General features: G+C 34.8%; 2 protein-coding genes, 1 long non-coding RNA gene and 1 pseudogene across 11 annotated transcripts; 3 read left to right on the forward strand and 1 right to left on the reverse strand.

Annotated features, from left to right (window-relative positions):
• Positions 1-9,117: 9,117 nt before the first annotated feature.
• On the reverse strand, positions 9,118-9,788 carry LOC147556639 (gamma-glutamylcyclotransferase 2-3 pseudogene; annotated as a pseudogene).
• Positions 9,789-13,412: 3,624 nt separating this feature from the next.
• On the forward strand, positions 13,413-17,841 carry LOC147556640 (uncharacterized). The gene is made up of 3 exons (XR_015235126.1): positions 13,413-14,223; positions 17,107-17,238; positions 17,431-17,841. It is a non-coding gene; the product is annotated as an uncharacterized LOC147556640 (long non-coding RNA).
• Positions 17,842-19,422: 1,581 nt separating this feature from the next.
• LOC147556641 (uncharacterized) lies at positions 19,423-26,937 on the forward strand. 9 transcript variants are annotated; one of them, XM_086657566.1, is made up of 12 exons: positions 19,423-19,949; positions 20,061-20,092; positions 20,980-21,041; positions 21,170-21,241; positions 21,627-21,759; positions 21,890-22,142; positions 22,745-22,849; positions 22,960-23,088; positions 25,203-25,252; positions 25,350-25,447; positions 25,542-25,826; positions 26,121-26,937. In XM_086657566.1, exons 3-12 carry the CDS (start codon positions 20,994-20,996, stop codon positions 26,625-26,627), a joined length of 1,680 nt encoding a protein of 559 aa, XP_086513692.1. In that variant the 5' UTR covers positions 19,423-19,949; positions 20,061-20,092; positions 20,980-20,993; the 3' UTR covers positions 26,628-26,937. The 9 variants fall into 9 exon arrangements, with proteins under 9 accessions (XP_086513692.1, XP_086513699.1, XP_086513696.1 ...); XM_086657573.1 differs by having other exon boundaries at positions 19,454-19,949; positions 21,122-21,241; positions 21,743-21,759; XM_086657570.1 differs by having other exon boundaries at positions 19,454-19,949; positions 21,145-21,241; positions 21,743-21,759; positions 25,347-25,447.
• A 21,730-nt stretch (positions 26,938-48,667) lies between these two features.
• Positions 48,668-50,046, forward strand: LOC147556642 (dehydration-responsive element-binding protein 3-like). The gene has a single exon (XM_086657575.1). The coding sequence runs from the start codon at positions 49,039-49,041 to the stop codon at positions 49,840-49,842; it is 804 nt and encodes a 267-aa protein (XP_086513701.1). The 5' UTR covers positions 48,668-49,038; the 3' UTR covers positions 49,843-50,046.
• The last annotated feature ends 22,043 nt before the right edge of the window (positions 50,047-72,089 follow it).

Below are 72,089 nucleotides of genomic sequence, written 5' to 3' on the forward strand. Positions count from 1 at the left end.
AGTTTCATCTTTAAATCAATCAGACGGAATCTCATGAGCAAATATCATATCATACTAAAGAAGAGTTGCCAGCTTAGCAAGCTACAGAATGAAGACTGTTCGACAAATCGAAGATATTTTGTACACTTCTTTAATTATGTTATTTTGTTTTACTACTTTATGTACTGTAATTTTAATTTTCTTCGTAGTTTGTTGTAATACTGTCTTTATATTAATTTATTACCTTTCAACAAAAAAAAAAAAGTTGAGTCGTCTATAGTAAGTCGTCTATGGGAGCACAGTAACTAGAAAGTTCGTTGGAGCGTATAAAATTTAAGTGTTTCTTTCTACACAACGTGATCGTTGTATCTTAAGAGACAAGTGTCCGTGGAACCGTTAGCACCATTGGGGGGACATAATTGTCTTAAGGAAATAGTGACCACTAGCGTCGATCAAATAAGAAAAGTTTTTATTTTCACGTATATATATATATATATATATATATATATTTTAAAAATGTAAGATGAATTTACTGTCAAGAATCGAATCCGTAAACCCCGAAACAAACAATCTTAAGACAATTATTTTATCGGTTTAGGTTTCTTGAAATTTTAAATGCTTATTTGGAAAAAGATGGTAGCAATACTGATTTCAATGTCTCCGGAGTAGCCTGATTTTGGAGTTATTTGATCCAAGTAACTGTCAGACAAAGAATCCGTAAACCCCGAAACAAACAATCTTAAGACAATTATTTCACACTGGTTTTGGAGTTATTTAGAAAAAGAATTTCCACTTTCAGCGTAACTGTTAGACACAAATGTAATTGATCCAAGTAGCCGCTTTAATTTTTCCCTTAGGACAAAACTTGTCACAGAGATTCGCGTGGAGGTCAAACACCAACAAGAAAGGAAGTTTTAGTTTCATTCCACGGGAACTATCACATTGACAATTCCTGTTAATGCGTGTAGTTTACCTTAAAGGAGCATCTTTTAGGAACCAAGGTGAAATCCTCCAAACAAAAGCTTGGGACGACAATGAGAAAGTTTGGGTGATCAACATTTGTTCAACAATTAATAAATTATAAATTCGTCCCTTATTGGTATTGGTTTCCAGGGTGTCTATACACTCATAGACATATTCAAGTAATGCATGTTAATTTAAAGGTCTTAACCATGTGAAATAATGAAACTGTTATCTCTGCTCTTGTTGGAAGGGGTACTTGTACCGTTGCTCTAACCCCTCATCCCCAAGGCCAATAAGTGTTTTAAGTATTGACTTGTACCTTTATAAAAAAAAATGTGGTTGTTACACACAAATGCAATGTACCCATTCGTAAACTTCTTGTAAAGATTCACAGTAAACATCATAATTCGATCAGGAAAATAAAAGGAACTACAAATATCAGCCATATAAGGCTTTCCTTTTTTACTTATTTATCCTAATATACATTTGATTTGTTTTATTCTGATGGGATTTATCTCTTTTAATCAAGAACATAAATCAATCTTTGTGTGGAAAAGTGGAAGCCCTCCTTGGCTGGTTAATTTTCAGATACCACAATGACCTTAACTATCACTACAACGTATAAATCGGAAAAATGAAATGAAGAATATTGAAATCATCAGGAAGAGGAGAAGAGAAGTGGACTTGAAAAAAATATAAGTAAGCAAACCAGAAACACCAAGAAGGTTCGATGTGTTGTTTCGAAAATTATCAGGAGATGTCGCAGAAATCGTCTTCAGAAAGTAATGACCGTTGAGTAAGATAACTAACTACCTTAACAAGAAGGTTATGGAGGACCATTTGATTGCAACTCAAATTTCTCTCTACTCTCGTAGTAGTGATGACCACTTCAAAGTTAATTTAAAAGTATATGTAACTTTTTTATTATATGTACGATATTTTACTACGTTTTATGGATTAATCACAGTTTAGGTTCATCCAGTTATATCTTGGATTCTCTCATCGTATATGTTGGTTCTCTAAGCATGACTTGTGAGTTCGACTGACATAGATCACGCTCTCAAGTTTTAGTTATCAGCCAGTGCATACTTTACGATTTGGCTTGCAAGTAATGTGGCTATGGCTTGTGTGATTCAAGTATGTTGACCCTTAAGGAGTTAGCCATAATTGGTCGGTGTGAATGTAAAACTACAACAAATTGAGTAAAATTGAATTCTTATTTCTGTATATTGTGATTCAACCTATACATCTCTTTATATAGTCTAGATACAAATCAGAGAATGGAAATATAAATCAAATAATATATTATCCCAATCTAACAATAGAAAGCAAATATTAAAGGATAAGCATCATATATTTTCTAATTCCAACACTCCCCCTTAAGCTGAGGCGAAGATGTTGACGAGCTTGACAAGATATGACTGCAGTAGTGACGGACCAACAGGCTTGGTGAACATATCTGCAGTTTGATTAGCCGATGTCACAAAATTTGGTTTGATAACACCTGAGCGCACTTTTTCCCGAATGAAGTGGATATCCACTTCTATGTGTTTTGTTCTTTCATTAAGGACTGAGTGAGCTGATAGCATTATGGCAGACTTGTTATCACAAAATAATGTAGATGACATCGTCTCAAGAAAGCCTAATTCAGTTAGAAGGGAACGAAGGCAAATAATCTCACATGTGCCTTGGGCCACGGCACGATACTCAGATTCTGCAGAAGATCGTGAGACAACTGGTTGCTTCTTACTTTTCCAAGCTATAAGATGATCACCGTGAAATACACATATACCAGAAGTGGATCTCCTATCATCTTTTGATCCTGCATAATCAGCATTAGTAAAGCAAGAGAGACTTGATTGTGGACCTGTGACATAAAAGAGACCAAGGACGGGGCATGTCTTTAGATACCGAAGAATGTGGTAAACGATATCTATATGCTCAGTACGTGGTGAGTGCATGAACTGACTTACAACACTCACTGCATATGTGAGATCTGGTCTTGTGTTTGTCAAATAAATGAGGCGACCCACAAGTCGTTGATATTATGATGGATATGGTAATAACTCTCTAGACTTTGTTGTCAGTTTAAGATTTGGGTCCATAGGAGTAGAGGCGGGCCTGGATCCGAGCATATCTGTATCATTAAGGAGATCAAGAGCATATCTGCGTTGAGATATAGATATTCCACGTGAGGATCGAGCAACCTCAATGCCAAGAAAGTATCGAAGAAGACCCAAATCCTTAATCTCGAAAAATTTCCCAAGAGCCTCTTTAACTTGAACAATACCAGACGAGTCGTCTCCACTAATTATGATATCATCGACATAAACTGAAAGGATAATATATTTCCCTGGTGATGGCGACGAATGAAATATGTATGATCAGAGTGACAACGCACAAATCCTAGAGTTTGAACAACATCACTGAAGCGATTAAACCATGCTCTAGAAGATTGCTTAAGATCGTAAAGGGATTTTCGAAGGCGACATACTATCCCTGAATACTCCCCCTGAGTCTGAAATCCTAGTGGAGGATCCATGTATATAGTTTCTGATAAGTCGCCATTCAGAAATGCATTTTTAACATCAAGTTGATACAAAGGCCACCAATAAGACGTTGCAAGAGTTATTAATAAACGAACTGTGGTTAGTTTAGTAACGGGAGCAAAGGTAGCTCCAAAGTCCTTTCCAGGTACTTGAGTAAATCCTTTTGCAATAAGGCAAGCTTTGTATTTTTCAATGGTACCATCAGTCATGTACTTCACACTAAAAACCCACTTACACCCTACTGTGCGTTCACCAAGAGGTAAATAAACAAGTTCCTACGTCTCATTATGTTGAAGGGCATCCATTTCGACTTGCATAGCAGCCACCCAATTAGGATTCTGAAGAGCTTCTTGGATAGAGCGCGGAATAGAAATTGAGTCAACCTGAGTAAGAAAAGATTGGTATTGACTAGAAACACCCTGATAAGAAAGATACTCAGAAGTCGGATGATTAGTGCTACATGTAAGAAGGTATCAAGAAGGCATGCGCCGCTCCCCAGTAGATATCTAGGAGAGACAATATTAGAAACTAAGGGAGGTGAAGGATTACCTGATTCCGGAGAAGAGACTGGCAATGGATTCTGATAGCGTGATTGGCGAGAGTGCCCGTAAAGGAGCAACACCTTCGACATTTGGAGGCAAAGTTTGGTTAGAAGAAGCAGAGGACAGTAGAGCAGACTCAAGGATAGGAAATGGTCGTGGAAGAGAAGAATTGTCCCTCTTTAGAAGACTCCCTAGCAGTACTTAAGAAAAATGGAACTTTTTCTAGAAAAGTTACATCCATGGAATGATAGAAACGATATGTGATGGGATCATAACACCTATATCCTTTAGACATTGAAGAATATCCTAGGAATACACACCTTATAGCCTTATCATCAAGTTTGGTACGCGTAGGACTACGGTTTTGGACGAAACAGGCACATCCAAACACACAAGGTAAGATGGGAAACAAGGTGTGATCTGGTTGAAGGATATGGAAAGGAGTTTTTCCTTTCAACACCCGACTAGGAGTTCTGTTGACATAATGTGACGGTTTTTTCGTTCTGCCACACCATTCTGCTCTGGTTTGTATGGACATGTAAGTTGTTGAAGAATACCCTTTTTGTTAAGTTCAGAAGGAATTCATTAGTTACGTACTCTCCACCATTATCAGATCTAATGTTACAGACTGTAGTGTTGAACTGGGTTTTGATCATTTGGAGAAAGTTGGTAAAATGAGTGTAAACTTCAGATTTTGTTTTCATTAGATTAACCCATGTGCAACGAGTGTAGTCGTCAATGAAAGTGACATAATAACGACGTTTGGACAAGGCTGACACTGGAGAAGGTCCCCGAACATCCGAATGAATGAGATAAAAAGCACTAGGTGCACGATGCATACGAGGAATATAAGACGTACGAGTATGTTTTGATAATTCAAACCACACAATTAAACTTAAAATTTGAGCAACTCTTTCTTAAAGAGGGAAATAACCAGCATAGATATTGAAAGTTTGCATGTCGTAGGCGTGCATGCCATAAGTCTAAATTTCTTAAGGAACAAACAGACGAATTCAAAGAAGGTAAGACAGAAGCTTGCAAACTAGATGAAGATATCTGAGAAGGAAGTGGATCGCCGAAGTAGTAGAGTCCATCGCGCTCATATCCCTTGCCAATAATCTTCTTCGAAATCAAGTCATGTAAAACACAAGAGTCAGGTAAGAAAATGACGGCGTAATTTAGTATTTTTGCAAGGCGACTCACTGATAAGAGATTATAAGCGAACTTAGGAACATAATACACTGAATGGAGAGTTATATCAGAGAATAAACGAGCATTTCCTTGACTGCAAATGGGCATAGATGTCCCATCAGCAATACTCAATGTCTGATCAACGAGAGTAACATTGGAGGTAAAAGTAGATTCCTCACCAGTCATACGATTATTGGCTCCCGAATCCAAAATCCAAGTAGGCTGATCTGACTTACCATGAAGAGCAACAGAAGTACTAGCAACAATAGGTTCAGAAGAACGTGTTAAGCCCAAGTGTAATTGCAACTCAGCAATCTGGGACTGCAGTTGAATGTAATCTTGTTAAATAACACGGTGAGTTGGTGTTGGATGGGAGAGAGATAAATCTGTACGAGAAATTAAAGCCATTGTTGTCCTATAACCAGCTCTATGAAAAATCACAGATTTAAACAAAACAATACAACACACTAATATAATAAATGTACCAGATTTCTCAAGACTGATTATAATAAAATCAAATGAAGAGAATGATGAATATACAGAAAGATTAAGAATCTGAATTCGAACCTAAGGTTTTAACTTGAGAAGTTTAAATGAAGAAATCAGAACAAGAGATTCAAACCAGGATAAATTGATTTTGGTTTATTCTAGTCTGGATCGATCTTCACGAAGGAGATGAAGACTTCTCGTAGATAATAACAATCACCCTAGCTTTGATACCAAATTGAATTCTTATTTATGTATATTGTGATTCAACCTATACATCTCTTTATATAGTCTAGATACAAATCAGAGAATAGAAACATAAATCAAATAATATATTATCCTAGTCTAACAATAAAAAGCAAATATTAAAGGATAAGCATCATATATTTTCTAATTCTAACAAGTAACATATAACTATTATATAAGAAAATGTATATAATTTTTTTATGAATCATTTGCTTCAAGTTTGAGTTACCTCATGTAATCTTAAATCTAGTTTCGTGACATTTCTAAGTGTAATCAAGAAATGTGGGGGTTTATAACAAAATTGTGATATGTAACCTAGTATTCTGCATCTATAGCCGGCATATTTTGGTTTCATAATTAAAGCATTGTCACGCTCCTCATTTTTCCCTCAACAAAATCAAGTAATTGAATTTGGTTTATCTGTGAAACTACTTTAACGTGCAAGTTATCTAAATTAACTAATAATTTGGTTTTGTGGTTCAATCTATTTGATTCTGGGCTTCGAGAAAATCTGTCATGGGAAGGAAGAGACGACATATATTTTAACAACTAGTGGCAGATGGAGATTTTCTCTAGGGCCTGGATTCTATAGCTTGCATAAATAGATCACTAGAGAGTTGATTCATTTTGCAAGGACTTTGTGCATACTATGAGAATCGTTTGTAGTAAAAGTAATACAGTTACCATATAATTATATATGAACTTTATTCTAAGATATTATGTGATGAAAGTATTATCCTGAGACATGGAAGAATACTTAGATAAGAAAGTTGGGTATTTATTTCATCACTAACCTTAGAAAACTACGAATTTTTTATTTATTATTTAACTCATGGGACGGGTTCAATATTCTTCACGGAGTTTTGGTTTCATGACTTAGTGAGAGTCACGAAATGTGAGGGAAGTGTGGAGCCGACCTATGATATGTCATAGTGTTTTCTCATGAATATTGAATTCGAGCCGATATTAATTAATTAGAATATGGTATATTAGATATACACATGTTATTTAGTTGCAGACTGCAAACAATAAATATACCAATGTATTAGAATTAATAAAACTAGATTAATGTCTAAATGTATAGCTAATCGTTATGATGTCAATTAACATTGATAACATAAGAAATGAATTTCTTTGAGGATATTCAAAAAAGAAGAATATGGTTTGTCGTCATACATGCCTCAACACAATATTACCATAAAACAAATTGCTCTATCAGTTTGGTAATGTGAATCAGTTATGCATGCATACAAAATTGAATGACAACCTAATGTGATCCAACTAGTAAAGGTGTGTCAATAACGAACAATCGTTATCAAAAGGAATGTGACTATGGCCTAAAGTAAATGAGTTAAGTCATAACGGAAACCCAACCTAGTTGACTGTAGATGTCAAGATCTAGGTTCAATGCGAAACTGAAGTTATATACTTACTCGCTTGTAACACTGAAAGACAATATTCTCTACCCATTCCTAAGATGAATCACTGTTGCCTCTAATGAGTGAGGATGAATCACCGACAATTAGATCATTACATGACAGAAATATCTAGGGGCAGAAATAAGAATCGAACTCATACACATCTAGTCTAAATTGCTATATTGTGTACTTACGACATATATGTGTTCGCAAAACTATAAATTAAACGCAACCTTTTAGTGAATATTGTATGTTTTGTATTATTATCGTCACATATATCATAATAATCTAAATCAAAGTTTCGTGAGTGATCCCAAAAAGTAAAAAAGATAAGAGCGTACGACGCAAGAATGCGGAAGTTATGAGTAATGATCGGATGTGTTCAAATTGAGATTTTACAAGTTCATAGTCTTGGATCTTCAATTCGTACGTTCTATCTCTTTGAAAATTATGCAGATTTTACAAAGGATTTGAGTTTGTGCCACCCTTTTGTTAAAGCTAAATAGACAAACAAAACTATGAAAAACTTCTTGTCGCTATCATAGTTTTAGTATTCATAGGAAAGAACACAACACAAAAATTTACATCTAGGGTTACCTTAACTAGGTAACTTAAACAGAAAAGATACTAAAAAGAAAAGACAATGTATGGAGTTTGAAGAGTTAGTTAATCACAAAATCTTACAAGTAGGATTTTTTTGTTGAAATACAAGTTGGAATGTTAATTAAAGACAAGTTATATTTAATCAAAAGCAAAATTAGTCATAAAAACAACAAAACAAAAATCCAAACAAACTATTAAAGAAGATAAAGCAAAAATGATAGGGGAACCGACATTTCCAGCAGACCCTGGGCAGACGGCCGACGTGGCGAAGCCACGTCGGCCGTCTTGCCGCGCTGGCGCACTCATTTGAACATATTACGTCTTTCTTACAGTTCAGTCCCAGTTTTTTTGTTCCTCACGTTTTGCCCCTTCCTGATGTGAAGGAAACAAAAAAAACCTAAATTTCTTTCACAAGTCGATTTTAAGAGAGAGAGTGGGGGAGAGGGGGAGGGAGAGAGGTGACAGAAGGTTTCTTCACATCTCACTAACCCAAATCGAGCCATCTTGATAGGTAATGTTTCTTCACATCTCATTAACCCAAATCGTTTTGCCCCTTTCCTGTATTCATGCTTCAAACTCTGAAACTTTTTCATTATTCTAGGGTTTCTGTTTAATCCTTATTTAGATTTGTTATAGACTTATGTGTGGGTGGAATTTTTCTTCTTGTTTACCATTAAGGAACTCAATATTGTTTTTCTTCTTTACTGAAATTTTATTTCTTGGGTAAAAGTTGTTTTGTATACTCTTTTGAAAGTTTATATTCATTTCTAAAAATTCTTTCTTCTATAGGTATACTGGTTTGTATTCATCTCTGACTTGTTATTTATTTTATTTTAGATAAGCCGTCGTCGATACATTCGAATAAATGAATGCTTTTAGATAGCTTCGATCTCTTGACATCTAATTTACATCGGTATAATTCGAGTAGATAATTGTACGAGAAAGATATCAAACTATGAAGATTGGGAAAACATGAAAGTAGGCAACTAATGTTAGTCGATGCTAAAAACCTTGTATTTCTTGTTTTCATTTGTGTGGAGCTTAAATATATTGACCATCTACTTCATCTTGGTTAAATATATCATATAACCGATATCTTGTCTAGTGAATCTTATTGGAAAAATTCAAGCAATTAAAGAATCATAAAGTTGTAGGCTCTTTCTCTGAAATAATTTGCCGAACTGCATTTACGAGGTCTACAACATGCTTGTCTTCACAACCCATTTGAAGAAGAGTTGCATTTGGTTGGCCATCTCTTCAAGTGATGCAGGACCCAAATAGTTCACATTCACCTTCTAATTAGGAGATGTTATATAACATTACTCCATTCATGGTTGGAGTTGTAGATGTTGGTTCAGTAAAGAAGTTGACGTAAGTCTTCACGTCATATTGCTTCTCTCTCTCACTTCTAAATGCAATAGTGCTTTCTTTTTATCCTCCTCTCCTGAAACTTTATAAGCAACTCCCCGACAGACTTGTCCTTTATGAGGTTCTAGTGAGTAGTGTCACAGTTCTTCCTGGTACTACCTTGGTAGAAGACACGACGATAATCTTTAATGAAACCAACGAGACGATCATCGTGTTGAAAACCAGCTTTCCAGATTAAAGACCCATATCCAAAAATATCACTGAATTGTTATTATTCTATACTATTTTGTATTTATCTCTTATTTTGATTTTTTTTAAAGAAACATGTTTATCTCATATATTTCTTCTTCACTTGTTTTGTATTCTGTCTCTAAGAAGGTCAATTCAGAACATATAGTGGAGATGGTGGGCATGGAGGTAACAAACATGAAAGTATCGAACATGGAGGTATCAGATATTGAGGTGGCAGAGAAAGAGATGATGAACATGAAGATAGTGGAGAAGGAGATGATGGACCTGAAGATAATTCCATGAAAACAACAAAACTTAGTTTGATATTTTTGTACATCTAGAAATTCTATTTGTTAATATTCCAAAAATAAAGAAACAAAATTTAGTTTTGTATTTAACTTACTCACATTTGAATGCTCAATAAAATCTTGTTATTCTCTCAATGGTGTTTGTCAAAACTTATGTGCCATGAGATGATATAAAAGTGATGGAAATTGCAGGTAAATTGGCGCGCCCAAGTGCTTGGTGTTTTACACAACCTACAGTCTTAAACAAAACTAAGGGAAATGATAGAGTGACTTAGAAATTGGTACTTAGAGGGTGACATATTTCCTCATTTAGAAATAAAAGCGGTCCCCACCGTAGTCAAACTTTGAAAAAACCTTGTCTTTTAGTGATTCCACATCAGCTGGGCACTAACATGCCCAAAAAATTTGGGCTCTCTAGCATCTCCCCAAAACTAATTATAGAAGCTAGAATTTGTTTTCTTTGACGAACAAATCCAACCCAACTGCTTGGATCTGAATAATTTTCACACTTCTCATTCCAGAATGGAGTATACTTTTCAGCACCTAATAGTCCTTGTTCAGAAATGGTTGTCGAGTTCTCAATCCTCCCAGAGAATCCTTGAACAACAGCAACCAAGCCTTCCAAAGCAAGAACATGCATCGATGATAGGGGGTGTTAACAGAAAATGCACTCCTCGACAACATTTTACAAATATCTTCGAACACGTTACTGCTAGATAACTTTCAGCACTTCCAATACACCATTAAAATGATAACTTCCTGCACTTCCAATAACCATCAAAATGATAACTTCCCGCACTTCCAATACACCATGTCACAAATTTCGTGTCCACCCGCTGCTACAACTTGTTGTCTATAACTTCGACTCGTTCTAGTTCCTGCCATGTCACAAATTTCTAGTTGTCTAGCCAGATGCGGATCGATTTTCCTATTACATTTACAATGACGGACTTTACCAGGACTAAGGATGTGATTATGCTCGAGAGACACAATAGTAGTCTCCCATTTTCCGTTACTGTGTAACTTAGCGACAACTCTGGCTTTGCATGCATTCATACCACTAGGTCGGGGACCAACTAGATTGGTTCCTGTTGGTTTAAATTTTCCATGCTTACCACATGCTATCGTAACATACCGAAGGATTCCATGAACACTTTTCATCGATGTCTTTTTCACTGGATGTCCTGTCTGTTTGGCATAACGAAGACAATAATCGTACAAGCCTTCAACAGTATCGAATTCCATCCCAACCCTAGGTACTTCGACTTCCGTTGATTCCTTCGCTGCATTTTCTTCTTCCGAACTCATCTCAAACACCGATGATGATTACAACTTCAAAACAACAAAAAGATCCGTAACAAACAAGTAAAGAAAAAATATTTCAGAGATGAACATGTTTCTTAGAAAAAAAAATCTTCAAAATAAAAGAGATAAATACAAACCAGTATACCTAGCGAAGAAAAAATTCAGATGAAATACAAACCAATATACAATAAATTTCAGAGCTTAAATGCAAACTAATATACAATGCTTAAATTTCAGAGATGAAATACATAGATTCAAGAGATGAATTACATAGATTCCAAAGATGAATTACATAAATTTCAGAGATATAATACCTTTAAAGAAGAATAAAAATCAAATCAAACAATATATATATATATATATATATAACAAGCATTTTGGGAAATACTTAGATTTCAGATATGCATTACCCAAAATTTATCTTTCATAAGTTACCAATCAAGATGACTTGACGATTTGGTTAGTGAGATGAACTGTTAACCTTCTGCTAGATGTTGATTTCTCGATTTTAAACCTTCTTTCACCTCTCTACCTCCCTCTAGATGTCAATTTGTAAAAGAGATTCAAAAACCTAGATTGTAATGGTGAGATTGGGAGAAATTCTTCTGTCGATAAAAGAGGAAGAAGAGAAACGTGGATTTCCACTGCCTAAAATTTTTAGGTTTTCTGTTTCTTCAAATCTAGACCGTTAATAAACTCAGCAGTCCAAATTAAGTCGAAAGGAAGGGGCAAAACGTGAGGAACCAAAAAATTGGGACTGAACTATAAGAAAGACGTAATATGTACAAATGAGTGCGCCAGCGCGGCAAGACGGCCGACATGGCTTCGGCAAGACGACCGTCTGCCCAGGGTCTGTTGGAAATGTCGGTTCCCCTTTCATTTTTGTTTCATTAACAAGTCAAAATTGTCTCCTTCTCTTGTTTTGAAAAAACCATAATTAATAAGGTCGCTAATTTAAAAAAAAAATAGTACTTTTGAAAGCTTAAGATTGCTCAGCTTTATTCATCCCGTTTGTGAGACAGAGAGATGATCAAAATGTAGGTGGTAACGATATTGTCCGCGCTTCATACACATGCTTAAGCCCAACCAGTAAAGGACATTTCTCGAAGAAGGTTGGCGAGGGAGAAACCCCGACAATTACTAAGAATGCACACATATAGTTCTGGGCGTTTTCCCAAATGATGCAAAACTATAGCAGAGAGAGAGACTTAGCTCTGGGTGTTCTCCCTAATGATGCAAGATTGTAGGAGAGACAGATATTCGACTTAGCTTTGGACGCTCTCCCAAGTGATGCAGTATTATAACAGAGGGAAAAAGGACTTTACGACGATCATCATAAGCAAGAAAGAAGAAAATAGTTACAGATATATTGTTTATGTTTACATAGCCGATCTATGAAAAAGTGAGCAATCCCCTAAACCCAAGCAAGAAAACAAACAAAATAACTACAGTAATTTCGACTTCATCAACTACCCGAGAATGTGTATGGCTAAGGTATATTATCAGTCATATTAGAATTTCATGCAATCTTTCAGGAATTACGACGTCAACTCCCATTATTTATGAAAACAACACGGCTTGCATTTCTCAAATTAAGGAAGGATACATTAAAGGTGATAGAAGAAAATGCATCTCACCTAATTTGTTTTATATCATCTACAAAAAGAAGGTGAAATTGATATCTAAAAGATATAGTCTTGTGAAAATTATGCCGATTTATTCACCAAATTTTTACTTAAAACGACTTTCAGAACTTCAGTCCATGGCATTGGACTACAACGCATCGGTAATCAACTATTACAGTAAGAAGTTCTGATCTTCGATAATCTACAAAATAAGCTATTAATCAACGAAGCATATGATTACATGTGTATGACCATCAATATCGTCATTCCTACATGTTGTACTCTTTTTTTCTTCGTCCTGGTGGTTGTTCCTCTTGATTTTCCTAGCAAGGTTTTAATGAGACAACTGATGCATATCCAGTAAGACTTTCAGATTTTGAAAGTTGTATCAAAATTCGAAACTGTCATCCAAGGGGGAGTTTTATATAAGAGAAAATGACTATTTAGGTAGTAAAAGATTTCATATTAGCTGGAAAGCCTACACCTTTTACTATTAACTAAGAGTTGTCAAAATATTATTGGTAAAGATGCATAGAGTCAAAATAATATGGATAATTACTAATCAGGTCATTTGGTATTTGATGTTTTCCAAAATTATCCCTTCATTAAATATTTATTCTTTTCACTCTCTAAAATCAAATATTCTTTCACAGTCTCTCTCTCTCAACTCAATCGGTTATCTTTTCACCTCCTTCTTCTTCTTCAGTAAGCGATCTTTCTCTCATCTTCATCTTTCTCTAAACTCAACCGATCTATCATCACCTTATCATCAGTGATTCATCGTCTTTGATCACCATCATCACCAACCGATTTGGAATTCGTCTTACCTTCTAAACGAATCAGTAGTATTTGTTCGTTTAATAGTTTCGATCTTCTTCTGTTTATACATATTTTAATTTCATTTTAGTGATTTGTTTTAATTTTGAAGGTATTATATATTGATTTAATCATTCTCTGCAAATTTTGTTGTCTGATATTGATCCATTCAGAGTAGCTTGGATCTGGTTTATGAATCCCTTCATCTATCTTTTGATTTTTTTTTTTGTTACATTTTGTTTTAATTATAACGCTTTTTGTGGTGATCATTTTGTGTTTTCTTTCAACTTTAGATCTGTTAGGAAAATAATATATCTGATCAAATTCTAGTTTGGTTGATCTCTTTTGACTGAGTTCGGATCCTTTTGAAATTTAGTTTGTATTGTTTTAGGACTATTAGGAGAATAATCTTGTGATCTTGTTAGAATTATATTTGGTTTTTTAGAGTTTTTCTTAATGGTATTGGGTTTCGCTGGTTCAATTCACCGTCTAAATCTCATCAACCATTTGAGTCAGTTATTGGTCGAAATCGAGCTCCATCCTCAGCCAATTTCTTCATCAATTTCGACTTGTGTGAAGAAGTGGAACTTCGGGTTAGTGTCTTACATCCCCAGTTTAAATAAATTATGTTCATTTTATACTTTATCTTGGTATGCATGATGCAAAGGGAATTTGTTAGGTCTAATTTTTGTCTGCACTTAATTACAGTAGGTTTGAAATAATGAAACGAGGTTTTTGTTTCTGGGATCTATTCGAATAATGAAACTATAGTAGCTTGGTTAGCAATTTTAGGGGGGGTAGTGGTTGGGGATTTGGAGGGACATTGCCATGTCCCTCCAAATCCTATGTTATTGGTTGGGGACATTTTAAATGTCCCCAAATGTCTGTGTTATTGGTTGGGGACATTTAAAATGTCTCAAAATGTCTCTAAATGTCCGTGTTATTCGTTTGAGACATTTCAAATGTCCTGAAATGTCTGTGGTATTCGTTAGAGACACGAAATTACGGACATTTCAAGACAAATTGGTTTTGGAGACATGTGAGGACATTTTAGTGTAAATTTGGAGAGCTTTTGGAGAGAAAATGTCTTTCAAAATATGGAAGACACTTGCGGACATTTCATTAAGAAATATAAAAATAATTATTATTATCAAATTAGATTAAATAATTTATAATAAATAACATATAAAAATATTAATTATTATAATACTTTATTATAGTAATAATGATATTATTGCCATTACTATATTATACTATTATTATATTATTATATTATTATCTTATTATTATATTATTATACTATATTATTATTATCTTATATATGTTACTATATTATTGTATTATTATTATATTATATTATTACTATATTATATTATTATTATTATATTATAGTAATAATGATATTATTATCATATTACTATATTATATTATTATTATCCTATTATTATTACATTATTTTCTTATATTACTATATTATTGTATTATTATTATTATATTATTGTATTATTGTTATTATTATTATATTTTATAATATTATCTTATTATATTACTATGTTATTATTATTATTATATTATAGTAATAATGATATTATTATCATATTACTATATTATATTATTATTATCCTATTATTATTACATTATTTTCTTATATTACTATATTATTGTATTATTATTATTATATTATTGTATTATTGTTATTATTATTATATTTTATAATATTATCTTATTATATTACTATGTTATATTATTATTATCTTATTATATGTTACTATATTATTGTATTATTATTATTATATTATTATATTATTATATTATATTATAGCAATAATGATATTATTATCATATTACTATATTATATTATATATATAATATAATTTATTTATTTTATATAGTATACTAATATATATATATATATATATATATTAGTATACTATATAAAATAATACATATTTACCAATTGTCCATCAATGTTCACAGATATCTACGATGGCTACCAAAGTCGAAAAATATATTTTCGAAATAATGGTACAATTATTTTTATTTCATATGATTAAACGATAATGATAAAATTAAATAAATAAATGTCCACTAATTGTCCATAAATGTCCTCAGATATTCACAGACGTCCACAAAACTCGAAAAATATATTTTTAAAATATGAGTACAAATATATTATTTTGTATGGTTAGACAATAATGATAATACTAAAATAATAAATGCCTACCAATTGTCATCCATGATGAGATAATAATAATAATAATAATAATAATAATAATAATAATAATAATAATAATAATAATAATAATAATAATATCCACTACACATTTTGTCCATGGATTCAATACGTTGAAATGTCTCCAAAACATTTTGTCTATAAACCAAATGTCTTGAAATGTCCATAAAGACTTTTTGTCCATGAATCAAATGTCTTAAAATGTCTATAAAGACCTTTTGTCTACAGACAAATGTCTCGAAATGTCTTAAAATGTCTCGAAATGTCTACGAGACATTTTGTCCACGAATGTCCTCCTAAATCCCTATCCACTACCCCCCCCCCCCCCCCCCCCCTTAGTTTTTTTTACCTGGTAAACCTTTATAGTATGATTGATGAAAGATCTAATTTTAGAGTTTTTATCGTTTCATGTTTGTGCTAAATATAGTGTATGTATAAATTTCGAGTTTCTGAATAATCCAATTTGCGGTGATTGGATCAACTGAAAGTATTTAATTGAACTTCAAGATACTGGGACTACTAACCTAACTATCTCCTCAATAAGTGATATATTTCAATGGAGAAGGTATTTCTACTATTTAGGTCGGCTCATCGCATATAATTAACTAAAAAAATTATACAGACCTTGAAGCTTCCCATTTCCCAACTCTCATGAATGGGACACCTATTAGTGTTACAACTACTATTTAGGTCGGCTCATGTTTGCAACCTATATTCTACAAACACATGTTTGCAGAACAGACTGTTGCAAACACATGTTTGTAAATCAAATTGTTGCAACCACGTTTGCAGAACAGATCTTTGCAAACACGTTTGCATAACAGATTGTTGCAAACACGTTTGTAGAAAAACGTAAAGGAAAAAATAACGCCATTTTTTCTGGCTTTTTTTTTTTTGAAAAAAAGTATTGAAAATGGATCTTGTTAGAAAGCTAATGAAAAATCATTTCTAAATATATAATCTTTATAGAAATCCGACATCTCAAAGAAAAGTTATATCGATTTAAAATTTAAAGAAAAATAAAGGAATTTAATTACACAAAATGACAAAAAAGGGTATTTTAGTATTTGCACACTTTTTGACCTCAATAATAATTTTCAAATATTTTGTGCTTTTCTGCTCATTTTCAATATTATTTTGACCTTTCTAGAGATTACCCCTTTATATAACATGTGGCTGACCAAATTAATAGAAATAGATATATACAAACTAATGGAGGTTCTTTCAAATAAATTATTGTTAGATAATGAACATGGTGCCCATAGGAATGTTCCCTGCTTCCTAAGAATTCAATCAGGTGGTGTATATTGAAGGAGGGGGTGCCAACAAAGTATCGCATACTTCATCCACGAATGCTTGACTTGGAGTAAACGAGGTCCAATATAAAATACCTCCTCCTTGGGTAATCTTTGTAATTGTACTTTGATTGAATAGAAAACAACAAGTGAGTTTTAAAGGTTACCTTGAAATACTTAGTTTAATAACCTTTAACTCTAGTAACCTCCAGAACCAACGTTCCTGAAAATAAATGTAGACGCGTCATTTACCAATGTCTAATCTATCACAGGTATCAGCTTAACCATACATGATTCAAAATCTTAATTCATAGAAGCACATGCATCAACTACAAGAAGTAGAAACAACGAGGAAAGTGAAGCTATAACAATCCTCAATGACCTGTTATGGGCAGAAACACATAATTACCGCAACATCATCATAGAAAGCGACAACATCAACATCATAAAAAACATACAATATAGTAGACATGGTGTACAATGGCAGTCCAGAATCCACATACAAAGAATTCAAGAAGTCAAAAAGAGACTGGAAAGGGTCCAATTCAATCAAACGAACAAAAAATTCAACTCTCTAGCGAACAAGTTAGCTAAATGGGCAAGGAAAAAGAACAGATTAAAGACATGGAGCAATGTAACTTATCTTTTAGCTGAAATGTATTTTAATAACGTTTTAATTTCTTAATATGAAGTATACATCTAAAAAAAAAAACTTTAACTCTAGTATTATTTGATAAAGAGAAAGATATCATAGAGTGATACTTGATAGAGGTCTATAATACATACTTATTTTATTGAGTTATATCTTTTTTGGCCTCATATTTCGCGACCAACTTCGTTTTTGGCTCCTTGTTTTTAGTAAATTCAAATTTGACTCTTTTTTGTTAACACCATCAGTTAACTTTAATGGTTAAATCCTTTGTTTCCATAATTACCCTTCTTATAAAAGAGATTTTTTAATTCAAAATTGGCCCCCTTTTAAATATGGTTAATTTTCAAAAAGTTCTAATTATTTTGGAACAAACTAGAGGGGCCAAAATGGAATTCATTTAAAAAAAATTTAAATACATAAAACACACCTCATCTCTTTCTCTCTCCTCCATTTCGTACCCTTTCCTCTGCGTAATCTCTCGCGACCTCATCATCTTCTTCGGCAAAGGTCGTGGTAGACCAAATTTTCAGCGACCTTCAAATTAAAAAAAAAAATTTAATCTCTTCTTTTTCTTCTTCTCTCTCTTTTGTTTTCTTCTTATTTCTCTACTCTGTCTCTCTACTCTCTCTCTCTCTCTCTCTCTCTCTCTCTCTCTCTCTCTCTCTCTCTCTCTCTCCCTCTCCTTCAAGGTCTAGTTACTCCGACTAAGGGGCTCATCCCCTTCGCCGGAGATATAGAAAGAGAGAGATAGAGATTATAGAGAGAAGGAGAATATAGAGAAGAAGAAAAAAGAAGATAAAGAATTTTTTATTTTCTTTTTAAGTTTGAAGGTCGCCGAAAAATTTGGCCGATCGACAACCTTCACCGAAGAAGATGATAAGGTGGCGAGAGATGATGTGGAGGAAAGGTGATGAAATGAAGGAGAGAGAGAGAGAGGGGGAGATGAGGTGTGTTTTATGTATTTAATTTTTTTTTTTAAATGAATTCCATTTTGGCTCCCAAATTTGTTCCAAAATATTAGAATTTTTTGATAATTAACCCATTTATTTAAAAGGGGGTTAATTTTGAATTAAAAATCTCTTTTATAAGAAGGGTAATTATGAAAAAAAGAAATTAATCATTATAGTTAACTGACGGTGTTAACAAAAGAGGGCCAAATTTGAATTTACGAAAAATAGGTGGTCAAAAAAGAAGTTGGTCAAAAAGTAAGGGGCTAAAAAAGAATTAACTCTATTTTATTAGACTTTTGAATTTTTTATTATTTTTTTCGTCACTAGAGTTAGGTCCTATTTGGGCCCATAAATTTTTCTTTTTTGAATTGACCATGATCTACGACAATCATCACAATCATAGATATATCAAAGATGTGATAAACACAATAACTGTCAAATTTAAACTCTTATAAAAATAGACATAAAGCGCAACTAAACTATGGCTAAAAGGTCTATGTATTTATACTTTAATAACCCAAACTTAATAAACTATAAATCTACCTCTTACGAGAATAATAGGATCTCTACTTTTCGAGTTTATGTCAATATTGTCAACCTCTTTGGTTGATGGGGAAACCAAATGTTGAGTGGGGCTCATATTTTAGACCCAAGAGTGCTTTTTGGGGCCAATCGGAAAACCTTAAACAATAGGGAAATGTAGCTTTAACGACGTCTGTCTCTTTAACCCACCACTACTCGCCACGTTTCTTCAATCTTGAAATTGAAGTTCCCAATTCACGATGGATGACTCAGGAGGTGAAAATTGAATAACCCTCCTTTGTTTCAGTTAAACGGAACACAATTACAGATTCCAGTCCTTAATTTTTGTGTTCTTTTTTCACAACGTAGGTGGTGGCAGTAGATTGAGTGACAGTTAAAACTCTCTTTTGTTGAGATGAAGTTATTTGTGTTTACTTAAAAAGAGGGGTTTCTCCAAAGATCTTGAATTCCTTATATCCCCATTTTCAATTCGATTTTTGTGTTTGTCGTTGTATGGGGAGTGGTGGGGACTGATTAGTATTGGGTAAAAGAATAATGGGGTCTAACTGGATAACGATGTTGATTTAGTTAGTTTGGATCAGGATTGCTGAATCTTTTTTTTTTTTTTTTCATTCATTGCTCTGCTCTTTCTTCCCCACACTCCAGAGTTTGTTCCTTTCTATACCCTTTCTCATTTTTTTTGATATTGTACTTACATTTTCTATATATATTTGAGTTTTTTGGACCCTAAAGTTCATTTTGTTTGTGGGTTTTGCAGATTTTTCAGCTAGAATTTGCATTCATTTGTGGGTAAGTCATTCTATATTTTTGAAGATTTAAGTAAATTAATAGTTTTTCATATAGGTTGCTCTTAATTTTTCACCTTCAGTTTGTTTGTGTTTCTCCTGATTGTACTCAATCTTATTGATCTATGAACTAGTTATTGATTTAATTACCTCATTATTACAGATAAAGGAACACTTATTTGTTCTTGATGTCCTACTTGTATTTCTTGTTTTTAGTTTTCTTTCATTTACCTCAATTTGATTCTCTTGAATGACTTCTTTTGAATAAAATTGTTTGCTGACATTATGCTATTCATCACAATTTTACCTAATGTATGTGGATTCCTCCTGTACATGTTACGTGTAACGGGTACACGATATGCTATCATGTGAGTATTGGGTATGCTTGGAGTATACCTCCTAGACGTTCTATCTCTATAGAACTTAAATCTTAACTAGCTAAGTGAGTAATTGGGAGGCGTGGATGTCGTGAGAGATCCACCGTCCTCCCCAACCCTTGTATAGTTTTTTTCCTCCTTTTTATATTAATTCAATTTTTTTTTTAAAAAAACTAGCTAATTACACAAATTGTCGAGCTTATAGATTCCTACAAAGAAATTGAGCTACTTAAGAGTAAAAAATTCTGGTATACTAAATTTGGAGTACTGGATCGCTAACCAACCCAAAAAGGGTATGGGAATCCAGTTTACGGTATGGGGGGAAGGGGGTAGAGTATCTAATAACATTGATTTATCCTTGTTTTTATGATCCACCTGCGGGAAATGGGAACTGTGTTGTTGGTTGTGTCGTTCGTAAGGGGTTCATCACTTTTATCTGCATAATACATTCATATGTACTGAACTCCGAAACACGAGCCAAATTATCCTAACTGTAAGAATTTGCTTTTTTCAGGAGTAAGACCATTTATGGGTGACTTATGTCTCGATGGGGAAGTATCTATTGTTCCTATGACAGTGAGTGTCCGTTCCGTTCCTTTTTGAGTAAAACTGGATATGTATCCTTTCAATTGATGCGGACTAATAAATTCTGACAGATACCTATTTTTTCTTTCTGCGGCTCTCCTTCCCTTTTGCTGCTTTAGTTGCAGCATGGTGGTTTCGAGTCAAGTGATGATTATCTCTCCGAAAGTCAGGAAACTGAAGATAAACTACAGGTGAGACTGGTCTTCTGATTCTTTTGCTAAATGAGTTTTAGTGAGTTTCAATATTAACTAAGAAATGGTTTGCGATGCATAATAACTTCTAACTTCCTTGAAAATCTCATACCTGGAGACTTTGGGTGAGCGAAGATTGATTCGTAACATAACTTGATGAACAAATAACTAGGAAAAAGATTTTATTAACTGGATTATATTGTTAAGAAATATTCTCACATTGGCTGGGAGCAGTCTGAGCACGGACTACAGAATATAAACCTCGGATTAGGCCTGAAGATATTATGCGACGACAACATCTGAATGTTATCATGATTATCGTAAATTTTAATTTTAAAGCTTAGAGTTCCTAGAGGACATGTCTAACACTAGTATTCTTTACCAGGTCTGCTGTGATGCTGTGAGGACCGCCAGTTTTTTTACTGAACATTTTGCATTTGTGAAATTTGTGGATGATATATTTTTTCGTTTCTTGTCCTTGTCTACATCTATAAACCATAGTTTCATACAGTTCATTGGTGAGCTTTTTATCCTTGTCAAATTGTATGTATTACTAACTGGAACACTTATTTAATTTATCAGTATTTTCTACGAACTGTCTATAGTTAAGGAAACATGATTGGTGTTTATTGAACTATTTTGCTGCAGAGGATCTTGTGTTCAGAGATGTTGATAGATGTTTAGAAGATTTGGAGGTTTCATCTTCCGAACAATATCCAAGTAGCTGCATTCATTCTTCTGTTTCTGATATATGTTCTTCTTCTGAACTTTCTGAAGCTGGAGGAAGCCTCGTAACTTTTGAAAGAAGTCCCAGTAATGAGTACAACTCGCTTGTATATAGAAGTTCCGAAGTCGTTCAGAGAAATAGAGGCCTTGGGGGTGTCCCTTATATTTTTCAAGGGTACGATATCTGACATCTTGTGCTTCGTTATGGCACTAAATTAGGATGACTGATTATTTCGTTTCAAACTGTTCTTTTTAAATTTGTTACTTGACTCGGTCTTCTTACCGCTGTTTCAAAGGTGAAATTTGTCGATGAACTCTGTGATAAAGATAAATGATACGATGTGTTTTTCCTCGTAAATGTGTCAAAGTTTTGTCAATTTCAAACCTTCCTTTTTTACCTTTCATGAAGTTAGAAACATTTAGAGAAGCACGCCAGAAAATGGGTCTACATGGACAAGTAAAAAATATACCACCTCTTTCTCTCTCTCTCTCTCTCTCTCTCTCTATATATATATATATATATATATATATATATATATATCTCTATCTCTATCTCTATCTAGGTCTCTATCTCTCTCTATTTCACACGCCCACGCCCACGCACACACACGCACACGCACGCACACACACGCACACACACACACGCACACATTTTCTTCTGTCCTATCATAGCTGATTTTGCAGAAAACCACGTCCATGAGGTTTAGTAATAGTCTGTTAAGTAATGCAAAGCCTGCAGTTTTTACTGGACTGATAAATCCTTCATTCACTTTACAGGTTGATGCTCCCACTATTTGGCCTCAAACTTGCTTGCAGATTAGCATTTTCCCTGTGGAAGTGTACCATTTATCATATTAGGCACGCTCAATTTCGAGTTCAGAGGTAAAATAAGGTTATTAACTCCGAAAACTTGCTGGAACTTCTTGTGGTTTCTATTTCTTTTAACTAGGTTATAGTGTTGTCCACTTCCAATAACCATCTGGTATTCCCAGTATTATTTCCCGCATTCAGAAGACACTGCATGGATCTATTGATGATATTGGATGGTTGGAACGGACTCCTGGTTTGCCACCTGTGGTGGATGGGACATCCAGATTCATGGAGTTACTTCAAGGCATAAGGTAACTAGCTGGTATCATCTCTATTCATCTATGATATATTGGAAACTGGTATTCTTTGATAATATAAATAAACCCAGTTGCCATTTCGTGGTTCTCCGGGCCGTAGCAGACTAGCAATACATGAGGATCACAATTGTTCTGGATTATACAGAGTACTGGCATAGGTTTTACTATTTTGATTACTGTGAAATCATAGGTGCAGCTTTTGTAACGTGGAGGTAGTATATCTATATCCAACACTAAAAGGAAGTGTCAGATATGTTGACGGGAAGAAGGCCAAAAAGGGGAACACACCTATTCGTAATTTTTCCATTAGTTTTTAGGTCGTACATGATTTGAATCAGCTGTGGGAGTCCTTGGTTGTTTTATTTAAACTAACATTCCATTTTAAATTTAGAATTGGTTGCTAATTTTTTTTTCGTATATGCTATTAGGAGGATTCTTAAAAGAGTTATTTGGGTAGTAGGTATCGACAACTGTTAAGGCTTCGGGTGTCACAAGTGGTATCAGAGCCGAGGACAGTTGTTCGCTGAGGGTGGGGGATGGTTGTTCCTTGAGGGTGGGGGATGGTTGTTCGCTGAGGGTGGGGGACGGCTGTTCGGTGAGGGCGGGGGATTGTGATAGTCAGTCCCACATCGCTCACGCGAGTGTCCGGAGCCTGGGCTACAAGTGTACGCTCAAGCTTAGTAAGTACCGAGGCCTTTTTTTGGAGGGGGGGGGGGGGGGGGGGGGGGGGGGGAGGGGGGGCTTGTGGAGCCTTTGCCAGAAACAAAACCCCATACCTTTGTGAGGTGTGTAAAAGCGGGGGCCATGTCAACAAATGTTAAGACTTGGGCCGTCACAAGTGGTATCAGAGCCGAGGACGGCTCTTTGCGGAGGGTGGGGGGTTTGCGATAGTCCTATATCGCTCACGAGAGTGTCCAGAGCATGGATTATAGGTGTACACTCAAGCTTACTAAGTACCGAGGCCTTGGGGGGGGGGGGGGGGGGGGGGGCTCGCCAAAAACAAAACCTTGTGGAGCCTTTGCCAGAAACAAAACCCCATACCTTTGTGAGGTGTGTAAAAGCGGGGGCCATGTCAACAAATGTTAAGACTTGGGCCGTCACAAGTGGTATCAGAGCCGAGGACGGCTCTTTGCGGAGGGTGGGGGGTTTGCGATAGTCCTATATCGCTCACGAGAGTGTCCAGAGCATGGATTATAGGTGTACACTCAAGCTTACTAAGTACCGAGGCCTTGGGGGGGGGGGGGGGGGGGGGGGGGGGGCTCGCCAAAAACAAAACCTTGTACCAGTGTGAGGTAGTAAAAGTGGGACAATATCGGTAACTGCTTGGGGTTGGGGTGTCACAGTTTAGGAGTTGTTTTTCTTTATGGAGTTAATTATGTACCCCTGACACAAACATTGTAGTTTTAATTATTATTTTTAGTGAAAGTTTAGTTTATTTATTGTGTAAGTCGGCTTGTGCTTGCTTCCTCCGCGAGATTTACATTAGAACAATATTTCGTTTTAACTTCTGGATCAAGTAGTGTTATATTATGATAGACAAAATCTCACATTATAACCATTGAAGCGACTGGATGTCTGGCAAGTTAAACCTAGTGATCTTCATGAGTATCAGAGTATAGCTGCTTGGGCTTGGGGTTTCACAGTTGAAGAGTTGTTTTTCTTTATGGAGTTAGTTATATACCCCTGAAACAAATATTGTAGTTTTGATTATTATCTTTCGATAGTTTAGTTTATTATTGTGTAAGTCGCCTTGTGCTTGCTTCCGCCGCGAGATTTACATTAGAACAATATTTCATTTTAACTTCTGGATCAAGTAGTGTTATATTATGATAGACAAAATCTCACATGATCATCATTGAAGCGGCTGGATGTTTGGCAACTTTGTATCAGAGTACCGGACAATCAATAAGAACTTTGTAAAGGAATGTCCAGGTTACATAGGTTGCAACTAAGTTTTTTTTTTTTTATTCATTCCTCTTTCTGGACTTTTAGATGTCGGTTTTTTATTTTTAAGATACATAGTCATTTGCTGTAATCTGATTATTAAGCTATAACCATATGCTCTAATCTGATCAATTCGTTATTGTCTGTTGTCTTTTGCTCTTCAGAAATGGCGAGCACACTCTTCCTAACTCATTTGTCTATTTATTAATTCCAGGTGAGAAGATTCTCGTTAATCTTTAAGCACTCATCTCATCATTGATCTCCCCACATCGGTTAACAAAACCCTAGTCTTATAACTTGTCCGTTAGCAGGACTTTTTAGCAATCTCAGTCCACTATATTTCGTGAGCACGAAGCGTTTTTTCTCAAAGATGGGTCTCGCTTGCCATATAGCCAAGATTCATAGCGAGGTAATCTAAAATCTTTCATCTCAGTTATTCATGCTTCCCAATCTTACCTCAATTTGAAGAATGCTTGGTTATATGACAAGTACAAGTGATTCAGGCAGCACTAGAACATAATGCATGGGAACTGAAACAATATATCGAAGAGCTATATTGGGGATCTGGCAAACGAGTTATGTTGCTTGGACATAGCAAAGGTGGAGTCGATGCGGCAGCTGCCCTATCACTTTATTGGTCCGACTTGAAAGACAAAGTTGCAGGATTAGCACTGGTGCAGAGCCCCTATGCAGGAACTCCTATCGCTTCTGATATCCTTCGTGAAGGCCAGATTGCCGATAGGGAAACAAGACGGATCATGGAGCTCCTGATATGCAAGTTGATCAAGGTACTATCTTCTACCCTAGAGTGAGAAACTTATTTCTCTGACAACGGCATGATTCTTATAAGATGCTATGTGTTGAAGATTTCTGCTGGAGAAGGTCATCTTTGCGACTTCTTACTATCACATTATGGTGTTACCCATCAATAAACTAACCTGAATATTATTTCCCTAGTTAACATTTTGATTTCTTGGTTTGTGTCTTTATTTCTACTGCTTTCTTGATTCTTAGATAATCTTTCTAGGTGCTATGACTTTATCTCACCAAAATATTTAAAGTTATCAGAAATTTCGCTGCAGGGCGACATGCGAGCCCTGGATGATCTAACATACGAGAAACGAAAGGAGTTCATCACAAAGCACAAACTACCCGAAAATATCCCTCTAGTTTCGTTTAATACCGAAGCAAGTGTAGCCCCAGGTGTTCTTGCCACGATGTCGCATATAGCTCATGCAGAAGTTCCATGGTTTCCTTTTTCTAGTTTTAATGGAGAGGAGGATTCTGATACCAACCAAGCTGGACGGAAAGTGCCCGTGATTCTTCCTTTATCTGCTGCCATGGCTTTATCTGCATTTCATTTGCAGCTAAGATATGGTGAGAAAAGCGACGGGTTGGTTACATGTCGTGATGCAGAAGTTCCAGGTTCAGTAGTAGTTCGACCAGATCGAAAGCTTGATCATGGATGGATGGTATATTCTTCATGGAGGAAGGATATTAGTGAACCAGATGCGTGTGAAATGTGTGAAGCTTTATTGACTTTGCTTGTTGAGATTGGGAAGACTAAACAAGGTCAAGGAATCAGTTGATGAAGGAGTTTCACTATTTCTTGTCAAGAACGTAGAAGTGTTTGATGATTTCAATACCCTTTTGTTTTCATTGTGTGATACCCAAATCTGGTTTATCCAATTTGAAGGGATTTTTTTTTTCTCGTTGATTCATGTTGTTTGTGCTTGGGCAGCACGACTCTATAATGGTATTTGTTCTTATGTTTTATGTTTTATGTTTTGCTGTTTCCGAAGGTCTGAAGCTTATGCATTGTATAAAAACGAGCGGAAAATCAAACTCATGTTTGGCGCTCGGAAATGGGAAATGGGAAATGGAATGTCATTAACAGGACTCACATTCTGTAATTATGTTTGACGTACGATTTTTAGTGTGTCTACAGATGTTAAAATAATACAGTAAGCCATTGCAACAACTAAAATTGTTTGTTTCTCTTTCCTTTCTACTTCTTAGAGGAGGCAGACATTAAATTCAGGTGTCTCTTTTATTATTTCCTCTTCCAATTCTTGAAGGGGTTGATGGTTGTAAAAGAAGTTTCCTCATATAATAGGGGTGCTTGTTCTAAAAGAAGTTTAGGGGCGCTTAAATAGGACGCTGAAATAGGAGGCGTCTATAGAATGTTCATAAGAAGAAGAAGATGTTGACACTTGAGTATGACTAACAAATAATAGTTTTTGTCAACACTTGGTTGTTCAAGTGGTTCAAAGTGCTGACATAAACTCTAAAAATCTGGAGGTCCTAGGTTCGATTCCCACCAGGTGGAATCCATGGTTATTGAACTTAGGTTATTAAAGGTAAATATAATGTAATAATTGTGTCGGGCTTTAGGTCTCTTTCATTATAAGTTTATGTAATAATTGTGTCGGGCTTTAGGCCTCTTTCATTATAAGTTTAACTTAGGCGGTTATCGGGCTTATCACATCTTCGTGATGTATCAATGTCTTGTACAACTAACGTAGATCGTAGTCGATTCCTCAAAAAAATAAAATAAACAAATAACAGATTTGGGGCTCAAATGGAATGCTGGACAAGGAAGAGAGCCATATTTTCAATTAGTTACAAATTGGGGGTTAACTCTTTTTTTTTTTGTCGAGGTTAATTGGGTGTTAACTTGAATTAACCCTAAAAGAAAATCCATAATGACTTAATCAACTGAAGTTGACTGAGTTTTGGCAACCACCAAAGATTTCTTAAATCTCATTGGACCTAACTCTAATCAAAAATCAATTTGAACAAAATACTCTCCAATACTTTTATATCCATAAATGCTAAGAACCAAAAGTCCTAGACTATTATGTGAAATAAAAAGCAGTAGTTAGCACAGTTGTGAGTTCTAAATTGCTTTCTACGACAAATATTCCTCAGACTGTTAAGGTCAATTTATATACTTGCTTTGGAAGCTCTTAAATTTTGTTTCATTGGCATAAGACTAGCGAAAGAAAGAAAGTTTTCTTTACTTTTGTCTATTTTTCATTTGCATTGAGTATGTAGAATATAAGAAGAATGTTAAAACTATCTAAGATTCTAAGAATTTCAAAGATGGGCCTAGGTTTCCATTTCTTTGGAAGCTCTTAAATTTTGTTTCATTGGCATAAGACTAGCGAAAGAAAGAAAGTTTTCTTTACTTTTGTCTATTTTTCATTTGCATTGAGTATGTAGAATATAAGAAGAATGTTAAAACTATCTAAGATTCTAAGAATTTCAAAAGATGGGCCTAGGTTTCTATTTCAATTAGTTAGTAGGATACTTCAAGTACCCAACCCACTAAAAACCCTAATTAATGATTCTAACTTAGAATTACCAAGTACAAATGGAACTAAAACTCCCTTTTCCACCTCTCTCTCTCTCTCTCTTTCTCTCATGTGTAAGAGACATTCATTGAAGCCTTTCAGAGATAAGGGCAGCTCTCTTCTTAGAATGAAACTAAGACACTTTTGCACTACAATTTATAATCTTGCAGCCATTTTTTCGGGTTGAAGGACCTAACCACATATTACAAATTTACTCCCAACAATCGAATAAAACCCAATAATCAATAACTAAATTTTGATACGTTTTTTACATATTGCATGCAGTTATATACTGCACAAAATGCCTTCATGTATTCGAAATATATTTTGCATATCTTCTAGAGTCTAGACTCTAGAGTAAGAAAAATGGAGAAAAAACAAAAAAATACATACAAAAATCGTCTTCTTACGTATTAGAAGCATTACATTAAGTGAATGTGATAAACACATAAAATAACAAATAGTTCACCTATAATACTGTAGAAGCCTTAAAAATAGTCCTAAAGGACATTAACGTGGACTCATTTTCTCACAGAAAAATATTTCTCCACCCCAAGACTTTTGTTGCACACTCCGAAGTTCTCTTGATGTTTTGTGAGAATGTACTGCTTTCATACTTCATATTATTTTTTGGTCAGCTTTGAAAATAAATAATTTTTAGGACATGCGAAAGAATTTGATTACCAATGATTTCTAATATTTGATTTGTTTCTACTTTCGTTTTTTTTATACTAGGGTATATCCTGTGCCTAGGGCACGGAGACTTGTGTCAATAAAATGTTACGAGATTTATTGTCATATTTTATTGAGAGAGAGAGAGAGATTTTTATTAGTTATTATTTTTTTGTTTCTTTTCTCTTAAATTTAGTTATTATTTTATTGAGAGGAGAGATTTTAATTTCTTTTTTTAACCCTTGAAATTGATTTTGTTTCTTTTTTTCTTAATTACTTATTTTATTTCTAAGAAGGAAAGGATTATTTCTAGGGTATATCCCGTGCCCTAGGGCACGGACACTTGTATCAATTAAATGTTACGAAATTTAGTTTATATTTTATTGAGAGAGAGAGAGATTTTTATTAGTTATTATTTTTTTTATTATTTTTTTAGATTGTGTTATTAGCTATTATTTTATTGAGAGAGAGAGAGAGATTTTAATTTCTTTTTTTAACCAGTGAAATTTATTTTGTTTCTTTTTTTCTTAAATTAGAATTTTTATTTCTAAGAAGGAAAGGATTATTGTTTTTTAAATAAGTAACTTTATTTCTACGAAGGACTATATTCTAATTTTGAGAAGGGCTTCCAGACAATATCCTTTATTAAAAAAGGATGTTTATCCCAGTCATCGTTTTCCCTTCTGTTTTATATAATAGACTAGTGTATATCCCGTGCCCTACGGCACGAACACTTGTATCAATCAAATGTTACGAAATTTATTGTTATATTTTATTGAGAGAGAGAGATTTTTATTAGTTATTATTTTTTTGTATTACTTTTTTGTTTCTTTTCTCTTAAATTAGTTATTATTCTATTGGGAGAGAGAGAGATTTCAATTTCTTTTTTTAACCCTTGAAATTTATTTTGTTACTTTATTTCTTAAATTAGTTATTGAGTCTCGATAGAAGGAAACGATTATTGTTTTTTAAATAGGTAACTTTATTTCTACGAAGGACTATATTTTAAATTTTGAAGGGCTTCTAGACAATATCCTTTATTAAAAAAGGATGTTTGTCCCAGTCATCGTTTTCCCTTCTGTTTTATATAATAGATTTACTTAAATTAGTTATTTTATTTTTAAGAAGGAAAGGATTATTGTTTTTTAAATAGGTAACAATATTTTTTTAATTAGGTAACTATATTTCTACGAAGGACTATATTTTAAATTTTGAGAAGGGCTTCTAGACAATATGCATAATTAAATAAGGATGTTTGTCCCAGTCATCGTTTTCCCTTCTGTTTTATATAATAGATTGTATGTATCTCATAAGATATGGAAACATGAAAAGAATATAAACTAAATAAACATAAAAAATAAATCTTAAAAAACATTGATTTCCTCTTTGGAGGTAGTTTCCTCTTCCCCTCGGTTTCTTTTCCCTCTTGTTTCTCTTACCATATTATCCTCCTACAAATAGAACTAAGCACAAAGCCAGAACTTAAATTTGGAGGACAATATCATGAGACAAATCTTTAACAAATTCTTAAATGAGGCTACCATAGACTTTGTTGTTGAAAAACTTCTCTTCGATGTAGATCATGTAAGATAACGCGAAAGTGAAGAATAGAAATATTAGCTCAACAATAATCGAGAAAATATGATACATTGATTTTAGTTTTATGGCATAACCCGAACGAATTCAGAAATCATTTTAAAAAGATGGGCATAATCACAATGGACCCAGGTGCCCATGGCAAATGTGAGCTAGATCATTAGCCTTGGAACGGGAGGTCGACCTAAGTTTTCTAGAGACTATCATGAATTAAAGGTCCGCCGAAGGGTGGATCCGAGTAAGCTCTGCAAGCCTTGGCACAAGATGTCTGTAGAAGCAAGCTCAAAACCTTAATATCTACTACGCCTAACAAAAATGTTCATTACGCGAAAGGTCAGATAGTGTTGAATATCCGCTAGCCATATCGAAAAGAGACGATCATACGATCATGATCAGAAAGATTCCACTAACGCTTATTCCACATGGCCTTCATCAAGTCAATAATTCACCACCACCATGCAAACCTATATAAACAACAAATGTTTGCCTTGAAAATGGATCTCGATCCTTAACTCTTGATTTCTCATTGATTTTGAACCTGCAACACTAAACTGACTTGAGCGTTAGAGAGTCTTTCCAGTTGTCCCTCCCACCCAATCAAGTACCCGACGACAAGGAGGAACAATTAAATCGAAGGTAACAGAGACGGTTTTCGGAAAGCCACTTCCTGACATTATCACTTTGGTGGTAGAGGAAGATGGTCTTACTTCAGCATCCCCGGCCCGCACATTCTTTATAACGAAATTGACAATCTTAAAAAAGTTTTAGCACTTGAACCCGCCCTCACCATGTCTGGTTATGGAAATCTAGTAGAAGAAATAACCCATCTGAGAGGGGAAAAAAGGATAAACATTGATGCTATGGATATGATGCTGACAACCCTCCTGAAAGTGTAAGAAGAATTAGATCAAATTAGAAGGCAGAGATACCAAGGTAACAAGAAAACCCCTACAATCTCTCGTAAGAAACCTGTACGCCGCACTGACTCCCTTTATTTACCTCCTTCATCAATAACAATGGAGACCTGCATGTTGGGTTATGACGTCTCCTAGTGTTCTAAGCGGAATCTCAGACATCTAATGTCTAACATTAGTATCCCCAAAATCTCATGCATAAGTTAAAGATGAAACTAATTAGTTTAGAGATTACCTTAACCGCTATTTCTCAGGCACTTAAACGGTTGAATAAGAAGACCAAGAGCTCCAATTGTAGCTCCTCTACTTGAGACACCAGAGTAATCAACTTGATCTCCCACCTTCAAGTTAGCTAGAACTTTAATGGTTGTTAGACGAAGTACACCTTCTTCTTTAGACGAGATAGATAGTTGTGAACTATTCTCTCTTTCTTTCTCTACTTGATGTTGTAGATATAGTCAGAAATCTCTTTGAGAATTTTTCACACCTAATTCAGTTCTAATGAGACCCTTATATAAACTCCTAAAGTTAGATTCCAACCCTAATTAGTTTTTCTAAAATTCCAAAATAGAAACAGAATTAGGATTTTCAATATTTAGAAACCTCTTCCAGAAGTTTCTTCTAGCCGGCCAACCTATGCCCTAGTGGGCAAGGTCTGGCTGGCCCCCTCTTAGTATGGCCGACCATGCCTTGGTCGGCCCAGTAATGGGCCTTTAGGGCCCCGACCCAAAACTCCTTAGTTCCAGCCTTCGTACTATCTTTGCCTAAGCCTTTCGCTTGGTCTTTTGGACATATAACCTTCGTACTATCTTTGCCTAAGCCTTTCGCTTGGTCTTTTGGACATATATCCGGATCCAATCCTTATGTATATGTCACAGCCCTCTAGTCATGTCTTCTGATCAAATCGACACTCTTTTGTGTAAACCGATGTAGGATCCAGACGAAGTTAGCCGCGAATCGCCTCGTGATTCGACGATCGTAGTTGGTTTGTAGCTAAACACTACGATCCCTAAATCGTCCAGATTGATGATCTTCTTCATCAATTGTCTTATCCGACAAATTGTTCGCATTGCAGCTTTGGTCGAAGGACATCTCCTTCACTATAGGTTATAGAAAATTTTTGACAAAAAAAGAAACAGACAACGAAGAAGAAAATGCAAGAAAAAAAAGCCAAAAAGTGATAGCAATGCTTTAAGAGGTGTATGAGGTGGTAGCATATGCTGCAGAAAAGGAGGGTACTAGAGTTCCACCGAGGCAGAAGCAATTGCAGCATGGTTAGCTGCACGACTTGCTTTGAATATCCCGAAATATGAATGTATATTAGAGGGTGACGCGATGACAATTATAAAGTCTTGCTCAAGTAATTCAAATGACACTCTTTGGGGAATTAGGCCAATCATTATGGAGATCAAAGAGGAAACATTAAAGCTACAAAATAATATGTTTATATTTTGGAATCGTGAGGCTAATAATGTAGCTCACTTATTAGCTAAGTTTACATTCAATTTAAATCTAAATCAAACTACGAGATCTTTCAGAATACTAGTTGCGTTGTAAGTCAGTTGGAGATAGACATTATCAACATGAATTTAAGCTCGAGTAGTTAATAAATAGAGGTACTTACCTCCTTCGTTAAAAAAAATAGAACCTTTTATTGGTATTGAAAATAAAGTATGGTTTTTGAAGTGGCATCATTTTAATATTTAAATGAAAGTTATAAAAAGAAAGAAAGTGAATAAACATTATGGGACATCTTTGTAAGGAATAACTACCAAACAAGATGGGACGGAGGGTGTATAAAACAAACAACCATGGTGGACCCGTCGGTACCCGTGGTGGCACGTGCTCCCACCGGCCAACGCGAAATCCATATTTCAGATACAGGAACAAATCAGTTATATAATAAAGACATCACAAGTTAGCAGTGGTCGAGCTGGTAAGATATAAAAATCACTCGCTTGAACGTCACATCATGATATTTGAATTATTTACAATTGCTTATTATAACTAAAAGTGCTCCCAAAATAAAATTTCTGGGCCGCCATTGCTGAACCAACACAGAATTTAAGAACTCTACTATTGAGACGATCAAATTTTTTGCAATTATAAGTTGACTCTTTCTATTATGTTTAGAAGGTGTGTTAGAGTATAAAGATCGAGATGAATCGAGATCCGTAGATATCATATCAACCATCCAAGATATATGAAGATATTATTTATACTTATCCTAGATAGAGTCCTAGGAAAATAAGATACCCGAATCTCTCTATAAATAGAAGTGACCTCTATGTATTTTACATTGAGTTGAGTTGCATTGAGTCTTCGAGTTTGTAATCCGACGAGTTTATATCTCTCTCCCTCACGATATCACTCGTGGATTGTAATCTCTCCCTCATGATTTCTCTCACGTGAGTGTGAAATTTCACATGGTTTCGAGACGTTATCTTTCTGTCACCTTCTCTTTTACTTGTGACAAAATTTTACCACAGTTTTGTGTGACATCTTTTGCTCATGCTATTGCAAAATCCTTCTGCGACAAATCAATATTGTCTCTTATATCCAACTATTTCTAGTTGCGACATAATTTTTCTGTCACCTTTCTCTTCTTTTTGTGACACTATGTCTTCATCATCCTCTTCACGGATCCTCAAGATGAATCCACCGGTTCCTCTCTTCCATCATCAACTACATATGGTATCGTTTCCTCCTTCGTTTGTTGATAAATTTGAAGCTCACCTCCCTCTCACCAAATTTTATTCAAGCTCGAGAAAGAAAGAAATAAAGCAAAGAAGAAAAGAATGACATTCAAGCTGACGAAAGACAAAAATATTATATCAAGTTTATGTGCGATTACAAGTTCAAGTTGCAGACAAAGAATTGAGCACCATTGACAATTGTTCGACATTAAACAAAAAAAAAAAAACTAAAATTCAAGTTCAAGTTTGAATAAGATCGTATGCGAGCAACACCCATCTTTTCCAAGTACAATTTTCAAGTTGGAAACTCCACAAGTTCCGCTTCCAACTTGAGGGGGAGTGTTAGAGTATAAAGATCGAGATGAATCGAGATCCGTAGATATCATATCAACCATCCAAGATATATGAAGATATTATTTATACTTATCCTAGATAGAGTCCTAGGAAAATAAGATACCCGAATCTCTCTATAAATAGAAGTGACCTCTATGTATTTTACATTGAGTTGAGTTGCATTGAGTCTTCGAGTTTGTAACCAATCAATCCCACGATTGTGGAGATAATATAATATAGCCATTCATGACTTTCTCCGTGGATGTAGGTCGTGATCCTCCGACTGAACCATGTAAACTATTGTGTTATTTATTTAGTTCGTATCTTCTATTCTAGCGACTAACATGAATTTTCCTAGGACTCTATCTAGGATAAGTATAAATAATATCTTCATATATCTTGGATGGATTACAATCCACGAGTGATATCGTGAGGGAGAGAGATATAAACTCGTCGGATTACAAACCGAGAGGAAGAGGTTGGAATGGATTCCTTAAAGAAGAAAAGACTGAAAATTGACTGATGTCGAATTCCATCCTTGTTATGAAATCGGCTTCAAATCCGGATCGGCCTGACCTACTTTAGTCGGCAAGATTTGAAGAGGTGACATCCGTTGAATGGAGATGACTATCGTACCACCAATTTTTTTTTTTTTTTTTTGGGTAGATGGGAAAAGATGAACCTCGGATGAAGTCGAGAGAGAGATGAAGTCTTGAGCATAATGATGAGCCACTCATATAAGGTTCCCACGTACTTTAGAAACATACTCCATGTGATTGAGTAATAGTCATGATGTAAACTATAAGGATGGGCTTCCAAGGAAGTATGATTTAAGTCTTTGCTTGAATCAAAGGTGATCATTGATGCTTTGCACTGCTCACAATATTGGCTAATATTAGACCCACTAGCATTGAATATCCAACGGGAAGTGGAGGTTGAATAGAATAGCCATAAGGAGATGAATGTGCCCCCCCTTATTAGAATAGGTGCTGAAAACACACATGTTTCCAACTGTACTGGATGTGTGTAGAAGAATTGGCGAATTGCTGAAAAATTGGTTGGTTGAATCACCATTCTTGCAACCGAAGAGACTTGTTTTGTTACTGCGAAACAAACCTTCACTTGATCTCAATCCCATCGAGGAAAGATGAAAAACATAAAGTGAAGAACGAGTAGCAGCATCACAGAATGGTGATTGAAGAATATTACTAACTCCATGATGGGAGTAGAGCAACCGGAAAATCGATCGGCGAAAAGTACGGTTCCAATAAGTAGAGATAACCGAGAGAGAACAACAAGTTATTCGAGGGATACAAACTTTAGAACAGTATTGAATCGTCCAAAGTTGTAGAGAGAGTTGTTAGTCGGAAAAGCGCGGAAGCTAAGAAACCACAGGATTAACAAACCTGCTTTTGATACCATGTGAAAATTCATGTTAGTCGCTAGAATAGAAGATACGAACTAAATAAATAACACAATAGTTTACATGGTTCAGTCGGAGGATCACGACCTACATCCACGGAGAAAGTCATGAATGGCTATATTATATTATCTCCACAATCGTGGGATTGATTGGTTACAAACTCGAAGACTCAATGCAACTCAACTCAATGTAAAATACATAGAGGTCACTTCTATTTATAGAGAGATTCGGGTATCTTATTTTCCTAGGACTCTATCTAGGATAAGTATAAATAATATCTTCATATATCTTGGATGGTTGATATGATATCTACGGATCTCGATTCATCTCGATCTTTATACTCTAACAAGGTGTTCCTTTTTTTTTTTTTTTTTTGTTAAGGATAGAAGGTGTTCCTCTTAGGGTCAGGCTGTGGGATCCACACATGCCTGTTCAGTACGTGTGGTGATTACCTGTCTTAAATAACCTCAAAGGAGTTGTAATTATGTTTGAGAGATCCATCTCTTCTTCCCTCTCCAATAGAACATTCAAGAATCAAGATTGAACATAGTATGGAGGAAGACATATCTATTGGTAAACTGTATCAGCTCTAAATGCTAATATATTGTAAGATAATATCTTATATTCTTATGTACATAGCACATGAATTCCATGTGAATAATAATAAAACCTACAAAACATTTAAAGATCTAACTAAAGTATACATAGGGTTTTGCAGTTCTAGTACAACTACAAACAGTTATTAAATTAAACGTGATTTTATAGGTAGAACACTTGGTTGAAACTTGAAACACTTGTTTAGGGCTAGCTATTTTTGTGGCTTCTATACATTTTGAGTAGTTTGGGGGCTAATTTTGTGTTCATTACATATATGGATGTTCAAGTTTAGAGATCAAAAAGAAGTGGGAGATTATACGGTAAATTTGAGATTATTGACGCAAAGGGCAACGACGGTAATCTCCGGCTTTAGTTTCCGAGTGGGCAGACTAGCCAATATGGCAAAGATAGAATATGTGTCCTACTATAGAATCGATTAATCTTACTATTCCACAGTGATAATTAAGGCCCATTTCCACCATTTAGTATTAGCTTACATTAATTTTTAATATTTAAGAATGGAAATCACAAGCCCACCCCTTCTTTGGTTTGTTATTACTCCATTAAGGAGAATTGGAGGAATAGAATTCTCCCTGCATCCCCACGAACCAAACAGTGGTCAGGATTGTGAGTTCCAGGAAACACATTCCATTCCCACGCGATTCCCGCGCGTCAAACATAGTCATATGGTTCATCAACATTTGTTGGTGTATTGGATTAGGAAAAACTCAAGGTGTTAGTGCACAAAAAAGTCGAGAAACCAAGTAGTGGTATTAAGTGTAACGAAGTTGAGAAATTAAGAGTCTATGTATTAATGCATTTAGGAATATGGAGTCCCTAATCTTATAATATTAGGATTAACTTTCATGGAACTTGCATCTCAGGAGCTTGAGACAGGCTACTGGCTCATATACCAAGTTAAATGTCTTTAAATATTTCATAACTGTCTAAGTGGCCGAACCCCTCTCCCTTGCATCTCAAAGTTGTTACATTCTGGAGCTTTAAAAATCTTTAAATATTTCATGGAATGTGCCTATGATCCCCTCTCCTTAAGTGTTTTCAACATAAAAAAAACAAGTAGTATGACAGCTGAATGATCGACATTGGGTCCTATCTTGCAAAAGAAATTGCTTGATGATCAATGGCGGAACTACCTATTGTTTATTCCAGGCTAAGATGGTATGACACTTGGTGACATAATGGAAAACTCATAAGGGCGTCGCTAAAGCACTCGAAAAAATTGTTGTTAGTATTACTGGAGGATTTCTTTATTCATTAGCAACAATTATAATGTGCTTGAAGCCTATGTCTTAGTCGAAAGTTACCTAGTTAGCACTGGGTTAGGTGATACTTTTTCTTTTCCTGTGCCCATCATAAGAGCATCTCCAGCCCCAGCCGGGCAGAGGCCCCAACCGACCTTTCAGTCGCCCCTAACATTAGGGGCGACTGAAGATCCCCAACATGACCGTTGGGAGTCCCCAACGGTCATGTTGGGGATGATCTTGGCCGTTGGAAAAAAATACAACGGCCAAGATCTTCTCCAAATTTTTTTTTTCGTTTTTTATAATGTAATTAAATGTAATTATGTTTCAACTCTAAAAAAAACTTCCACATTAATAATTAAAATACATTTAACGAAAGTGTCGGTCCCCGAATAATTTTTCAACCTTCAAAAAAAAGTATTATTTCGAAAATAATTTAAACACGTATTTTGTATATACACAAAACCACACACGTTTCTTGCACACTAACAGAAACATCACACACGCATTTCTCACGTAAACAAATTTTCGGCCTCAAGAGAGGCTGGGGTTGGAGCTGAACTTTTGAGGCTGAACTGAGGCCGAAAATTTTGGGTGAAAAAATGGTTTTTTCGACTTAAGAAAGACTGAGGTTGGAGTTGCTCTGAAGAAGTAGAAATTCAGAATAAAAGCACTTGAATGAGACATATGATTGGAACATAATATGTTTTTTCCTTTCACTAACATAGTTGCCAGACTCTTAATTTCTTAAGAAAGGACCTTGGTATGAGGTACACCATTTGTAGCTTATAATTAGCTAGAACCCCCACCCACTTTTAATAGGATGTCAAGTTATTTTCCGTTTTACTATAAATAAGGCGAATTTGCAGATTGATGGTGATGGTGGAAATGTTCAGAGTTTAAATATAAGGAAAAGCATCTCGCTATACACAAGATCTGACTCTTCTATAACTTATAAAGCCAAGGTATTCATTACTCTTTTATCATTTTTAGGTAGAAATAATTTCCAAGTGTGAAAGTAACACTCTCTCAAAGTTCAAACATTTTTACCATGCATGTGTCCTATTTTTATTTTTTTCATTTGATGAACAAATGTGTCCTATTTCTTGAATATATACTGTCATTCTTGCTTGGAGTGGGAAAATTGGTATTGGCCTAAAAATGTAAGTCATTAGAGATAATGTTAAATTCATGGAGAAACATTAGTTGATTTATTAATAATCACCACAATTGTAGGGTTGACTTGTTATATTAGTCAGACATAATTGAATGATTAAACTCTGAGAGCACATCTCCAATGCAAAACTTTAAAAAAAATTGTTTGTCATATCTGTCAAGTTCCAATTGAGTTTCCCACCACCATGTGTTGGAAATAGAGATCTTCAACTCTTTTGTGTCTCCAATGCAAAACTGTAAACTTATCTTATTTATTTCTGTGGCGAGGTTATTTTTGTAAAGAATTAGTTACTCATTTAAAAAATATAGAAGACTCGATTTCTATTGGTGGAAATTTAAATATTGATGAGTTGGACAATTAGAGATATCTCAAGAGGACACTGTAGAAATAGAGTGTCCTCTTGAGATATCTCTATTTCACCCTCGGCACATCATCTTAAAGATCCAAATAGAGTGTTGCATTGGAGAGAGTTTTCAAGCAAAAACTCTAAAAAAATCTATGTGGCATTCAGAGTTTCTAAGATTGAGTGTTGCATTGGAGATGCTCTAAGACCCAATTCATATTTATGGAGTAAATTAGAGTTTCATAAGTTCGCAAGTTTCCTGAATTTAATCTTCTGAATCTTCAAATATCTTAAACTCTTCTTAATCGTCGAATCTTGTCTTCTCGATTCGACACTTACATACACGTGTTGCACACGTATCTTAGTAAATAATTTCAATTTTTATACACCTTCTCTTTTTGTTTTTTTTTTTTCGTTGAACATATTCATATCATTAAGAAATTAAAACGTTATTACAATACATGTTTACTAAAAGAAAAGGTACAGTTTTCCATGTCTTTGTTCTGTTATTCTTTCTTGTCCATTTCGCTAGCTTGTCTGCTGGTGAGTTTAATGTTCTGTTTGTATACTTGAATTGCACCCTTTCCAGTCTTTTTCTGACTTCTTGTATTCTTCGTATATGAATTATGGATCGGCATTGTACTCCGTGTCTAATGTTTTGTATAGATCCTCTTTCAACACCAATTTTTGTCAGTGACCGGGAACAGACTCGGGCCGGGATCGATCAAGCAATAATTTTTTTTTTTTTGTAAATATTATGTAAAATTTTAAATTAAAAAATAATTAAAAAAAAAACTACAAACTTATTATAGTAAAAAATAGTTAAAACAATTACCTACACTATGTGGATATCTTTTATCATTTAGGGATATCTTTTATCCTTGAACTTGTAGGCCAAACATTTTTTCGTAAGTTGTTCCATAAAATATTCTCTAAACTAAGAAAAATTATTGGTGAAAAATGTTCCTAAGAATTGAAGTTTATATTGTGGCAAATATTCTATTATGTACTATAGTCTAAAATACCTTAAAAGATTACAAATTAAAAATCTAAAACTTATCTAAGAATCTATCTTATGGATTTTTAAAAAACTTGGCTAAATTCTTTTATGGACCAACATACCCAAAAGAATATAAATTTCAAATCCAAAAATTACTATTTATCTTGATCTAAAAGAACTTGCTTAAATTTTTTTTTACGACAACTTGCCTAAAATATAAATTAAAAATCTAAAATATAAAAGATACCGATCATAAAACTTATTAAATAGCAAATATAATAGATGGAATGTCATAAATAAATAAAAAAATGCCAGTGTTTTGGGAAATAAGCAAAATTTTCGGGGCAATAAGTTTTGGGTGGAAACAAATTTTTTTTGTTTCCTCCAAACATCACCCTTTCAATTTTTTATTTTCTTGTTCTCCTCTCATCTCAACTAAAACTCCGGCGACTTCCACCATTAATGCTGATGATCACCATCAACATTCTTCTTTCTTCTCTCTCTTTTCTTCTTTCTTCTTTCTTCTCTCTCTTTACTTTTCTCTCTCCTCTTCTTTCTTCTATCTCAACTACACCCCTTCGCCGGAACTGTTAAAAAAAGAATGGAAAGGGGAAGAAGAAATAAAGAGGCAAATAGAGGAGAAGAGAAGAGAGAGAGAGGGAAGAGAGAAGGGAGAAGAGAGAAAGAAACCGTCCTCGCAGGCCATTTCCGGCCGACACCTTCATTCTGGCGACTTAGAGGGGGAGTGTTTGGTTTTCCACCGTCTTCCCCGGATACTTTTCTACTTTTCGCAAAACGTTGGCCATAAAAAAACCTAACCTGGGCTTTTGTCGGGTCAGGCCTGGCCCATCGGGCTCAGAATGGATCCCCAACCTGGGACAGGCACTAAGAGCAGGTTGGCCAGTCCCATTTTCTGTACGGACCGGATTGGCCTGGCTCGTTTTCCGTACGGACAGGGCCGACATCCAACTCGGATTGGCCCGACCTCTTAAACATCAATACTTATAAGTGCGGCTTATAATATCTAGGATAATGTTCTGGCATAATTTTTGTAGGGTTTTTTGAGTTTACCCCCTAAATACTAAATGGTAATTAAGTTTACCCCCCTCAATAATTAGTAACTGAGTTTACCCCCTCGAACTTACTACTTTTGTTAAAAACACTAAAATAATGTTTGATATGTGGAAGAAATATACCAAGAATAATGATCGTGTAATATAATTTTAGTAATTTGTAATGTCTTATTTTAGTGTTAGGTTTAGTCACAAATTTTATTATTTTTCCGTACATAATTTAATTTATGATTATAACTCTTCTAGCAAAACATGACTTTAGTATCTTGTCTAAAATAGTAAGTCCAATGGCGTAAACTCAATTATACATTAGTAGGGGGTAAACTCAATTACCAGTGGGTTAATTCTGTTTTGGCCCTCAATTGGTGACCAAGTCACTGTTTTGGTGTCCGGGAGCTCGATTTGGCCCCCAAGTGTACTTTTTGGCCAGTTGATATGTCAGCAAGCTGTGACATAATATTTTGTATTCTTAATCTACCACTCTGACCAAATCAAAACCAAATCCCAAGCTATTAAATCAATTAACTAATTATTACTCCTACTTCTTTCTCCCAAGGTACTTTCTTCTCCATTATATACACACAAACACAAAAATTATACACACAAACATCAACCCACAATCAAGAACCAAAAGAAATAAGAGAACACAAATAGTTTTTGCTCTTCCGGCGAAGGGTCATACCTTCGCCGGATCCCCTTTTCGTTTTCATTGTTTGTTAGTCTTCCCTCCATTAATAGTTTCTCCTAATAATTCTTCTTTTTCTTCTTCAATCTCTCTAAAACCAGTGAGATTTGCGAACTGTACTGATCGCCCTTAACGTCATGGTGTTTGCTCGGAATTTCACAGTAATGGTAAGTAGCCAGCGACCTGTGTAAGCATCATACTTGTGTAAGTATATCTTTAATTTTGGGGATAGAAGAAATGGTTTTGCTTCAAATTTTAGTTTAATTTTACCAAGTTATATGGGATTATTCACGGTTATGTTGATCTTTTAAACTATGGTTCATCTTAAAAAATGATTCCTTGATTAGTAAGTAGATGAAATTTGAAGATCCAAAAGTATTGGTTATATATATATTCATTTTCAGTTTTTGTTCACATCGTGATGGAAGAGTCATTCGTTGAAGGAATCTTCAACCACGATGATGTTGTTCGTGGAATCATCTTCTTCTTTATGTTCTTAATAATCTTGATATTTTCATTAAACCCCATGGACAGCAAAAGAAAGTTCATGAATCAGTGGTTTATTTGTTTCTGGAATCGATGATCAATTTTCTTTTAGTTTAGCCATGATTGGAATCTGATGAATAGATTGGTGTAGTGGTGTGGTATTGTCTACTTCTCAAATTTAGACATTATAGAAGATGGATCAGAATCTATGATCGATCTAGTTAGTGATGCGGAGCAAGGGAGAAGAGAGAGTTATTAGTTTATATACTTAGTACAATAAAGATTATGGTTTTTGTTAGTCTTTAGGGACTATTTTGTTGGTCTTTAGGACCCTTTTGTTATTTCGTTTTTATTCAGATCCGAGTGTTTTGATCATGGACTACTATTGGGAGTTTCTTCATCAACTTACAACTCTCTGTACCGATGTACCGGAATCAGAGGCGTTAACCGGAGTTCTACACGCCGACGGTTGACGGCGAGAAGAGAAGAAGCTGAAAGAAGCATCGATTATAAAACTACCTTCAGATGGTTAGTGACGACTTCACCAGAAGTAACCCACCAATTAGATCAAACAGCTCTAGAGGCATCCCAAGTGGGCATAACTTGTATTGTTTGTCCGGATTTGGTTGTGTCTTTGTTTTTTTAAACTTCATGATGTATTTCTCATTAGCCTATTGGGCTTTAAATGAAGTTTGATTTCCAAAAAAAAAAAAAGAGAACACAAATAAAATTCCTAATAGATCATTATATCTTTCTCTGCATGGTTTTATCTCTTTAAACATGGTTCTCTCTTGTGTATGAACAAGTTAAAACTGCAAAAAGAATCAAGAAGACAAAGGAACCAGATTGTAAAGGGGGTTAGAAAAATCATCAACATCAGAATCAACATTATCATCAAAATCAAGCAATACCCAAAACTCAAGAACCAGTTATTCTCATCTCCAAATCTTCTGTACCAGGGATCCCTTTAGTTCCTCTTCAAACAAGACCCCAGCAACAACAACAACAACAACAAACTCCTCCTCCACCATTAAAACCCACCCTTACCAAAACCTATTCAAAGACCAAATATTATTCTCGGGAAACCCTTTGAAGGTATTGGAAAGGTTAGAGGTCAATTTGGAATAACTTATCTTTGTGTAAAACAATTTTGAAAAGAAAGCGTATTAAACCAAATTATCAAAAGACTAAAATTTTCCACTGAATATTTGTCCATTAACAACCATTAAAAACCTGAGAGTGTTGTTGAAACAAACTTTTTCTTCAAACCCTTGATCTGTGAGAGAGGGAACCAACATATATGGCTTGGAAAAGGGAGATTTGTTGTTTGGATCCCCTTTCGTATAATTAACTTTTTGTTTGGAATCCCTTTTTCCAGAGTTGCATTTTGGACTCCTTTTTTCAAAAAAATAGTTAAAATATAACTGTTCAAAGTATTTTAGAGATGAAAGTACTATTTTACCCCCAAGTAGATGAGAAAATACTATTTTACCCTGGCCTAACCCAACTTATTTTTTATTTTTGAACGAGTTAGTTAGTCTTGTGGAAGAGGCGGATTCATCATATCTCTATGAATTACATCTACATGACCGGCTAAATTTGGATAGATTGCTAATCTAATCTAGGTAGAATTGCCATAAAAGTACCTAAGCTTGTGTTATTGTATATGCTAGTGGTTACATAATCTTCCTAAAACCAAAAACAGTAAGATTCTCACCTCCTTCTCGTTTTGGTATTTTGCAATACTAAGGGGGTTTTGTGAGCACTGCGAAAGTAATAAGATGTCAGAGACTTCAACCATAATATTCAATCAAGATACATTTGATTAGTGGCTTACATCCATGATAGCAGCTTGAACTCTTGGATTCTGAAACGCCATCGCAACATCAGGGTTGGCCATAGTTTTGTTGGACAAATTTTGATGCTAATATCTAACGGAATTCATCTCTCTCTCTCTCTCTCTCTCTCTCTCTCTCTCTCTCTCTCTCTCTCTCTCTCTCTCTCTCTCTCTCTCTCTTACGTTTGGTGCTATATAGCGTTAGAATCACTTTCTCTTTCTAGAATACACACTCTGTTATTAATGTGTATTAAGTAAATTTGAAGCTAAAATCTAACAGAAACATTAGAGTTCATCTCTTTCTCTCTCTTTGTTTTGTGCTAATTAGCGTTGGAATCACTTTCTCTCTCTCAAGTAGACAATCTGTTACTTTGTATTATGCAAATTATTGAGAAATGACATAGCTGGATCAAATTCAATAGCATAGAGAAGGGTTTTAGTATCTTTAGAAAGAATTTTTAATAGTTGGTATGTTGATCCAATAATTGCTACTCTTGATTTTGAAGATGATACACAAATTCAACCACTGAACTTTCTTTGTCCATTAACAAAAGAAGTAATAAAAGATCTTGTTGTTCTTGGGAACGATCAACCCTTGAGTAACGATGTATCAATGTATCGATCAGCCATTTGGTCCATTAACAAAACAAGTACTTCAATCCGTAGAACAAAAGCCAAATATTGGTGTTTCAGGAGCAATCGAGGAATGGGTTGATAGAAATGTCGAAATTGGGATCACATCAGTTGTGGAAGGCCTTAGTTTGGATAACCCTCTTAGGATTTTTCAGCTCGGTGAATTAAATAAATTAGGGGGCCGAAAGTGCAATTTCAATTATATAAGATTAATCTAGAAATAATTTAAAGTATAACTTAAGAGACGGAATATTCTCTTTTGATTCTGTTAAAAGGGAGTCCAAAGTGCAACTCTGAAAAAAAGGAGTCCGAACGGCAAATGAATTATACGAAAGGGGGTCCAAACAGCAAATCACCCCTTGGAAAAAATCAACAGAGCAGTTAAATAAAATCAATACTCATTTCTAATTTTGATGGATTGAATAGACGAGAATATGAAAAATCAACTCCCCAGTTTCCACCATTACTAACATATAATGACGGAAAAAAAAAATGGAACTGGAGAAGAAAGTGTCTGGGCCGGGAAAGAAAATAGAAGTAATATAGGTTAATTGATTTGACAACCCAAGATTTGGTTTTGATTTGGTCAGAGGGGTAGATTAGGAATAAAAATATTAGGTTAGAACTTGCTGACACAATAATTTGTCGAAAAGTACTCTTGAGAGCTAAATCGAACTCCCGGACACTTACGGGGTCCTAGCAGTGAGTTGGTCACAAGTTGGGGGCCAAAACAAAATTAACCCGTTACCAATTAATGTTGGAGAGGGAAAGCTAAAAAAAAACCTTTTCTTTTTACTCCTCAAGTGTTACAATTTTCTATTTTCATTTAGTGTTAGAAAATTATGTTGTTATTTCTTACATCTTTCCCAGTAGTACTATTTAACACGGAAAATACACGAAGAACCAACATCAACCACGGAAATACGATAAAAGGGTAATATCCAAAGCTAAAATTATTGAGGGACCATATCATATTCTATGAACAATGTTCATGCATAGATTAAGGTTCTGTTAGATTCATGTAGAAAGTAACCTCTTAATGCTACCATATATATATAAATATACATGAAATATCTTTGTTCAATAAAAGAAGACTAGGGTAGTCCGAATTCCCTTTCAAGCTAGAGTTAGAAATTGCAGATGAACCAAACCTTTTGTCTCAATCATGCATAGATTGGTAGCGTGGTTTAGGACCAGGCTCACAACTAAATAAAAGGGAATGAAACTAAACCATTGGAGATAAGAATAATTACAAATATACAAGAAAAACGATTAATTAAATGAGCTTGGTGTATTATCTTGAGCTAAGTCCCTATATAGCTGAATGTAGATTGCTATATTTTGTAATAATTTACAAAAGATTAGCATATTAATAGGAAAAAAATTACAATTAATACGCTCGGAACATTACAAAGTATCAGCCACTAGTGACACAATTATAGTTTACAATAATTTAAATATTGAGAAATTTGGCCAAAACCCTCCAAAAAATTTGGCTTTTGGTTAAAAAGATCGGTCAATTTTTTTTAGTCTTCAACTCCTTGAAACACCTTTACAAAAAATATGGGATTTTTATAGAAGATGGATCAGAATCTATGATCGATCCAGTTAGTGATGCGGAGCAAGGGGGAAGAGAGAGTTATTAGTTTTATATTCTTAGTACAATAAAGATTATTGTTTTGTTGGTCTTTAGAGCCTATTTTGTTGGTCTTTAGGACCCTTTTGTTATTTCGTTTTTATTCAGATCCGAGTGTTTTGATCATGGACCACTATTGGGAGTCTCTTCATCAACTTACAACTCTCTCTACCGATGTACCGGAATCAGAGGCGTTAACCGGGGTTCTGCACGCTGACGGTTGACGGCGAGAAGAGAAGAAGGTGAAAGAAGCATCGGTTATATAACTATCCTCAGATGGTTAGTGGCGACTTCACCAGAAGTAGCCCGCCAGTTAGATCGAACAACTCTGGGGGCATCCCATATGGACATAGCTTGTATTGTTTGTCCGATTTTGGTTGTGTCTTTGTTTTCTTGAACTTCATGATATAATTCTCATTAGCCTATTGGCCTTTAAATGAAGTTTGATTTCCAAAAAAAAAAAAAAGAATACAAATATTTTATTTTTTAACAAAATACAAAATTTGGATTTTTAATAACAAAAAAATATATAACCTGTCTTTTTCTTTTTTGCATAAATCAGCAGGCTAAGGGAACCCGACCTAAAAACAAGAGGCCTACAAAAAATATAGAACTTGTCTTTTTAACTCAAAAAAGTTTAAAATTGGGTCCTCGGCCCAACTTCTTTTTAGTTTTCAACTCCTTGAAACATCTTGCAAGGCATTGCAACTCCTTTACAAAAAATATTTAATTTTTAACAAAACAAAATACAAATATTTATATTTTCAACAAAAAATATAAAATTTGAGTTTTTAACAAAAAAAAAATATAACTTTCCTTTTTAACTCAAATAAATTTATTCCTATTAAATATTCAAGCCAAAATATCTATTTAATTAATATCCGCGACAACAATAAAAAAGAATAAAAATGATATTATAGCTAGAATGCTAGATCTCTTAATTCAACAGAATGAAAAACTATAACAATGTGCCGCTAGTGTGTTAATTGATTAATGAATGTGTAAATAAGTGTTGGAACAAGTTGTTTTTTTACACAACAAAAACTAAGTTGAATGAAATTAAATAGTAAAGCGTTTTGCTGTATGCAGTAAGATAACACTGCAATGCCAGAAATAATTTGTTTGGTGAATCCCAAAATCCGTAAAATTTTGAATTTTTGAGAATTTTGTGTTAATATTAGACTTATGGTGATATTAAGACCCATTGTTAGACCTTAAACCAAAATATCTTTTATAAATGAGATTCTAATTTAGGGCCTTCAAAACCTTTTGTCATACTGCTTTGGGTAAGGTTTAGCTTTTTGTTGTCATTTTAGTACCCAAAGGTTTTAAGCTTTTCTTTCCTTATTTATTGTAATCATTTTTACATGAATAAGAAAAAGAAAAGTAAAAAGATATTAATACTTTGGGACAAAAAATCAACACAGATTTTATGTAAAGCATCACTAATGAAATCTATTTATTGTTTATTATTGATACTGTACACCCTAGTTCTAGTGACAAATTAAATATATTATTAACAAGTATTCTTAATTAAAAATTATGAGAGGTTGTCACTATGGGTATGGTTGTGGACTTGTGGTGGAGGTAGTGATTCTTTTCACCAAAATAAGAAGATGAATGCTAAGAGGGAGAGAGAGAGAGAGAGAGAGAGAGCTAGAGAAAATGAATAGAAAACATGGGTGAAACTTCAAAGTGAAAAACTGAAATTAAATGCATAGAGAGAGAGAGAGAGAGAGGGTACATATAGGAGAGGGCCCATTGTACCATGGGTGTATACAGGTACCCATTTCTTTCATGGCCCTACCATTTCCTCTTCTTTCTCACTCTAAAACACTAGAGTCTAGGTTCTCTCCTTAATTTCTCACTAATGCTGTGGGTATATATTATATATTATTGAGAAATGATAGGTCGGCAATGGGTCATACTGCAAGGTGCACATCTACCCTTTTCCTTGTCTACTAAAAACCCTTTCTCCCCTTCACTTTCTCATTATTTTCTCTCTTTTTTCACATCTCTCTCTCCTTTTCTTTCTCTATATATTCTTTCTTCAATGTCTCTTTGAATGTGTGCGTGCTTTGTGTGTATGTATATATCTATGTATACTTCTACTTCCTTCCCTAGCTTTTATTTGTTGGTACATCTTTTTGATTGATCTTCAAAGTTGCTAGCCTTCCATTTCTTTGATCAGTTATTTCTCTAGCTAGCCAGCTACCTTCATTAACTCTCTCTCTCTCTCTCTCTCTCTCTCTAACTCTTTCTCTCTCTCAAAAAAGAAGCAATGAGTAATAATAATTCAGAAACAGAGAGCAGTAGCAACTCTGTTTCATCATCTCAGTCTATAATAACTTCACTTGGGTTTGGGTCCTCAATGAATCAATCTGATAATCATCATCATCAACAAAAACAGCAAAAAAAGAATCAGAATCTGGTGGTAATTTCAAAAAAACAAGTAGAAAAAGAAACCACCACAAAAAGGATGAGAGATTGTGATGATGATAAAAAACATTTAACATATAGAGGAGTTCGAATGCGTAATTGGGGAAAATGGGTATCTGAAATTCGTGAGCCTCGTAAGAAATCAAGAATCTGGCTTGGTACATTTTCAACACCAGAAATGGCAGCTAGGGCTCATGATGTAGCTGCTTTAAGTATTAAAGGTAACTCAGCGATTCTAAATTTCCCTGAACTCGCTGATTCATTACCTAGACCAGCTTCATTATCACCTCGTGATATTCAAGCTGCTGCAACTAAAGCAGCTTCAATGGAGAAATTTAATTCCTCCCCATCATCTTCAATGTCATTTTCTTCATTGGGTTCAGTGTCAACATCAACAATTACATCAGATTTTTTGTCTGAAGAACAAGAATTAAGTCAAATCGTTGAGTTACCTAGACTCAGTTCTAGTTTTGATGATGATCAATTAACCGATTCAATCTTTATTGACTCAGTTGATAGTTGGATTTATCCACCTCCATGGTTACAGAGTCCTGATGATTCTGGGTTTTTTTCATCATCAGATCAATTGGTTCTTCCTGAAACTTCAATCTCAACTTGTTTTGATTCCTTGTTGTGGGATTATTAGCAATTTTAGTTGTGTTTGTTTTTATTTGCCCATTTTTCACTATAAAGGGTCTAATATTTTACACAGTTTAATTCAAGCTGTTTTTCTTCCTCTCTCTCTCTCTCTCTCTCTCTCTAAAGACTGAAGACTCTGTGTGCTGATTCAGTGAATAAACTTGTACAGCTGCTTATAGTATAATCTCTCACTCTCTCTCTAGTTTTATTATTTTCTCTCTCTAAAATTTCTCTGTCTAGATGTTAGTTTCCATGTTGTTTCTTTGGATTTTCATATATGAATCAGACTGAAACAAACTGAAGTTTCTGTTTCCTTCTTTAGTGTGTGAATTTAGTAATTGGATTATCTTAATGGGTTTTAATTTTTCAAGGTGATTAACTAATCTAAGATAACTTAATCAGTGTTAATTAAGTAAACAGAAGTGAATGGGATTCTGCTTTCTATTTTTGGTTGTTTTATAATTCTGACAATTGTTTCATTAAAGTTTGGAAGCTTCAACTTTTATAAGCTCAGCTCAGGGTTGATTGCTCATAACCCCTTTCTTGCTCTCTCTCTCTCTCTCTCTCTCTACATTCAGTTTCTCTCTCTAACTTGGAGACTCAAATATTCAGGTGTATTAAATGTGGCCAGCTGGGATGATTATTATGGCCAATTTGCAATTTATGAACATGACCCACTTTCACAATTTGTATGCTATCATGACAATTTATGATCATGATCCAGTTCTATAGTTAAAAATGATCTATAATTTCCCATAAGACAGAATTTGTTTGTTATCATGACAATTTATGAACATTATCCAGTTCTTTAGTTAAAAATGATCTATAATTTCCCATAAGACAGTTATTTTCCTTCTCCAAACCAACAAAATGACATCAAAAATTTTACTAGAAAATATTGTTTATTTTATGCCCTTTCTGATTTGAGGCCAAACATTTTTCATGAGAAAGACAGATATTTCATAATGGGTGACTTTTCATTTTTTAAATAATGATGTTAAGTGAAAATAATAATAGTAATATAATAATCTTTCAATAAAAAAAAGTGAAAATAATAACAGTAATATAATTTGTAATCTTATTATTACAAATGATCATGTCACAAATATCTAATAATAGTAACTTCTCTAGTTGTACTAGCGCCTAATGGAGCGGTTGTTTAATGTGTGTGTTTTGAACATATTATTAAAGTATAATGACAAAAGAGGACTCTCAGAAGATTCGTAAGAAGATTTCAAAATTATTTAAATTAGTAGTAATTTTGTAATTTTATTATGTAAAATATATGCAAATATTTCATCTTTTATTTGCGATTTCTCTTCAGATATCAAATCCTAATGTATTTAGTATATATGTCAATGTCATGACACTAAGATCACGTTTGGCGCGGAAATCGCATGGGAATAGAATGTGATTCTTGGGAATGGAATGGAATGTGATTCTAGGAATATAATTCCTCCTAAATGAGGTAATAGTAAACTCAGGGAGGGGGTGGGTTGGTGATTCCCATTTTCGGGAATCTTTTTTTTTTTTTTTTTAATATTTATAAAACAAATAATCTTTCATAAAACATTATAATGACTAGTATTAAAATCATCCTCCACATAACATTACAACTAAAAAAAAAATTAAAAACCTAGGGTTAGACACCACTATCTCTCTTGTTCGAGCATAACTCTCTCTAGTTTTTTCCTTTTTTTTTATTTTTTCTTTCCAATTGATTTCATAACGCTTAAAACAAAAAAAAATTAGCGGAGACCTTTATTTATTAATACTACTTAAATTGGTGTATCGCATTGCTATTTCATATTCATAATTTTGAACTGATAATACTGATTAAAATATGTAACAAATTTGACGTTTTATTTGTGTAGTTTAAGTGAAAGGATACAATAGGACTTTTACAAAAATTTACATTCCGATTTCTGTACGGACCAAACACCAAGTTAGGAATCTATCAGGAATCGAATTTCTATTTCTGGTCAAACCAAACACCAAGTTATGAATCTAGTATATGAAGTACAAATGTGAGCAAGAGCATAAAAATTTTCAATAAAATTAAGATTCTCATCTTTTGCAAGTGTTTTAATACCATCTTAAATAACTAAGCTAATGATATGACATACGCATCTAACATGAGTTATTTTTTTACCATAAAATTCATTAACATGCTGACTTTGAAATAAAGACATTGCACTTGTATTAGCGGCCGCATTATCAAAAGTCATACTAATGCATTTATATATAACACTATGTTCTCGAAGTATGTTAGATATGCATTAATATATTTGATTACCATCATGAGAATAACCACATAATCGAAGACCAATAATATGTTTACATAAAATCCAAGTCACGGGGTTAATATAATGTGCGACTACAACTAGATACCCGAATTTGTTACAACCACTCCATATATCCGAAGTAAAAGAAATCCCTCCTTTCACATAATGTAGTTCATTTATCACAAAACAGATGGTGGCCAATACGTGGACAACCAATTTTTTTATATGGACAACTATCTTATGTGGACAACCAAAAAAGGAATTTTTTTTATATGGACACAAGTTTTTAAGGGGACAACTCTCTATTATTTTCACAAAAGTCCTCTTAGAATTAGATATATTATTTGGACACATCCCTCTTTTTTTCATAAACCCTAAGTTAGTTTGGTCTTCTTCAACTACTTCTTCTTCTTCCTCAACACCCAAATTTCTAGTGAGAAATTTCTTTTTGGAGAAGCACCATTGTTGATTATGGCATCAAACAAAGGGAAGGGAATTGTTGAAGAAGCTCCCCAAAGAGAAAGGTAAAATCTAAAAACCCTATAACCACTTAAACTTGTAACACCTAGAAATCAAAAATTTGAAAACCCTAGAAATTTTTTTTTAAAACAAGTAAATCTGCTCGTGTGTCGCCGGAAATTGACGAAACACGAGCAGATCACGAGCAGATGAGATCTGCTCATTTAAGCCCACGAACTGCTATTGTCCGTGGGCTTTAAACTTCTGAAACAGTAGCAGTTACTGATTTCGGGTACGCCCGAAATCATACTGATGCTTAGAGGTTTTGAATCTTCGTAGCTGCGACTTTCTATTGTGATGCGACTGTTTTGGGGATTTCCATTGTGATGCTTAGAGGTTTTGAATCTTCGTGTTTATGTATTTTGTTCTTCATGTTTATAGGAAACTATGTGTTATGGAAAACTGTTTCGGGATTTCTATTGTGATGCTTAGAGGTTTTGAATCTTCGTGTTTATGTTTTTTTGTTCTTCATGTTTATGGAAAACTATGTGTTATGAAAAACAATTTGTTTCCGTGTTCTTCATGTTTATGTTTTTTGTTTATTCTTTCGCTAATAGACCTCGCATTAAGATAACGTGTAGTCATGTTTGAGTAAATCGGGCTACGAGTTTATGATAACTTAAATGTGTAGCGGGAAAAAATAAAAAAGGGTTAATGTCCCAACCGCATCAGAGCGAAAAAGAAGAGCAGAGATATGGTCAAAGAGCAATGCGACCGAGCAACGAATCCTGCGACCAGAGAAATTATCCCAAATCGGACTGATCCAATGTCAGATGAAGACATTGATCATAATAATGATAGAACGAACGAACAAATTCCTGAGTCTGAAGAAGGATATCTAATAGAGAGGTCGTTGTTGAACATGTATAAGTGACATATAGCGAATCGGATATGGGATGGATAAGTAAGTCTTTGACCTTTTAAATTTGGTTTTTTATTATTAAATTTTAATTATAAACGGGTGTTTAAATTGTTTCTTATCCTTGCAGATCACCGAGAGAGTATTAAAGGTTAAATCGCCAGTTAAATGGTTAGACAAGTGGGACTTGGGAGAGGAATGTAGGGACGTACAAAAAATGGTGAGTGATTCAGGGTTCCTTCCTTTTATCGAAACCATTCACCGTAAGCTTGATGTAGTCCTCATCTCTGCATTTATTGAGAGATTTTACCCAGAGACAAATACTTTTCATCTCCCATTCGGAGAGATGATGATTACTCTTGAAGATGTGAAACACATCACGGGTTCGCCTATTGAAGGACTAGTTGTAACTGGCACATCTAGTGGAAAGTTGAAGCTCAAAGGAGTTCTCAAGTTATTGAAGGACACACTCGGACTCGCCCCAACACATGCAAGGTCGGCATTATCTGGGGGAAAACTAAAATCAGTGAAACTAGAGTTTCTTCTTACGAAGTTAGTGGGTCAAAAGATACTGATCCTAAAGTGAAGAAATAGCGATGTGCTTAGGCTTACCTTTTGTACGTCGTTGGGTGTTGCATGTGCCCTGATAAAAGCGGCAGCGGTATCAATGTACAGTACCTAAACTGCATGCGCGACATAAATAATGTTGCGAAGTATAGTTGGAGATCAGCTTGCTTAGCCTTTTTGTTGCACGAGTTGTCGCAAGCTACTAGACGATCCTGCAAACAGATTTCGGGATGTGTCCCTATTCCCATGGTAAGTCGGTAGTTAATAAATTTGCTTCCATTAATACGAAAGTTATGGATCCGTAATATTTTTTTTATACGTCCCTAAGTTTGGATATACGAACACTTCCCTAAATTTGGTAGACGGATACAAAAACCTAATTTTCGTGAAGGTAATCCTATAGCAGGAAAATGGGTGGCAGAGTTGTCGCGATATAAGGATGTAAAACAAAAGCCTTCTGAGAGAATTCCTTGAAGACACAAGGGTCACACAGGTAACTAAAATTTTCACTTGTGACACATTTGTAACTTATTAAATATCATATAACAATCATTTTATTAATATTTGTAGGTCGTGTGGGACCCATATGCTACTTCACGTGATTATTATCCGATTGAGAGATTGGCATATTACACAGGTATGGTTGTTTGCTTTGATATGGCTTCTATCTTATACCCAAACGTGCTTTGCGTCAACTAGGCTATCGTCAGACAATACCGCCGCCACCTCACGTACACGATGTAGTTCGGTCAACCTTTACTCCACATCATTATATTTCTCATTATAGACAGTCAGCTTTATGAGATTGGAATAATTCGGGATGTCATTCGTTGAGTAATGATCACCGTGTTCCCGCAAGTTTCCCTTACGAGAGTATTGAAGGTTATGATAAGTGGTTTGCATGAATTCACATCCTGTGGTTTCAAACCCAAGTCAAAGAACGAAACATATATTTGTCGATCATACGGTGGACCTAATGGACTACAAATCATTATATGAAAGAATGGTAAAAGTTCACCAAAAGTTTAAATTTTCCACTTATATATTTATTTACTTGGTTACTGCGAATATTGACATCTTCTTTGTTTTATAGAAAGCACTAGTCAAAAAATTTGCTTCCACACTTAAAACCTGCGGCGGAGGTGAAGACCCTCCTATCAATCCAACCATAAAGAAGAAGATGGTTTTGATGGCTGAGAAAATCAGAGAAGACGTGGACGAGGAAGATGGATCCATTGGTTCCTGTTCTAAAGAAGATAGTGCAGAGGAGGATGAATCTGGTAATTTGGGTTCTGAGGAGGACGACAAAGAGTGATATGAATTTCAGTTTTTCTAGTGACAATATTTAATTTCTGTTCGGATTATGTTACTTACTTTACAGTGATACCAGAAGTATACTTGCCACGAAATCTTGCAAGTATACCAATGTTGCAATATTTTCTTGGGAAGCTACCTTCTGTCTTGCCAAATTTTCATGGAAAATCTCAGAAATTGGGAAGTCATTTTTTTTTTTAATTTAAAGAAAAAAAAATTCACTTAAAATATTTAAATTAGGACTATAATTCACTTAAAATAATGAAACGTAAACATACGATTTTATCTAAAGAAAAAATAACTAAATAATGTAATCATTGCAAGTTGCCTTCTCCGATTATGACGATGGCACTGTCGACCTTCTCTTTAGGCATCATTTCTTTAAAATTTTGAAATTTACCTTCAAACTTCTTGAACCATAGATCAAATGTGAACCTTGCACCTTCTCATAATAAGCCGCTTGTGGCACCGGAGGAAGTGGACTGTGTGGATGGAGCTTCACTGAAACGTAGTGGTTATGATTTATGTGACACATTACCACTATATCATTTCGCATTTGCAAACCTATCACATCTATCTGTATTTCGACAATATGCTACCAACCCCCCTAAGACTTTACTCCACTTATTTGCAAACCTATCACATCTATCTGTAAATGTTTCATCTGTATCCGACCATGTTATCATTTGCCATTCATCGGAAAACTCATCCAAAATCTTATTAAGCTCGTCTGTTTTATCATCTACATTTTTACCATAACAAATAACCTTCTTTAAGAATAAGGTTGCATGAGCTCGAACATTCTTGTTTATATGCCATGAACATAAGATGTGATTAGCATCCAGATATACAATTTCTATTACACTCATCAAAGCTTGTTCTCTGTCAGTGATAATAACGGAAGTAAGATCATCCACTTTATACAACTGCCTCTGACTTTCTAGAACCCATACATAGTGTTATGTAGTTTCCTTGACATAAAAGGACACTCTATTGTGAACGATTTTCCTGTTGAAGTTGTGGAGACGGCCTGAAGTAGAGGGTGCTTATTACGATTTGTCTTGTACGTGCGGTCAAGAATCAATATCTGAGGAAAACATTGAGCAAGATCTATGCACTTTGGATGCGCGAAAAAAATATCTTTCACCCGATTAGAGTTCTCCTCACACCTATACTTCACGAGATAGTGGTATTCAGTTGACAACTTCATAAAGTGTTGCAATGGCGATCGTCCTTCACTCTGATTTACTCTCAACTTTGCCCTCTCGTTGTACAGAGTCATCATTGAAGCAAGACTTTCTGAGTTATTTTTTTTGAGAAGCAACAAAATTTCTTTGGGTCGCAACCTTCTGTCAATTTCCAAACAAGCTCTCGTCATCCTCCTTCAACCGAGAAACAAATGCATGACCTGTGAGATTTTGCGTCGGCGCGTGGTTGTGACGTTCGTTTAATACTTCAACACTCTACTTTCCGTATTCCAAACAATTTACTCTGATAGAAAAAGGACAATCACACTTTGAAGAACTTGTACGTTTTTGGCGGGGCAGTGTTGGACTTCAAATTCTTCGCTTTTTGACTTGCATATGTACCATTCCTAGAACACCCCAGCAAAGTGAATGACCCCCCTTCATTATTTTTGTTTCTTCCAGATCTTTTAACTGGGACGAAGAGATTGCTTTTCCCTTTCTCCGTGCACCAGTTAACAACTGACTCTCTTGACTCGAAAAACTGTGAAATTAAAGAAATATTTCCATCAATTCGTACAAATGGAGTATTAAAAAAAAATATACGAAGCGTAAGTAAAATAAACATACCCTCTTAGTTATGAAGTGTTCACTAAAGTTAAGAAATCAGCTCTTAAAGGTATGGCCTCGTCTCCAACCGATGATGTTTGTGAGTCAAATTGGGTGCTCTATAAGACAATTTTAAAGAATAAGTAAGTAGGATTGGAAAAAATAGGATACCATTCTGATTTTAAATGTACTTTGCCAATTTCGTGGCAAAGTACAAGAAATCATACCAGATATTCGTTGGAAAAGCCCAGAACGGCAGAAAATTTTTGAAAATTTCCCACGAAATTCTGGGAGTTTCTACTTCACCTCGAACTTTTGCCATGAAATCGTTTTGTGTTCTTCCAAACTACAAATATTAAAATACAAAACAACATTATAAAAGTTGTAGTTTTACCTCATCAATGTCATTAATTCGTATTATAGAAACGCCGGGAAAAACGTCTTCAGGTGGAGATTGAAGGAGTTTATCTTCTTCATCCATTAGGGTTTGATAAATAAAGAATGAATAAGAATAACACTAAGACGAAGAAGGAGGAAGAAGAAGATCTTGATGAAGAAGACAGTTAGGTTTTCTATTTTTAATTATTGTTTTTGTTAATGATCTACAAATTAGTAATTGTTAATTTTTAAGGCTTTATAGAGTTGTTCCCTTATTAAATCAAAGTCAACTAAGTCAAGCATAGTTGACTTGTACCGGGCCCGAAACTAGTTGTCCATATAAAAAAAAACAGATGTCCGCGTATTGGCCACCAAACAGATTGGTTTTTAAAAATTTCATGATGTCATTCCTAGCGGTATGTCTACTCGTTTTACGATATAGGGGTTGAATGGAATACTTAATCCAACGTTCTACTTTTGAATCTTTGACAAATGATAAATGTTGTTCACGACATGCAATATATAAAGCTAATTCTTCCCCCATTTTATGACTATTATATGTAAATAATGGCTAGGTACTATTAGTTCAACCTACAGGTGTTTGAGTGGGAGCACCCCCTTCATGCTTAGGTCTATATTGTAAATGTCGTTTTAAAATAGATGACCCTTTCGAAGGGTTTGCGACATAGTCTCTTTTGCAAAACTTACAAACCGCTCTCATAGATGTATCCCCTTTAACTGTTTTTTCTTCCATCGTAAAATTATTTCGTTCATCGCATTTTAATTTTCTCTTAGATTGTTGGGTTCTGGGAGTGTTAGTATCTATAGTTGGTTCTTGAACGGACATTTGGTCATCATCATGTCCAAAGGGGCTACCAAGATCATAGTTTTGTCCAACATCATCATAGTTATCCATAACTAAAATAAAAATGAGAGCGTAGGAGAAGAGAAATTAGTTAGAAAAAATATAATAGCTTGATAAAGAAGTAAATTACTTACTTGATATGCTTAATTGAAAACTTGAGTAATTGAAATCTTCAACAATTAATCACTTAACGAAAGAAACCGATACTTGAAATCTTGAATCATTGTAGTTTGTAGAGAATGAGAAATAAAAGAATAAAGATGAAGAGTATAGAGCTTGAAGATGAAGTTAAGAGAAACGGATAGGTTTGGATGGAAATTAAGTTAAGAAGATGAGATATTCATAGATAAAAGAGTGGGGAGGGGGATAAAATGACTTTTTTATACCTCCCCCCCCCCCCCCCCCCCCCCCCAACAACTAGAAAAACAGCTAGTTAGGGGACAAAACCACCAACTAGCCGTTTTATACACGGGTCGGGCCGGCCCATCTCAATAGCCTGGCGGGTCGAGCTTAAACTCGAGTTAAAACCGGAGGCTTAACCCGGAACTGAGAATAAATCGAGGCTAACCTGGCCCGTTGTCCGTACATGCCCGACACGTTTTTAACACCACTACTCAGGATATGGCAAGTCTTTCGTGAATCTGCACCAAGTAATTTGTGAAGATCCACATTTGGAGTTTAAAACATATATAGATTGACAGACTAGTCCTATTTGTGAAAGCTAAATTGAAAGAGAAATTCAGATTTTCAATGCATCTTTTACAAGAAAAAACACACTAAAATAAGTTTCTACTACTTCTATTTATACAACTTGAAAAGACAGAAGAACACATTTCACAAAAAGATATATCTCTCCAAATATTCTTATCGAAAGGTATAACTGTCAAACCTAAAATTCAAATTCAAATACTAGATAATTAATTTTCATACTATACCATAATTAGTTAATCATTTGTCCAAAAATTTCGTTAATCTCCCACTTGGACATTTATTATTAAAAAAATTAAGCCAAAATAAAGATAGTAGTATTGGTGCATAAGATATGGTGTCTTTTGGTTTGGACCATTTTTAGTCTAAGTGCACAAAATTTCATCGAAATTTCAGTTATTTTGTAGCTTTGAACTAGTTATTCCTTGTTATAAAATTAGTTACGTCACCTACAAAATTCATTTGTCCTTAGATAAATTCTAAATCTAATGAGAGGTCACACCACCTTTAAGTCCACATAGTTGAAGTTCTTCCAGTATCTTTGTTACTATAGAGATACTTGTCTTTCACTGAACTTCACTAAGATTTTTTTAAACTCGACCTTAATTCATAGCAACCAACACTTATCATTTGAGATTGAGTTAGATATAAGTTTTAAGTATTGAAACTAGTCACTCATCATAAGACTAGTCATGTTCTAGTGTTAGGTAGGGTTGCTATCGTTCATGACTTTTATCTATAGACTTTCAATTCCATCTCTCCAAATGTAAATCTATACATACCTGTCGTAGAGGTTTATAAAATAAATTTGCTAGATATCTATTTTCTCAAACGTAATAATAACAATAATAATTCCATCTTGAATTATTTCACATATTTATTTTATAGATTAACGTGTCTACATTTTTTTACTACGTATATATGTACGTACTAATTTTACCTCGTCGTCACATTTTTTCGTTGGATATCACTAAGAATTGAGAATTTGTTCACATAATAGTAAATTCTCAAATGTCTCAATCTTTTTTATTTAATAAAAGGTTGCGGCTTTGGGGGGACAAAGAATAATTTGCAGGGAATAAATTCTACAGGAAATCCATGTTTTTTTTGTACATTTTTGGGAGTATTTTATTTTTTAACCCATAGATTAACTTGATCAAACATTGCCCCCTAATCTTCATCTTTACTATCACCTTCACCACCACAATTTCCCACCACTAGTCCAACCACCATTGCCACCTCTTCTCTGTCCTCTCTTCTCATCTATCACTCACTATTACCCTCTCTCTCGGTCCCTCCCTCTATCTCTCTCTATTTCTCTCACTACCTATGTCTCTCGATCTCTTCATTGCTTCTCTCTCAATCTCTCATTGTTTTTTGATCTATCACACACACACACACACACAAACACTGTCCTGACGGAGTCAAGTGTTCCATTCGCCGGAACCAGACCTCAAGGAGCGTCTCTGAGGATTTAGTGGCCACAAAATGTTTCGTGACCACGAACTCTGCGATCTCCATAGAGAGATCTATATGTAGGGTTTTGTATGTCTGCAAGACTACTTAATCACCTAACTATTGTTGTAAGCGGAATCTCAAACATCATATGTTTAACACTAGTCTACCAAGATCACATGCAAGAACCAATAATGAACTAGAAACATAAAGAGCATACCTGGATTCGTTTTCCCTGAATAAGATTCCAACTCCTTTATCTCGAAGATGAGAGCTCCATGTGTAGCTCCTCTACTTGAGATACCCAAGCAAGCGACTTGATATCCCTTTTTTGTTGTCAGCTAGGACTCCATGGACGGTTGAGAAGAAGAACCAGTCTTCTTTTGTCCAAGTAGACATATTGGGAGCTTTTTCTCAAAACCCTCTCTCTCCACTTAGCTGTCTGAGAGAGAAAGGGGTTGTTTTTCTCTTGAGAAAAATCCACACCTTTTCTGTTCTATAATAGTCCTTATAAGAGAAAAACTAATTAGAGTCCCAGTCTGATTAGGTTTCAATAAGAGCCCCAGAAAAGATAAACTTGTCAGAAACTCTTTCTAACTCGGAATCCCAGATTTAAGGGATTCGTATTAGGGTTTCCCCTAATAGTGTGGTCGGCCACCTTAGCCCATTAATGGGCTTGGCTTGACCTACCCATCCTCTTTATGCGGTCGGCCAGATCAACCTAATAATGGGCTTGATTTGGCCGGCCCATAACTTCCATTAAAGGTCTATTCGCAGACCTTGAAGGTGTGTGAACTGACCTTTAATGGCCTGTTCCAGACCTTTAATGGCCTGTTCCAGACCTTTAAAGGTCTGTTCGACCTCCGACGACAGGAAACCCCCTTCGCCGGAGGGTTTAGAGAGAGAGGAGAGATGAATTTTTTTATAGAGAGAAAAAAGTTTTTTTTATGTTTGAAGGTCGCCGGTCGGAAATTGGTCGGTCGGCGACCTTCGCCAGTGAAGACGATGAGGTGGCGAGAAAATGAGGTGGCAGAGAGAGGTGATGAGACGGAGGAGAGAGGGTAATGACTAGTTAACGGAGTTATAACGGTAATTGAAAAAGGGGGCCATCTGGGTATTTTTGCTAAATTAGGGGGCTAGGCAGGAAACCGGTCACAAAGTTGGGGGCTATTTGGGAAATGACCCTATTGAATTCAAACACATTTTCATATATCTAAATAAAGTTTAGATGGGAATGTTAAAATCATGGCTAATAAAGAGGTTTAGCCTTAATTATTATCGTAGTACTTGAATGTAGCACGGGAATGTTAATAAAGATTGTATGGTTCATCAACTATATCATTATGGCAAATTTCTTTCGAAATCTAACACATAGATGGGATTCAAAGTGATCTAAAAATTGGTTTTGTAGAAGTGATAAATCTACTACTTCCAATGTACATATTTGTTTCAAAAACCCTAATCTATGTTTAAGTATTACCAAGATCTAGGGGTTTGTAGTGTCAACTACTTGTGTAGGTTTTTCTATAAAAATGGCTATTCAAGCCATAGAGAGATAGAAATCTACCTTAATTCGGAGCAAAACAAGCCCCACGTAAAGAACAACGAAGAAAAAACACCAAGCTTTGATCTCCCTTTCTTCCTCTTCTTCTTCTTTGCTATATCTCTCTCTAACACAACCTCAACCACACCTCCCTCTCTCTAGAAACCCACGGCAACAAGAGGAAGGGAATCAGATTTGTAAGATGTGTACAACAACAGAAATCGAAAATACAAATATTAACATGGAGGTTAGTTCATGATGGGATTGCTACGCTATCAAACATTGGGTCAGAGTACAAAATGTGAATCAGATTTGTAAGATGTGTACAATAACAGAAATCGAAAGAGCAAAGCACTTATTTGGTACATGTCCCACATTCATATCATTTAATTCATCAACTCAGGATGTTGATCTTTCAGATCTAACAGACAACTACATAGAAAACCTCAAAGTAATTCTAAATAAATGAGAGGAATCAAACAGAAAATGGTACAAACTTAAGTACACTTATCTTCTGTGGCATTGGTGGAAAAATCGAAATGATTCCCATTTTAGCAACTCAAATGCAAATCTGGACCGGATCTGGAGGAATATCACTCTTTATCTTCGCCATAACCCTTCTATATTTATTTTCCCCTTTTTTTCAATTGTTTTACAGGATAAATCATGGAAACCTCCTACGATTGGAAGGATAAAGATAAACGTGGATGGAGCTTACAGTCACAACAAAGTAGCAGTCGTTGCTTTTGCAAGAAATTGGAGAGGTGATGGATTCATTAACGAAGCTCTTTCAGCTGATATCACCTCTACACAGTGAGTTGAAAAGGTTTGAGCTTGGGCTTAATCTGGCGGACAAAATTGGTATTTATGCGTTTGATTTGGAAGGGGACACACTCACGATCATAAGCCTAATATTGAACGGTTGGGATTCGTGTCCTTGGCGACTTGTTCATGATCTAAATAGGTTACGTGGTGAAGTATACGAAGATCAGTGGTAGTCTCCCATTGGTACAGAGAAGCAACTACTGCCTCACATGAGATGGCTAAATTAGCGGTGAACCCCTCTGTATTGAATTAGTTTATTTTGGTCTTTATTTTCTATTTTGTGCTCATGTAAACTCTCATCCTTTGGGATGGTAATCTATGCTATTGGCTTTCCTTCAAAAAATAAATAAATTAAAAAACCTACTGCTATAGGCACCCACTATATTGATAGGGGGCACTACACTATATCTAGATGATGAAAGCCCCTCTATTGATAGGGGTCTCTTTCTTTTTATAGAGAAATTGAAGACTCACGGTATCTGAGTTTAAGAACATATCAAGATTTTCAAAGTAGTATTATTTATTAAAGCCAAAAATAAAAGAGGAATCCACACTTGCAATGCATTTTTATACAAACTGAATAGACACAGGAAATCATCTCACAAAAAGATATATCTCGTCAAATAGTTTTATCAGAAGGCATAACCTAATTTTCATTATATAAAATAACTTAAATAATCATATGTCCAAAAATTCCAACAGATTATGCATAGGGGATAAACTTTTTTATTGTCTTCAGTAACTCTTGGCTAGAATAGTCAAGTAGGTTTTCAACCTCTAGATCTCGAATGGTGGAACAAATTCATATCCTTATAATGTATAATACTGATTTTTTAAAAGGAAAAAGCAAAGAGTTCTACGTGAACTATTAAAACTTTGATGTGGTCTTTAACTTTTTAGTAAAGATGGAGAATGTAAGTGAGGAACCAAAATCAAATATTTGACAACAAGGTCGTGACCACCACCATCACTCACCGCTTCATTATCTTCACTTTCACCATCTACCCCTCCATCTTCATATTCTCTCTCCAATCTCCATTAACATCTTCATGTTCTTCTTCTTCTTCCATTTCTTTTACTTTTTTAAAAGAGAAAAACCTCTACTTGTGGCAAAAGGATTCTTCCCACCTCCGTTTGTCGCTAGTGAGCCCCAGCTAATTCTACACTAATTATTCTCCTTTTTTCAATCATTTGTCGTCTGTACCATACTAAAATACTCAACTCTCAATCTCAAATCAATATGAAACTTCACGAATCAAAGAGTATCAATATTCTCCGAAATCTTAGAAGTCTTTCTATACAAAATATAAGGAAATAAAAATGTTCTCGTTGTGTAGAGTTGTTAAAATTGAACTAAAAAAGTTTGACCAAAGTATAATTGGCCAAATATCCCAAATATAATATTTTCCTCATTGAAGGCGCTAAAATCTGTATTTAAGAGGAGTTATAAGGTTATAAGAAGGCTTCCCATATCCATTATCACGTTAGGGGCGTACATACCAAAACCCAAGAAAAAAATTAAGTTGATTTTGTTATTATTTAAAGCATAGATTCATTCTGTTTAATGGGCTCTATTTATTGGTCCATTAAGCAAGTCATGGGCCCAATACTAAAATACAAGAATCAAATGGCTAATAAATCATCAGACGACCCAAGGCTTTCTTGGGAGCCGTTGGATTGTGTTCATTTATATTAAATCCTTATCTTATGGGCTTTTTTTTAATCGAGAATAATCCTCTATCTGGAGTCAGGTGTCCTCATCTTAACTTTTGAAGGGAGGTGCAGCCCTCCATTAACATTTTTACTACTGCTATTTTATATTATCTTCTAAATTTCATAAAGCTCTTGACTCCATTAACTCCCGAAAACCCCTTAGTTCGATATTTCTCGAAGCATTAATTTATTCAAGTGCATGTAGAGAAAAAAACAATTGTAACTAAGAGGGTCCACCACGAGGAAGCAGAGTCATCAGAAAGATCCTTCCAACGAACCGCTAGGCCACTTTACAAGTTGGCCCCTAGACTATGGACATCACGTCTTTTGGCGAAATTAGACCATCACTTGTAGTTAGTTTATATGCACCGATAACGTCCTTGGGCTTCACTTGTAACAAGCTCGTCGTTGTTTGCTTATCACTTCTCAACAATGGATTTATATGAAAGAGAAAGATAGGCCGTCCTCCTTCGTAAAGTAACGTAATCCTTCTTTAGTATGCATGTATGAGAGCAGGCTCGTCCTCCTTGATCAAGTAAGGTCGGGCCCCTTGATAAAGTAAGGTTGTCTTCCTTTAGTATGTATGTATGAGAGAGAAAAATAAAGCCGACTTTCTTAATAAAATAAGGTCGTCATGTAAATAGGAGAGAGAAAAGTAAGGCCGTCCTCCTTGATAATGTAAGGTCGTCTCCTTTGGTATGTAAGATGAGAGAGAAAAGTAAGGTCGCCCTCCTTGATGATTTAAGGTCGTCCTCCTTGATAAAGTAAGGTCGTCCTCCTTGATGAAGTAAGGTTGTCTTCCTTGATAAAGTAAGATCGTCCTGCTTTGGTGTGTACGTATGAGAGAGACAAAAGTAAGGTCATCCTCCTTGGTAAAGTAAAGTCATCATCCTTGATTAAGTAAGGTTGCCCTCCTTTTATACGAATTAGGTTTCCGCCGCGTCTTACGGACGCGACAGATCCCTCTTGGCTAACGCCGGAGATGACAGTTAAATTAAAACTTCTAAGAAGAACTCTTGGATATGGAAAACAGAGAACATCGAGTAATAAAGATGATGTCGATTTTGAAAAGAAAATAAAAAAGATAAGGGAGAATAAATAGGGAAGAGATACTAACCAACTCGTAAATAAATTTAAATCGTGAAAGAAAATCGTGAGTATAGAGAGAAATACGTGGGTAATAGTTATTGTAGGGATATCCTAAACGATTTTGGTTGATTTACACTAATAACCTTCTATTTTGATTTAATTTACATGAAGGTGATATTGTACCAGCCGTCGGATGTGATATCTGTCAAACTCCCAATAAAAATAGACGGTCAGACTTGTCCCTCACGTAACCGACTGGTCTGTTTTAATATATAGGATGTACATATGTTATAGGAAATGAATGATGAACAACTATTTTAAGAGAATACAGTGATATAAAGGGATGAACAGTCACTTTGTAAGTGAAAGAAAGGTAATAGTCATAGCTTATTCAGTAGAGAATGGGATGATCCTCTACGCTCATTTTCCCCCATTTAATAAAGTTTAACGGTCAGTTGTCATCTTGTGGTTAACTATCGTCTTGAATATGGTCAATCATGTAAGCATAAAATTGTCATTTAAAATAAGACAACGCCTCCAACGTATACGTTGATGGGAGATGATTACGCTTAATGGTCTCCATGCTTGAATCACTGACCTCCTTATACGCATGTGTGGAAACAAGCGATCTCCGGTCATTCTGGCTGCTTAGAGGTGAGAGGGCTACACCCATTTGCCATTCAATTTGTGGTTTGTTTGATGTGTTAGCACACTGATGTGGACTTTTAATGGGCGATCTCGATGAAGGATTTTGGCCAATAAACACATAGTAAGATGTAATGATAAAGTCAACACATATATCGAAGATATAATGCAATGAAACAAATGCTCTAAGAGAGAATCATAACAATGGAATATTTACATCTCAAGGTATCCTAACGAATCATTTACAAAAGGGTTATCTAGAAATTGGTTCGTCAAGGGGAGTATGGTTACTGCCTAAAGAAATTGTTTTGTCCCTGTTTTATATTTCGTAATTGTCATTTCCTATATAAACTTACTGACTTGACCGTCGGAGTCTCATTGGCCAGCACCATCCCGGTGCCCCAAGAATCTTACGTTCATAGGCGTTCTATACAAAGACATCATTAGAACATAAATATGTGTGGAATTATCTCAAGAGAGTCTCCATTTTTGCCAAATCAAGTAGAGAGAGAAAGAATAAAAAACTCACAATTATCTATCTAGTCTAAAGAAGAATCAGTTCTCCGTCTTATCTTCTGAATAAGATCTCAGTTGAATCTAAAGGAGGGAGATCAAATTGACGGCTCAATCATCTCAAGTATAAGAGCTGCAAGTTTGAGCTTGCGGTCTTCGGATAAAGCAGAGATTTGGTATACAGAAAAGCGATTTAGGTATAATTCTAACATAAATTAGTTCATTATTAGTCTATGCATGAGATCTTGGAAAACCTATTGTTAGACTATAGACATATGAGATTCCGCTTAGAATATTAAGAGACTCTGTAACCGAACAAGGAAACCTCAGTTTGGTGAGATTTTTGCAAAGAGCACAACCACGTGACTGAGGATTGGCAACACCTAAAAGACCTGATTGAAGTGTTGATCAGAGAAGGAAAGCTCGATAGATTCAGCTTGAAGAATGCAAACCCCGAGTCGGACAAAGGTTACAACTGAGCTCAGCTGGGCAGATGTGGAGTCAGGTCTGTGACGCAGAACACCTTTTTAAATAAATGATATGAAATACTTCCTTTGACGTTAAATAAAATGAAATACTTGTTTTCGACATTAGAGGCTTGTGGGTATGGGGAACTAATTAGATATTTTGGTCCTCAGACTAGTAAGTCCCAAGGGAGGCACCCATAGTTGTTGGGTTTGACGGTGGTGACACCCTCTTTGGAGGCGCCTAAGCAAATTTGGGAGGCGCCTTTAGATGCTCCTTATGACTCTTTATTGAACTTTATAATTGTTAATTTTAAGTCCTCCAAAACTAAGTTCAACAAAAAAAAAAAAGAAGTCCTCCAAAACTATAGTTTTTAAATTTAACTACTATCAAATAGAAGTCATTAATATACATATATCCCTTCCCAATTATATATTTTCCAAACTAAATTGGTTCCCAACAAAAATAAGCACAACTTCATCAAAAAAAAAAAAAAACAAAAATAAGCACACCTCCTATTGCAATGGCGAGAGAGACCCACCATTTGTTTAGTTAAGATCAGACAAATGTAAACTCATTCAATCTTTTAGGCTCAAATAATTGAGAAATGTCCTATTTGATGATTTTACAAACTTATGACTTTTTATATATATCTAGTGCTTTCCTTTTCTTTATCTGCATGTGGGTTCAAATCATTTCATCAGCTGATTTATCCTCTCACCAACAAAGCACACACAAAAGTTTGGAACCCACCTTAAAGTTTTGTATTTATTCCTTACTTTTTTAATTATATTATGAACATGGTTTCCACAACTAGAAAGAAATACGGTAGAAGAAAGCCAAAAAAAAAACTTTAATTATTCCATGTTTGGGTACGTGTGGTTTTTTTTTTTGTTGAACTGGGTACGTGTGGTTGGAAATTGAAAGACTTCAAACCTACCAACAAAATGTTGATGATGAAAAATTAATAATTTTTTTTGGGAGATAAATTTTTGCTAATAACATACTGCTGGCCACTTCAACAACAAAAAAAAAAAAAAAAAAAAAAAAAAAAAAAAAAAAAAAAAAAAAACATACTGCTGGTCAACAAATGGAATCACTCTTTTCTTTCCCCTGCGGGTCGCACGGTGGTCATCTCGACCATTGCTGCAGCCGTACCCCGTTACCAGATGCAGTGTTTTGCGATTCCTAAAGAAATTAGAAAACGCATGAAGACCGTTCGACGGAAATTCTGGTGGGGTAAGTCGAAAGGTATATGCATTAAAGCATGGTCATATATCAGCTTGTCGAAGAATCAAGGAGGCCTAGGGATCCACCTTCCTGAGCTGGACAACACTGCCCTGCTATCTAAAATGGCATGGAGGCTAAAGACAACACCCTTAATCCCAATCAACATAACTGGAAATTCATTTGGACTCTTCCTACAATTCAACGTATTAAAATCTTCATCTGGAAAATCTGTTCTCAAGCTCTCCCTGTGAGAGAAAGAATAGGAAAATACATCGACAATAATATTACTTGCCCGAATTGTATGAATATTGAGACCATCGAACATGCACTTTTACACTGCGCACTAGCTAAAAACATTTGGTTTCATTTTAATATTATTTCTGAGAACATTACATCTATCTCTGACTGGATCTTCCCTTGGGTAGATAATGCCCAGCTATGTTACACTAGTGAAGAAATTCACTTCGCGAACATCCTATGGATTTTATGAAAATTAAGATGTGATCACTGTTTCCAACATGAGATAAATGATCTTCATAAGATCATCAGAATGATCAAAATATTTCCTAAAATAAGCAAAAATTCTAGAAAAAACAATCATATTTCCACAGAAAAATGGCAACCTCCGGCAAAAAATTTCATTAAGATTAACGTTGATGCATCTTTTATAAATGTAACATCCAATATGGGAATAAGCTTCATAGCTCATGATGCTGATTCAAAATTTATTGAAGCTCAAGCCAAATCCTCGGGGGCAAGAAATAGTGAACAATGTGAAGCTTCTGCAATCCTAAACGGCATGGAATGGGTGAAAGAACAGAATTACAAGTCAATCATTATAGAAAGTGACAATATTAACATTATCAAACATCTCCAAACCAAGACGCATTCAATACACTGACAAACGTTAATACATATCCACAGAATTCGAGAAAACAGGAAAAACTTTGAAGTGGTCCAATTCAAATACACCAGAAGAGAATTCAACTCGCTAGTAGATAAGCTAGCTAAATGTGCAAGACAGAAGAACAGAAGCAAAAAGTGGAAAAATGTACCATGTATTCTAGTTGATAAATATTGTAATAACGTTTTTATTAATTAATGCAGTAATAGTTTCAACAAAAAAAACATACTGCTGGAGATAGAGTTGTATTTAGAATCTCTATTTTTTGTGTTAGTGAATCTTTATTTCCATGTCACTCCAATATTGAAAGAAATAAGAGACAAGAAAATCCTTGTTTTTTTTTGAATGAGTGGAATAGTTTCATAGATAACCTTTTTGGGATTACATAAGAAGACTAACTTCACACAATATAGCAACAATTAAAATAGGAAAAATTACAAATGGTTCAAAATCTAATTAACATCCCAGTTTGTATATAGGTGCGAAAACACCAAAGGGTTCTCCATGGTTAGTTGTTGTTCCAGTAGAAATTAAGAAAGTTTTAGCTTGGACAATTGACTCCTCTACTGCAGCTTCTTTGTCATACAAGACATCCACGTCCTCTTGTTTCTTTTAAGCCATATATTCTATATAATTGCAGCAGAAATGCATAACTTGAAGAAACTTTTTCTATTTGTTCATTTCTTCGTTTTCGTCTTTTGATTAGTTGGATGATATCTAAATGAGTTAAATCTGTCAATTCTTGTGCGAGAAATCATTTCCAAACTTCAGAGACAAAAGAGGAATGCAAATGCAAGTGGTTTGAGGATTATACATCTCTTTTACACATAAAGCATTTATTGGGATTCAATGAGTCCTGTTGGGTAAGTCTATCATGAGTTGGCAGAGACTTGTGCAATATCGACCAAAGGAGGAAGGATACTTTAGATGGTATTGTCTTGTTCCAGATATATGTTGGAAAGGTATCGCCATTAACATTTGATTGTTCCTCGAGAATTATGTATAGAAAATTGACAAAGAAACCCTCTACTCATGTGGGGAATGTCCATGTAAATATGGGTTCTTTACTTTTGTGCACGTAGAACCCCTTGGTTTTCTTCGACATATACTTAAGATTTTCTTAGTGCTGATCGTTAGGGTTTTTATTTTTGTGTTGATCAAACTGCAGGAATCTTACATTTAAATTAAGATCAGTGTCCTTAGCACGGAGCACCGACATAAAAAGGTTGACATCAATTTCCTTTCGGCATAATTTAACCGTAAAATATTCCAGGGGCTTGTACTTAGATATCCTCATTTAAAGACCAAAACACAAAGAGTCTAAATAAATTATTGGGAACTTCCTACTTAATTAACACTAAACATTTACTAATTAATCATTAAAGGAAACACTGTTGCTTAGTAGTACCCCAAGTCACCTTATTTGGCAACAAGAACATACAGGTTTGTTATTCTAATCCTATTACTACTTAATCAATGTGGATTAGTTGCTTTTAAGACAATCAATGTGGGCCCAACAGACAAATATCAGAATTTTTAGCACTTTAAACTAGCCTGCTTCTTTTAAATTAATTTGTTAAGCCTTTTGATTTAACTTATCTATTTTTAATACTTTTGAGAGGTACCAGAAATAGTAAACAAGATTTGAGTGTTTCATCAATTATTAAATATTATAGTTAATTTCATGAACTCTTCCAATCTCTACAAATCAATGAACAATCTTTTTCTTAATCTATTTTTAATCAATAATGGTTATTAATGTGACTGAAACGAACGAAAGAAATGATCAAAACCCTAAATAACAACATAAATCTCATATCACACCAACCAAGAAAATAGAAATCAAAGGGAGATTGTGAATGAGGGCAAAAAGAACATTTAAAATTTTGTCTATACAAGAAAAATGACACTATATCTGGCCACTCTTCGAGATGAATTTCGACCGAGCAAGATTTAAAGAGAGAGAGATTATAACTTTTTTCTCTCTCTGAATCTCGACCGACCACGTCGTCTAGTCGGGATTCACTCTGGAGAGTGATCCGACATTGTATCGTTTAATGTATAAACACCAATGTTATTATTATTATTGCAGAGTAATTAATTAATACTAATTTGCCTTTTAATGTTAATCAGATTCTTTGCACGTGACAACTTGCCATTATAAAATTAAAGAATTTGTATAAGACTCATGATTAATTACTTGAACAAATCAAAATTAATTATTTCATTTAATTCTTAAAATTCTTTGTAAGTTTATTATTTTTAATAAATTTATTAATTAATTGCAAAATTATTAAAGAATAGTATGTACTTGCATTATTTGGCCCTAGTCAAGATTATTACATTATAAATCCGGATCGACAAAGTGGGGCTGGATGACCAGAATTCATTGTACCTAGTAAATGTATGAAAAGAGGGGCATACATTTGGCGTTTCCAATGGGTACTTGTCTCTTTCTCTCTCTATATTCTTCATGACCCAACCATTAGGTTTAATGTTTAGACTCTTTAGAGAGAGAGAGAGTGTACTAGTTAGTGCATATGGCCCTCTAATTTTAATGGACAAAGAAAGGTGATCAAGATAG

This window comes from Eschscholzia californica, unplaced genomic scaffold, assembly GCF_041429995.1.
Source record: "Eschscholzia californica isolate CP2 unplaced genomic scaffold, dmEscCali1.0.p SCAF_2, whole genome shotgun sequence".
In the NCBI taxonomy this organism is placed as follows: domain Eukaryota; kingdom Viridiplantae; phylum Streptophyta; class Magnoliopsida; order Ranunculales; family Papaveraceae; genus Eschscholzia; species Eschscholzia californica.

Coding starts and splice junctions, on each gene's coding strand:
- LOC147556642 (XM_086657575.1), top strand. CDS start 49,039: ATGAGTAATAATAATTCAGAAACAGAGAGCAGTAGCAACTCTGTTTCA.
- LOC147556641 (XM_086657565.1), top strand. CDS start 20,994: ATGGGTGACTTATGTCTCGATGGGGAAGTATCTATTGTTCCTATGACA. Junction 21,242..21,626: donor AAACTGAAGATAAACTACAG/GTGAGACTGGTC, acceptor ATTCTTTACCAG/GTCTGCTGTGATGCTGTGAG. Junction 25,253..25,346: donor TGTCTATTTATTAATTCCAG/GTGAGAAGATTC, acceptor CTTGTCCGTTAG/CAGGACTTTTTAGCAATCTC.